The 72,089-nt window shown below is 39.6% G+C and overlaps 4 protein-coding genes across 7 annotated transcripts; 1 reads left to right on the top strand and 3 right to left on the bottom strand.

The window, feature by feature from the left end:
• Positions 1-27,718: 27,718 nt before the first annotated feature.
• On the top strand, positions 27,719-29,885 carry LOC148928442 (protein HEADING DATE REPRESSOR 1-like). Of its 2 annotated transcripts, none has more exons than XM_089056222.1 (3): positions 27,719-27,957; positions 29,167-29,483; positions 29,569-29,885. In XM_089056222.1, exons 1-3 carry the CDS (start codon positions 27,864-27,866, stop codon positions 29,773-29,775), a joined length of 618 nt encoding a protein of 205 aa, XP_088912348.1. In that variant the 5' UTR covers positions 27,719-27,863; the 3' UTR covers positions 29,776-29,885. The 2 variants fall into 2 exon arrangements, with proteins under 2 accessions (XP_088912348.1, XP_088912349.1); XM_089056223.1 differs by having other exon boundaries at positions 27,719-27,861.
• A 135-nt stretch (positions 29,886-30,020) lies between these two features.
• LOC148928443 (uncharacterized) lies at positions 30,021-36,999 on the bottom strand. Of its 3 annotated transcripts, XM_089056221.1 has the most exons (7): positions 36,753-36,999; positions 35,931-36,200; positions 35,672-35,845; positions 35,382-35,488; positions 32,647-32,972; positions 30,643-30,868; positions 30,340-30,554 (listed from the first exon to the last, which is right to left on the bottom strand). In XM_089056221.1, the coding sequence occupies exons 1-7, from the start codon at positions 36,867-36,869 to the stop codon at positions 30,491-30,493; spliced, it is 1,284 nt and encodes a 427-aa protein (XP_088912347.1). In that variant the 5' UTR covers positions 36,870-36,999; the 3' UTR covers positions 30,340-30,490. The 3 variants fall into 3 exon arrangements, with proteins under 3 accessions (XP_088912346.1, XP_088912345.1, XP_088912347.1); XM_089056220.1 differs by having other exon boundaries at positions 30,021-30,868; positions 35,931-36,197; XM_089056219.1 differs by having other exon boundaries at positions 30,021-30,868.
• A 6,212-nt stretch (positions 37,000-43,211) lies between these two features.
• LOC125194983 (glucan endo-1,3-beta-glucosidase-like) lies at positions 43,212-45,030 on the bottom strand. The gene is made up of 2 exons (XM_048093192.2): positions 44,967-45,030; positions 43,212-44,064 (listed from the first exon to the last, which is right to left on the bottom strand). The coding sequence occupies exons 1-2, from the start codon at positions 45,028-45,030 to the stop codon at positions 43,424-43,426; spliced, it is 705 nt and encodes a 234-aa protein (XP_047949149.1). The 3' UTR covers positions 43,212-43,423.
• A 465-nt stretch (positions 45,031-45,495) lies between these two features.
• LOC148928444 (WRKY transcription factor 22-like) lies at positions 45,496-50,319 on the bottom strand. The gene is made up of 4 exons (XM_089056674.1): positions 50,313-50,319; positions 49,683-49,926; positions 49,228-49,348; positions 45,496-45,522 (listed from the first exon to the last, which is right to left on the bottom strand). The coding sequence occupies exons 1-4, from the start codon at positions 50,317-50,319 to the stop codon at positions 45,496-45,498; spliced, it is 399 nt and encodes a 132-aa protein (XP_088912800.1).
• Positions 50,320-72,089: the final 21,770 nt, after the last annotated feature.

Consider the following 72,089-nt stretch of genomic DNA (forward strand, 5'->3'; position numbering starts at 1 on the left):
TCAAACGAAAAATTTCTGTTAGTACTTTACATGTCGGTAAAAGTTTTTTAGCTGCAGACTACAGAAATTATGTTCGAAATTTGATCAGAATTACCGAGGGATTGGCCACCGTCGGAAATTCAACTTTTTTTTTATAGTGATATCTCATATTTCTTATTACCAAAATAAACCCTTAAAATACTTTAATAAATTGAAACTTTTATTTTACATATATTATAAGTTGTATTTATTTTAAAAAGTCTAACTATTTACATTAGTAAATATATTAGTATAATATTTTAAAAATTTGAATTTTTAAATTATGTAGTTTCAGTCAATTATTATTTCTCTTATAAATTTCATCGGTGAATTAAAATATGAATAATATTTTGATTAATAATACTCCCTCGTCCATGAAAATAGTCTCACTTTACTATTTTTGGGATGTCTACAAAAAATAGTCTCATTCTTAAAAATAGAAAGTTTCTCTCCCATGCTTTTCCCACTTTATCTTCACTCTCTCATAATTTCATTATCTCTCTTACTTTACCTACTTTTTCTCCTCATTTCTCTTTACGAATTTCTCATTAAAACTCTTGCCATGCAAAAATGAGACAATTTTTTTGACAGAGAGCGTTTTTTTTTGCCTCCCAATCCTGTTTCATGCATGTGTTTTATAGCAAAACTGCACTGAAATCAGCAAACTAACGACCCTTTTTGAGCCAGGTGGTGTGTAGATTTCGCCGGAAACCGAAGATCACATCATTCTAGAGGGCGAAAGCAAAAGTGCGGAAAAGAAGAGAAAAGAGGCAGCTTTTGAGCTCCTCAATAACAGGAGGATTCAAAAATTGCAAAGTGTGTGCAATTGGTTTTTCTTGTCTTCTCCTTAAAGATCCTTATAATTGCCAATAGATTCATCCCACAAGGAACTTAGATCTAGAGTTGGTCATAGGTTAGAAGATCTTTGGTTTTGCAATAAAGCTTCAAGGTTTACACGTGGAGAAGTAGCAAGTCACTTCTATTCTTTGGAGAATCACAATTGTAAGATTCAATATCATAATTTAATATAAAATTATGTGATTAATTGCGCAATAGCATGTTTATAAATGTTGTAGCATGAAATTGAATCGATCCATATAATCACCTAAATAGATTCTTTTCATAAATTTATTTAATTTGCAATTTTCCTTGTGCAAACCCCAACAGCCTCCCCATCATTTGATAAACAATACATACATGTAATAATCACATAAAAAGATTCTTTTTATAAATTTATTTAAATTGCAATTTTCCTTGTGCAAGCCCCAACAGCCTCCCCATCATTTGATAAACAATACATACATGTAATAATCACCTAAATAAATTCTTTTATAAATTTATTTAATTTGCAATTTTCCTTGTGCAAGCCCCAACTGCCTCCCCATCATTTGATAAACAATACACACATGTAATAATCATCTAAATAGATTCTTTTTATAAATTTATTTAAATTGCAATTTTTCTTGTGCAAGCCCCAACAGCCTCCCCATCATTTGATAAACAGTATATACATGTAATAATCATCTAAATAGATTCTTTTTATAAATTTATTTAAATTGCAATTTTCCTTGTGCAAGCCCCAACAGCCTCCCCATCATTTGATAAACAATATATACATGTAATAATCACCTAAGTAGAGTCTTTCTATAAATTTATTTAATTTGTAATTTTCCTTGTGCAAGCCCCAACAACTTCCCCATCATTTGATAAACAATACATACATGTAATGTAGGTGAAATTAAAATGGCTGAGGGGCACCCCACCTTAACCCTGCTTATGCTCTCTCCTATTTTATTATCTATTTATTTATTCTTTTATACATTTTTTCTTAATCATCATGCTTAAAAAAATGATCATTCTATTAATGTGGAATGGAGAGAGTACAAATGTCTTAAATAAAAGAAAAACATCTCAAATATAAATACTTCTATGTCTATGGTATCTTAAATGATTTATTATAGATATTCTTACTTATATTATTTTTATTTTAATATGCCCAATCAATTTTTAAAAATATGATTTTAATAGTAATAAAAGAAAAGTACATAAAAATTTCGCCCACACCTACCATAACCAAACTCCCAATTCTTGTAACTAGTGAGGAAACAAATATACCGAGCTTTGGTTTTTATAAATTTTATAAAATTAAAAAAGTCAATAAAATTTTCTAAAATATTATAATCGAATCGATTTCATAAAACAAAACAAAGAAGGATTAACACGCATCAAACGAAAAATTTCTGTTAGTACTTTACATGTCGGTAAAAGTTTTTTAGCTGCAGACTACAGAAATTATGTTCGAAATTTGATCAGAATTACCGAGGGATTGGCCACCGTCGGAAATTCAACTTTTTTTTTATAGTGATATCTCATATTTCTTATTACCAAAATAAACCCTTAAAATACTTTAATAAATTGAAACTTTTATTTTACATATATTATAAGTTGTATTTATTTTAAAAAGTCTAACTATTTACATTAGTAAATATATTAGTATAATATTTTAATAATTTGAATTTTTAAATTATGTAGTTTCAGTCAATTATTATTTCTCTTATAAATTTCATCGGTGAATTAAAATATGAATAATATTTTGATTAATAATACTCCCTCGTCCATGAAAATAGTCTCACTTTACTATTTTTGGGATGTCTACAAAAAATAGTCTCATTCTTAAAAATAGAAAGTTTCTCTCCCATACTTTTCCCACTTTATCTTCACTCTCTCATAATTTCATTATCTCTCTTACTTTACCTACTTTTTCTCCTCATTTCTCTTTACGAATTTCTCATTAAAACTCTTGCCATGCAAAAATGAGACAATTTTTTTGACAGAGAGCGTTTTTTTTTGCCTCCCAATCCTGTTTCATGCATGTGTTTTATAGCAAAACTGCACTGAAATCAGCAAACTAACGACCCTTTTTGAGCCAGGTGGTGTGTAGATTTCGCCGGAAACCGAAGATCACATCATTCTAGAGGGCGAAAGCAAAAGTGCGGAAAAGAAGAGAAAAGAGGCAGCTTTTGAGCTCCTCAATAACAGGAGGATTCAAAAATTGCAAAGTGTGTGCAATTGGTTTTTCTTGTCTTCTCCTTAAAGATCCTTATAATTGCCAATAGATTCATCCCACAAGGAACTTAGATCTAGAGTTGGTCATAGGTTAGAAGATCTTTGGTTTTGCAATAAAGCTTCAAGGTTTACACGTGGAGAAGTAGCAAGTCACTTCTATTCTTTGGAGAATCACAATTGTAAGATTCAATATCATAATTTAATATAAAATTATGTGATTAATTGCGCAATAGCATGTTTATAAATGTTGTAGCATGAAATTGAATCGATCCACATAATCACCTAAATAGATTCTTTTTATAAATTTATTTAATTTGCAATTTTCCTTGTGCAAACCCCAACAGCCTCCCCATCATTTTATACACAATACATACATGTAATAATCACCTAAATAGATTCTTTTTATAAATTTATTTAAATTGCAATTTTCCTTGTGCAAGCCCCAACAGCCTCCCCATCATTTGATAAACAATACATACATGTAATAATCACCTAAATAAATTCTTTTATAAATTTATTTAATTTGCAATTTTCCTTGTGCAAGCCCCAACTGCCTCCCCATCATTTGATAAACAATACACACATGTAATAATCATCTAAATAGATTCTTTTTATAAATTTATTTAAATTGCAATTTTTCTTGTGCAAGCCCCAACAGCCTCCCCATCATTTGATAAACAATACATGTAATAATCACCTAAATAGATTCTTTTTATAAATTTATTTAATTTGCAATTTTCCTTGTGCAAGCCCCAACAGCCTCCCCATCATTTGATAAACAATACATACATGTAATAATCACCTAAATAAATTCTTTTATAAATTTATTTAATTTGCAATTTTCCTTGTGCAAGCCCCAACTGCCTCCCCATCATTTGATAAACAATACACACATGTAATAATCATCTAAATAGATTCTTTTTATAAATTTATTTAAATTGCAATTTTTCTTGTGCAAGCCCCAACAGCCTCCCCATCATTTGATAAACAGTATATACATGTAATAATCATCTAAATAGATTCTTTTTATAAATTTATTTAAATTGCAATTTTCCTTGTGCAAGCCCCAACAGCCTCCCCATCATTTGATAAACAATATATACATGTAATAATCACCTAAGTAGAGTCTTTCTATAAATTTATTTAATTTGTAATTTTCCTTGTGCAAGCCCCAACAACTTCCCCATCATTTGATAAACAATACATACATGTAATGTAGGTGAAATTAAAATGGCTGAGGGGCACCCCACCTTAACCCTGCTTATGCTCTCTCCTATTTTATTATCTATTTATTTATTCTTTTATACATTTTTTCTTAATCATCATGCTTAAAAAAATGATCATTCTATTAATGTGGAATGGAGAGAGTACAAATGTCTTAAATAAAAGAAAAACATCTCAAATATAAATACTTCTATGTCTATGGTATCTTAAATGATTTATTATAGATATTCTTACTTATATTATTTTTATTTTAATATGCCCAATCAATTTTTAAAAATATGATTTTAATAGTAATAAAAGAAAAGTACATAAAAATTTCGCCCACACCTACCATAACCAAACTCCCAATTCTTGTAACTAGTGAGGAAACAAATATACCGAGCTTTGGTTTTTATAAATTTTATAAAATTAAAAAAGTCAATAAAATTTTCTAAAATATTATAATCGAATCGATTTCATAAAACAAAACAAAGAAGGATTAACACGCATCAAACGAAAAATTTCTGTTAGTACTTTACATGTCGGTAAAAGTTTTTTAGCTGCAGACTACAGAAATTATGTTCGAAATTTGATCAGAATTACCGAGGGATTGGCCACCGTCGGAAATTCAACTTTTTTTTTATAGTGATATCTCATATTTCTTATTACCAAAATAAACCCTTAAAATACTTTAATAAATTGAAACTTTTATTTTACATATATTATAAGTTGTATTTATTTTAAAAAGTCTAACTATTTACATTAGTAAATATATTAGGATAATATTTTAATAATTTGAATTTTTAAATTATGTAGTTTCAGTCAATTATTATTTCTCTTATAAATTTCATCGGTGAATTAAAATATGAATAATATTTTGATTAATAATACTCCCTCGTCCATGAAAATAGTCTCACTTTACTATTTTTGGGATGTCTACAAAAAATAGTCTCATTCTTAAAAATAGAAAGTTTCTCTCCCATACTTTTCCCACTTTATCTTCACTCTCTCATAATTTCATTATCTCTCTTACTTTACCTACTTTTTCTCCTCATTTCTCTTTACGAATTTCTCATTAAAACTCTTGCCATGCAAAAATGAGACAATTTTTTTGACAGAGAGCGTTTTTTTTTGCCTCCCAATCCTGTTTCATGCATGTGTTTTATAGCAAAACTGCACTGAAATCAGCAAACTAACGACCCTTTTTGAGCCAGGTGGTGTGTAGATTTCGCCGGAAACCGAAGATCACATCATTCTAGAGGGCGAAAGCAAAAGTGCGGAAAAGAAGAGAAAAGAGGCAGCTTTTGAGCTCCTCAATAACAGGAGGATTCAAAAATTGCAAAGTGTGTGCAATTGGTTTTTCTTGTCTTCTCCTTAAAGATCCTTATAATTGCCAATAGATTCATCCCACAAGGAACTTAGATCTAGAGTTGGTCATAGGTTAGAAGATCTTTGGTTTTGCAATAAAGCTTCAAGGTTTACACGTGGAGAAGTAGCAAGTCACTTCTATTCTTTGGAGAATCACAATTGTAAGATTCAATATCATAATTTAATATAAAATTATGTGATTAATTGCGCAATAGCATGTTTATAAATGTTGTAGCATGAAATTGAATCGATCCACATAATCACCTAAATAGATTCTTTTTATAAATTTATTTAATTTGCAATTTTCCTTGTGCAAACCCCAACAGCCTCCCCATCATTTTATACACAATACATACATGTAATAATCACCTAAATAGATTCTTTTTATAAATTTATTTAAATTGCAATTTTCCTTGTGCAAGCCCCAACAGCCTCCCCATCATTTGATAAACAATACATACATGTAATAATCACCTAAATAAATTCTTTTATAAATTTATTTAATTTGCAATTTTCCTTGTGCAAGCCCCAACTGCCTCCCCATCATTTGATAAACAATACACACATGTAATAATCATCTAAATAGATTCTTTTTATAAATTTATTTAAATTGCAATTTTTCTTGTGCAAGCCCCAACAGCCTCCCCATCATTTGATAAACAATACATGTAATAATCACCTAAATAGATTCTTTTTATAAATTTATTTAATTTGCAATTTTCCTTGTGCAAGCCACAACTGTCTCCCCATCATTTGATAAACAATACATACATGTAATAATCATCTAAATAGATTCTTTTTATAAATTTATTTAAATTGCAATTTTTCTTGTGCAAGCCCCAACAGCCTCCCCATCATTTGATAAACAGTACATACATGTAATAATCATCTAAATAGATTCTTTTTATAAATTTATTTAAATTGCAATTTTTCTTGTGCAAGCCCCAACAGCCTCCCCATCATTTGATAAACAGTACATACATGTAATAATCATCTAAATAGATTCTTTTTATAAATTTATTTAAATTGCAATTTTCCTTGTGCAAGCCCCAACAGCCTCCCCATCATTTGATAAACAATATATACATGTAATAATCACCTAAGTAGAGTCTTTTTATAAATTTATTTAATTTGTAATTTTCCTTGTGCAAGCCCCAACAACTTCCCCATCATTTGATAAACAATACATACATGTAATGTAGGTCAAATTAAAATGGCTGAGGGGCACCCCACCTTAACCCTGCTTATGCTCTCTCCTATTTTATTATCTATTTATTTATTCTTTTATACATTTTTTCTTAATCATCATGTTTAAAAAAATGATCATTCTATTAATGTGGAATGGAGAGAGTACAAATGTCTTAAATAAAAGAAAAACATCTCAAATATAAATACTTCTATGTCTATGGTATCTTAAATGATTTATTATAGATATTCTTACCTATATTATTTTTATTTTAATATGCCCAATCAATTTTTAAAAATATGATTTTAATAGTAATAAAAGAAAAGTACATAAAAATTTCGCCCACACCTACCATAACCAAACTCCCAATTCTTGTAACTAGTGAGGAAACAAATATACCGAGCTTTGGTTTTTATAAATTTTATAAAATTAAAAAAGTCAATAAAATTTTCTAAAATATTATAATCGAATCGATTTCATAAAACAAAACAAAGAAGGATTAACACGCATCAAACGAAAAATTTCTGTTAGTACTTTACATGTCGGTAAAAGTTTTTTAGCTGCAGACTACAGAAATTATGTTCGAAATTTGATCAGAATTACCGAGGGATTGGCCACCGTCGGAAATTCAACTTTTTTTTATAGTGATATCTCATATTTCATATTACCAAAATAAACCCTTAAAATACTTTAATAAATTGAAACTTTTATTTTACATATATTATAAGTTGTATTTATTTTAAAAAGTCTAACTATTTACATTAGTAAATATATTAGTATAATATTTTAATAATTTGAATTTTTAAATTATGTAGTTTCAGTCAATTATTATTTCTCTTATAAATTTCATCGGTGAATTAAAATATGAATAATATTTTGATTAATAATACTCCCTCGTCCATGAAAATAGTCTCACTTTACTATTTTTGGGATGTCTACAAAAAATAGTCTCATTCTTAAAAATAGAAAGTTTCTCTCCCATACTTTTCCCACTTTATCTTCACTCTCTCATAATTTCATTATCTCTCTTACTTTACCTACTTTTTCTCCTCATTTCTCTTTACGAATTTCTCATTAAAACTCTTGCCATGCAAAAATGAGACAATTTTTTTGACAGAGAGCGTATTTTTTTGCCTCCCAATCCTGTTTCATGCATGTGTTTTATAGCAAAACTGCACTGAAATCAGCAAACTAACGACCCTTTTTGAGCCAGGTGTGTGTAGATTTCGCCGGAAACCGAAGATCACATCATTATAGAGGGCGAAAGCAAAAGTGCGGAAAAGAAGAGAAAAGAGGCAGCTTTTGAGCTGATCAAGTCATATTCCAACCGGAGCCAGCCAACCTTGCGTTGGAGAGAAGATCATGGACTCCACTCTAAGGTGTGAAGGGCAAAAGCGTCACTTCAGGGGGTGGTACCCTAGGGATAAGAACCATAAGCCTCCCTATATAAAGGAGCCTTGCACACTAAGAGAGCGAGTTCCCCCACATTTCATTTCTTGCTAAGTAGTTTATGGGGGTTCTCTTTAGAGTAGGTATGATTTTTAACTCTCTTCCAGAGCTGAAATCAAAGTTCTCTTGAATACCATGCTTTTCAATCTCTCGCACACACTTGGTTCCGTCTAGAGTAGCTGGTAGTTAGTTGTTACCTTGTTGTTCCTCACACAATTTCCAGTTTTCTGTTCTGTTATTCCACTCCGAGAAGGGGTGATGAAACAATTTCTTGTTTTCTTAGCTTAGTTCTATTTTAATTTCATATATTGACTCTTGTTCATGTTCTGTTTTAGTATATATTGAAGTTTCTATTTTCGTTCTCTTAGCTTCGTGCTTGTTTTGTGTTTTTAATGTTTAGATCTGTTTTCTATCGCATGTTTTCTTTTGAGTCTTAGCTTAGAGTTGTTGTTTTCTACTTGGGTCCTTGTTTTCCTTTCAGATCTACGTGCCTTCTTTTCGTTTCTGCATGCTTTAGCCGTAGTTCTTGTTTTTACGTTGTCGTAGTTTAGATTATAGGAGTAATTTTAAGTTTTATGTGTTTTGTTTTGTTTCGTCTTCTTCAACTTTTCAGATCTGTTGTTGTTCTGTTTTCTTTATGCTGATCTGTTGAGGAAGACGATTCTGTTAAAGTTAATTTGCTTTTCGTACTGTTTTGCAGGGGGCTTGACAAACCCCATTTATTCTGTTTGTCTTTTTATAGTAATGTTTTCTGATTTGATCAGTTAGGGAGTTTAGTTGTTCAGCTTAGATAGTTCCTTATTTTTCGCACCAGTAGATACTTAACTCACCCCTAAAGTAAAGCGTGACAACAGCCAAGCCCCACGCCATATCACACAAACAATTCGAAAAGCATCAATTAGTATAAGTGGGTTAAGGTTTTTTGACGTCGTATCCCTTCCAACCTCTCATTTCCTCTCACTCAAGTTGGAGTCACTCAGCTTGATCAGTCTGAGCTTTTACTGGATCCACTCACCCGCATTTTATAGATGGAATAGGCAGAAGTAGGCTGGCCTGATCAGGTCCAACGCCCAACTTGAGCAGTTCGCGACGACACAATCAACTTTAAAGAGGAGGGAGACGAGAGCGGAAAGGATTGCGGCCCGTTCAAAATGGCGCTGTTGCCGGGGATGATGGCGCAAGGGGTAACTTGTTGTGAGATACCTTGGGTGTAAATATTTTAATGTCTTCTTTGTTTCTTAGTTTTTGTTTGCAGTTTTTTGAGATAGCTCAAGCAGCCGGTGAAGATCAACAACCTTGTCTATGAGGACTGATCAGCTTTCATTCTGGTGTTAGCCCAAGACCACCAATGCCAAAGGAGACTTAGATAGGCAGAGCGTCTAAGGTTTTAGGTAGAAATTTTAGTTTAAATTTTATAAATAAACTTTTTGTTGTTTTTTGTTTACCCCAGTTCGAAGGCACTGAGTCGGTAAGGCAAGAAATAGAAGGAGTGGAGCCACAAACTGATCAAGAAGAACCACTTCCCACTCCACCACCGACTGACTTAGAGGCCTACTGTGAGAGAGTGAGGACACCACCTTGGTGAACTCATTGGAAGTGATAGCCACCACAGACCAAGAGGAAATCCAAGAAGAAATCACTATGGAGGGTGCACAGAAGGAAGATTCGGAGATAGGTTCGATCTATGCCCACTCTGAGGCTGAACCATTATCTGCCATATCTATGACAGAGGGGCAGAGAGCCGTGTACATGGACCCAGAAGTGCTTACCATCTTACCTACCTTTTTGGGAACTGATGTCGAGAACCCGGTTAAATTCCTCCGTGAGTTTGAAAAAATTTGCAGAGTGCAGAGGAGACCAGAGAGGTCAAGCGAAGAGGATCTCAAACTGAGAGTCCTCCCCCTCTCTCTGAAGAATGAGGCAGATGCATGGTTTGGAGGTTTAGAGCCCAACAGCATCAACACCTGGGCAGAATTCAAAATGGAGTTCCTAAACCACTATATCTCAGCATCAATCACGACTGCCCGACAAAGGGAAATTAGGGAGGCCACTGATAAGTCGTATTCTAAGCCTTGATTATTGGTCAGTATGTCGTGAAATGCATGTATTATCTGCAAAACAGTTGCTCAAGTGTGCAGGATTGAATGATCCAAGTCAGTAGGAGACGATTCAGGTGACGCAAGTGAAAAGGGAGCCAGAAGGGTGCGATACTGACCAGGATGCATGCCAGATAAAAGGCTCGAGATGGAGAAGGAGGATAGCTGGGATGATCACTGACGAGGGCAAAAAGGTCAAATTGCGGGAGAAGTCTACCCTAAAAACAAGGGCAAGCCTCCCTATAAAAGAAGCCACTTGGAGAGAGAGAAGGAGGGGAGTTCGCAGTTCGACAATCACACTTAGTAGAATTCTCTCTAGAAGATCGATCATTCAGCATTATCCTACCTCTCGTTCCTCGCCACAGCCATAGTCACTTGACGTCCAAGAGTCTGCCGGAGAAGTCATCAGTCCGCCGTTCCAGCCAGTTATCGAAGCAGTGTAGTAGTATCATCGCCCGGAGTGGCAAAAACAATCTTATTCGCTTTCTTAGTTTAAAGTTTACTTGTTTTCATCGTTAGTTACTTGCAAACACTCATCGCTAGTTACTTGCAAACACTCATCGTTGTTGCTCTTTTGAAGTACTTTGTTATTTTCCAACATTTACATTATGAAGTTTCTATTTCGCATGTCACTTTGGTTCGAGTTTGCTTCATTCTGCCTAGGAAAGTTAGATCTAGTGATTGATTTTAATTTCTGAGTGCTTTCTTATCTGGAGTTGTTGATTCGAAGTTGTAACTATGTTTAGTCAAGTTTTCGTGCATGAGTTTCTTTTCTGTGCCGTGATTACCACCTTGTATGTCAGTCAGTAGAAGTAAAGTTGCAGATTTACCGTTTAATTTAAGTTTAAGCATTTTAATCGATGGATCTTGAGTTTGAGTTTATGAATCTGAAGTTTTAATTATGGTGTCTGTGTTCATATGATTTTTGTCAATACTTGGTGAGGAAGAAAACGTCAAAATCAACTTTATTGGACCACTTTTACTTTTAAGTTACTTTTGCTTTTGTTCCCTACTTTTCAGTTGTACTATCCAGACTTGTCAGAAAGCCCCCAGCCATCAGAATACCTTGTTGTCTAAATTTCCCCTTTTAGTAACTGTCCACTTTCCATATGTCTCTGATACACCTTGTCCCCTATTTTCACGAACACTCCCATATGTCTGTTATTTTCCCGCCTACTAGTCAGTAGAGTACCACCTTTATTTCCTGTCTAGGTAAAATCTCAACCCAAGCGTGGTAGCTAACCAAAACACCCAGGAAAGTCACCACAGTTATCAAAACGTGTCCATCCTTGTGGGATTCGACCCTTACCTCCATTATACTAGCCAGTAGAAGTGGGTTGAGGAAATTTGTTTGAAGCCAGGTCCCAGTTATCGTACCAACGACTCAGCTGGGTCGGGAATCTCTGAGGAAAATATCATGCATAAGGCAAGAGTATGATGAAACCCTGAGCGAGTATTGGGAGAAGTACATGAGCCTTCTGGAGTCATGCCCCAACCATCGCATGAAGGAGATAGAGGTGCACCACACCTTCTATGAAGGGATGAACAAGGAAACCAAGGATCTGGCGAATTCATCATCTGGACGCGATTTCACCCAGTTGAGAGTAAGTGAAGCCAAGAAGGTGTTACGCAAGCTGTTGAATGCGAAGAAGACGTACGACAACGCGAGAGATGGGTACAGCAGAGAAAGGGTAGCGAGTGCTTCGGCTACTGACCAGGAGGAACGGATGGACTTGAAGATGGAGGAATTAAAGAAGGAATTGTTGACTGCAATCAAACCGAACACTCCACCACCTTCTCCAACTGGAGGCCAAGAAGCCCCAGCACTACCATATGATCAGCCGGACAACTCGTTGGATGTGGAGCAAGCAAATGCCGCAGGATACTACAATTCCAATGGCAATTGGATTCCGGGAAAACAAAGGGATACACCGTGGAGGGACCACCAAAATTTCCGATGGGTAGATGGAAATCAGAATCAGAACCAAAATCAGGCTCCAAATCAACCCAACCCCAAACCGAACCAATATCCCAACCGCGGACCAACAAACCCTGACTACCAGTCTAACTGGGTAGGAAGGAACCAGCATCCTCAGAACCAAAACTCTCAAAACCAGAACCCAAACCCTACTTATGTGCCACCCCATCAGCGAAACTCTCAAAACCAAAACCAGAACCAAAACCAGAACCAGAACCAATTTAACCCAGGGCCTCAACATAACACCCACCACCAAAACCAAAGTCTGTACCAGCACAACCACGACCAGTATAACCCTCCTGCCCAGTATAACCAGTACCCACCGAACCAAAACCAACAAAATTTCTCAGGCTACCAATCAAACCCACCACCTCAGTATAATCAGCACCAGAGCTCAAACCAATTCCATCAGCCAAACAGGTCGAGGAGGTCTATGGAGGACATGATGGGGGAGATGCTTGCCTCGCAGCAAAGCATTCAAAATGACTTGCAGTCCAGTAATGAAACAATACAAGGAATGCAAAGTGCCCAGAAGGAGCATAGGGCAAACATGGATATGATGAACAGGCAGTTGGCCCAGCTCGCTAACTCGGTGGGTGAAATGAAAAGGAACTCAGGAAAACTCCCATCTACAGTCCATGTACCGGAAAAGGCAAATGTGAGCAAGATTACACTGCGGTCCGGAACAGCCTATGATGGACCTCAGCTCAAGAACCCTGTTGGGGAATCTAATAGAGAAAGGGTGCTGAGTGACACCATCTCAGCGGAAGAGCTCAAGAGGCCTCTGCCTCAGATGGAGGATCCGTTTTGTCTAAACAAGGAGCCTACCGTGGAAGGAAAGGAGGGAGAAACACAACCTGGAAATGAGCAGCCGAGAGGAGTGATGCCTACATCGGAACCTCCAACCCAGGAGAAGCCAAAGGGAATTCCACAAGGACTGACTGGAGAGGCTAAGGGAGAAAAACCGTTTCCATATCGGTTTGTGACGAAGAGGAAGAAAGAAAACCCTGTAGATTTCATGTCGATCTTTGGGAAGCTGGATGTCACCATACCATTCCTCCAAGCCGTGAGACTGCCCCCTCTGGGGAAGTTTATAAAGGAATTCATAGCCGGGAAGGCCCAGGAGGATGGAAAGATCATGGTGGAGGGAATAGCATCAGCCATTGTACAGGAGAAGCTACCACCCAAGAGAGCCGACCCAGGTATGTTTACCCTACCCATAACAATTGGAGATGTGAAAATCGAGCATGCAATGTTTGATCTAGGAGCATCTATCAATGTTATGCCGTTATCCATTTATAATCGGTTAAAGGGGGTAAAATTGTCGAATACTAGGGTGTTGATCCAACTGGCTGATAGGTCATGTATCAATCCTGAGGGTATGTTAGAAAATGTATTGGTCAGGATACAGAACTTTACTTATCCCGCTGATTTTTATGTCATTAAAATGAGTGAACCAGAAGCTAGGGAGTCTAGCGGGATATTGTTAGGAATACCATTTTTAAGAACGGCTAAAACAATTGTGGATATGGCCGAGGAGACAATATGCATTGACTTTAATGGTAAGAAATTTGTCTTTGACATCAATGAAGCCATGAAAAAACCAATAGATTCTGAAAATCTATGTTATGTTGATGTAATTGACCCCTTAGTCTAAGAATTTCTTGAGACCGAATTATTGCAGGAAAAGCTCCAAGCCTTGGATGTGTATGCCCAGGTTGATGTGGAAGCAGCTGCATGGTGTGATCTGATCAGTAGCCGGGGGTTAACTGACGAAGGGATCGAAGAAGCAATTACGGAATTCTGTCAGAAGTCAGAACTAACAGGATCCGTAGGGGCCGTGGTACCGGCCAGTATGGAGGAAAAATCAGATGTTGAACAAGAACAAGAGGAGGATTCAAAGAAGAACCCTTTACCTACAGACACACTACCCCCGCAAGTGGAGTTGAAAAGGTTGCCCGCAAACCTTAAGTATGCCTACCTAGGGGAGGAAGACTCATTCCCTGTAATCATCAACAGCAGGTTGACTGAAGAGCAAGAGGCAAGACTACTAACTGTGCTGAGCAAAAACAAGAAGGCTATTGGATGGAGCCTTACGGACCTGGTAGGTAGGTATAAGCCCGGACGTCTGCATGCACCACATTAGGCTAGAGGATGGAGCCAAGGCGCATAGAGATTCTCAAAGAAAGGTGAACCCAAACATGCGAGAAGAGATACTGAAGGAAATCTTGAAGTTGCTCTCACTGGGCATTATATACTCGGTGTCAGACAGTGAATGGGTTAGCCCAATCCATATGGTCCCCAAGAAGTCAGGGGTCCAGGTGATTAAGAATGAGAGAAATGAGCTAGTGCCCACCAGACTAGTTACCGGGTGGCGAATGTGCATAGATTACCGGAAGCTGAACAATGCAACCAGGAAGGACCATTTTCCCCTGCCATTCATCGATCAAATGCTGGAGCGACTGGCTGGGAGGAAGTACTTCTGCTTTTTGGATGGGTACAGTGGTTACTTTCAAATCTATGTGGACCCGGAGGACCAGGATAAGACCACGTTCACTTGCCCGTTTGGAACCTATGCGTATAGGCGTATGCCATTTGGTCTATGCAACGCCCCCGGTACTTTCCAGCGGTGCATGATGAGCATATTCTCGGATTTGATTGAAGATTGTATAGAGATCTTTATGGATGATTTTACTGTCTATGGAGACTCTTTCGACTCGTGCTTGCAACATTTGGATGTGGTGCTAGAAAGGTGTCAAGCAAAGAGTCTGGTTTTAAATTTTGAGAAATGCCACTTCATGGTTACAGAAGGAATTGTTTTAGGACACGTGGTGTCAGAAAAGGGGATCCAGGTGGATCAAGCTAAAGTGGATGTCATATCCAAACTACCTTTCCCTACTGATCAGAAAGGAATAAGAGGTTTCCTTGGCCATGCTGGATTTTATCGAAGATTTATCAAGGATTTCGCCAAGATTGCCCAACCTCTTACCAGGCTTCTCTAGAACGAGGTGGAGTTCGTCTTCGATGAGCATTGCAAGGCTGCTTTCAACCTCCTTAAGGAAAAATTGATTTCTGCACCGATCATTCAGGCTCATGACTGGGATCACCCCTTCGAGGTGATGTGCGATGCTAGTGACTATGCAGTGGGGGCCGTACTGGGTCAGAAGATCGATGGGAAAAGGTACGTGATATTCTATGCATCAAAAACTTTGAATCAAGCCCAACGGAATTATGACACCACCGAGAAGGAGATGTTGTCGGTTGTCTATTCATTCGAGAAGTTCAGGCAGTACCTACTGGGATCCAGAGTCATCGTCTATACTGATCATGTGGCGATCAAGTATCTCATCGCGAAGAAGGAGTCAAAGCCCCGACTGATCAGATGGGTGCTACTTTTACAAGAATTCGATTGGGAGGTAGAAGACAAAAAGGGAGTTGAGAACAAGGTAGCGGACCACTTGAGCAGAATAATACAAGAAGGGAACAGTGAAGATGTAAGAGATCGATTCCCGGAAGAGCATTTATGTGAAGTGATTTTCTCCACAAGAAAGATCGATTGGGAAGAAGTGATGAGACTTACTGGTCAGGACGCAACAACCAAGGGCAAGGAGAAGGTAGGACAGGAACCCTGGTATGCGGACTTGGCAAACTACTTAGTAACAAGAGAACTGCCAATGGTGTCAAACGTGACAAAGGCTCAGAGGATGAAGATCAAGAGCGAAACAAAGTATTATTTCTGGGACGACCCATACTTGTGGAAGGAAGGAGCAGACCAGGTCATTAGAAGATGTGTTCCTGACTGGGAGCAACGGGATGTACTGACGCACTGCCACTCCTTGGCATGTGGAGGACATTTCGGGCCAAGGAAGACTGCCAGAAAGGTGTTAGATAGCGGATTCTACTGGCCAACCCTGAATAGAGATGCATACGAGTTCTGCAAAGGCTGTGACCGTTGCCAACTGACCGGTGGGATCTCCGCGAGGGATGAAATGCCGCAAGTTCCAGTAATAGTTTGTGAGGTGTTCGACATCTGGGGTATGGACTTCATGGGTCCTTTTCCCTCATCTTATTGGAACTCCTACATCCTGGTGGCAGTTGACTACGTATCAAAATGGATAGAAGCCAAGGCCACAAGCACTTGTGAATCTAAGGAAGTCACCAAGTTCCTCAAGATTCATATATTCAGCCGATTTGGGATACCGAGGGCAATCATCTCCGATCAAGGGACTCACTTCTGCAACCGAACGGTCGAAGCGTTGATGAAGAAGTACGGAGTTCATCACCGCCTATCCAGTCCTTACCATCCTCAAGCCAACGGGCAAGCAGAGATCTCAAACAGGGAAATAAAGAGCATTTTAGAGAAGACAGTCAACCCCTCCAGAAAAGATTGGAGCACAAGGTTGGAAGATGCTCTGTGGGCATATCGGACAGCCTACAAAACTCCTATAGGGATGTCCCTTATCGCATCGTCTTTGGGAAGATGTGTCACTTGCCAGTGGGAATTGAACACCGAGCATACTGGGCAGTACAACAGGTTAATGTGGATGCTAAGGCCTATGAAGAGGAAAGGAAGCTACAACTTCAAGAGCTGGAAGAACTCAGATTGGAGTCGTTCGACTCAGCCATGTGGTACAAGGAGAAAACAAAGATGTGACACGACAAAAATCTGAGAACCAAGGATCTTCAAGTTGGTCAGAAAGTACTACTCTTCCGGTCAAGATTGAAGCTAATGCCTGGGAAGCTCAAGTCCAAATGGGCAGGACCTTACATTATCACTGCGCTACGTGCTAATGGAGCGGTCGAGATTTCAGGGAGTATCCCTAACTCTGAACCTTTTGTCGTTAATGGACGTAGATTGAAAATATATAGGGAAAATGAAGAGGTGTGTGTAGTGGAAGAAATTCCACTGCACTTTAAGAGGGTCTAAATGACCAGTAGGAAAGGGATTTGAAGTTCCACCTGGTCAACGTCATATGTATCGTACTTACTGACCGAGTAAAACTTCAAATACCCTTAGTAATGATGTAAATATTGTAAATATTTGGTAATTTAATTTAAGTCAAGAAAGAAAAACAACAAAAAGATTTTTTTTCGGATCATAAATATTAATTCGGAGTTCGTACTGACCACGAGAATACCACTTGGGTGAAACTCTGAATTATATTAAAGAGCCATTTATTTTCTTTATTTCTATTTCTAGCTAATTAAGAAAAGGGAGATGAGTAAAGTTTGAATTTTGGGGTGTTGCAGCTTTGCAGGCGAGTGCAGAGGCTGGGAGGCGCGTGAAGCAAGGACGTGACAAGCAACGTCCAATCAACTGCCAGCACTCGCAACCGCCTTCCACACGAAGCGTCTCAACCGAGCGACCGCCTACAACCGGTCAAAACCCTCAACTACCCACCCATCTATAAAACACCCCACCGCCTACTACCCTTCACTTTACAAACCCTTACCTACATTCTCTTACCCACAACCACCACCCCACTCCGAAAACCACCACCCACTACAGAAACCACCGTACACCACCACCGGTACAGTCATGGCAAAGAGAAAGGCAACCAACAACCCGGCATCTACCACCGGCGAAGCCTCGTCAGAACTCCAGCCAGCAGCCGAGTCGCGGCCGCCAAGCCCACAACGATCACAACCACCGCCGACGACACAAATTCCGGCGATGGTTCCTTTAGACGCACTGGCGGCGTTTCTAAGGCAACAAGACCCCAACAGAGACTGGGCAACAACCCTAGCCAGATTTAGCCTAACCAGAGGAATGCCGCCTACATCAAACCCTACCCCAACTGCAACCACAGAAAACCCACCCACCACCACCCCAAAAACCTCAATTTCGACGTCAGAAAATATTTCCTCAACAATTGCTGCACAATCAGAACCCTCCCACCCTTTTCCTATACACCAACAAACAGAGCCGCTGGACATCAGCCCTCTTTCCGCCTATCAAGATCCCAACTGGGGAGAAACAGAAGATAAGGAAAGCGGAGGGAGAGCAAGCGAGAGCGAGAAAGGTGAAGCAGAGGAGATTAGGGCCACCGAAACAAATATCGATGAAGCGGAGAAGGAGGAGATAGATCTGAACGAGACGGCCAGGAAGCAAGGGTTAATGACGGATGATGAATTCCAAGCGGTTTTGGGCAAAGGGGATCGAATCGTGATAAACCCTGAAGGGGTGGCTGAGGTACTGGACCTCGCATCCCAGGCAGTAGGGAAGGGGGAAGCAACAAAGGAAGCAGAACAGTCGGAAGGGGTAGTCCACCAATCAGTGGAGGAGAGGACAAACAAACAACCGGAAAAGGCAGAACAACCTGAGGAGGAGGGGCAAGAGCCAGACACACATCAAGAGGAAGCCTCAGTGGTAACTAAACCCAAGCCAGTAAATAGGAGGCTAGTGTTGAAAAACGACCCCAAGGAAGAAAGGCAGAAACCCCAAAGAGTGTCACAGAGATGTTTGGGAAAGTGGACGTCCAACAAGACAGGAGCAAACACCGCAGCAGATGCAGTGGAGGTTTCGAGTGATGACGAGAAGACTACTCCTACAAAACCTGGGGAGGATCCCTCGAATGCTAGCCAGGAGGACACCCAAATGGCAACAGGGACAGTATCAGCAACGCCGACTGACCAGGAGGAGAATACTGACAAGGTGGCTGAGGGTCTGGACCTTGCATCAGAGTCAGTAGGTCGGGAGGAGGCAGCACGAAGTGATACTAGTGCCCGCATGGTGGCCGAGCCTACCGCCCAGGAGGACACTTCAACACAAGCCGACGAGGAAGCAGAGGCAATGGATATCGAAAAAACCAAGTACATTCAAGAAAGGAAGAGGAAGGGGAAAGCCCCTGTCAAGAAGAAACAAGTCATGAAGAAACAGCGCACTGCCTGGAGGAGGCTATAGGTCCGGACTGGAGAAGCCGTGACAGGGGGGTACCGAGGCGACATATAGAATTTGAGCCCCAGGAAGCCTGGGAGGAGCTAACCCACCCCAATGCTGGCCAGTTCACCTCCACAAAATCCAGATCCACCCACTTCAACAATTCCATGCTGCGATTGGTGCAGCTCTACTTAGGCTATAACCTACTGGGGCAGAGCAACTCCGCTGCAAGAACGTCCATGACCGAATTGTACCTGGTATGGTGCGCTAAGCATGGAAGGAAACTGCACCTAGGGTTTTGGACAGCCTACCAATGCCACCTGATAGCCACCTACCCAGCCAGAAACTTGTCGCTCTGCCACATACTAGGAGCCTTCGTGCGCAACAACATCATCATAACAGAGGCAGAGGACCTGTCTCCAATGTACATGGTCGACGCTCCTGGCCTATTTGATATACCCTTCTTCGTCCGCACCAACTTGGTAAACTACAGAGAAGGTGTACCCCAGTTTTACCCAATGGGAGAAGCCCCTGGAGGAAGGGCACAACAAGGCCAGGAGGTGCAAGCTGTCCAGATCGACCAAGTGCAGAGGCTGAGACAAGAAAATCTGGAGCGGGCAGTGACTGAGCTGGCTGAGGAGGATAGACAATCGCGGGCTGAGATGGCGAAACTGACAGCCCTAATGGAGAGCGTCCTAAGGGAGTTGGCAAGAGGGAAAGCAAGCAGTGGAGCTGGAACAAGCGGACATGGAGGACAGGAAGAAGAACCCACCGGACCTGAGGAAGAAGACGGCGATGGACAACAGGAGGATGATGACAACCAACCCGGACCTACTGAAGATGAACCAATGGACCCACCTGCACAGAACCCTGCCCCAAGAAGGAGCAGGAGGAACATCTGACCGAACCACCCCTAACTGACCAGTTAGTTTTCTTTTTAATTTTTAAGTTTTTTCTTTTGTTTATGTTTTCGTACTTTTATTAAATAGGTAGATTTATGTGTATGCAAACCCCATTCATAACACTTAGCCTATTTAATAGTCTAAGTGTGAGAAGTAAAGGGTTTGCTACTTTGGTGCATATGTTTATTATGTTTTTCTTTGTGTTTTTTCGTGAGCATGTTACCTCACACTTAGCCTACGCAGTAGGCTAAGTGTGAGGAGTTTATATGTTTATATTTCATGTTTGTCAATATTTTGCTCTGCTTTGTTATAAATCTAGGAATATGTCTAAAACTCTCCCACTTAGCCTATTGCATAGCCTAAGTGTGAGAAGTTTTTAGATGTAATATGTGTTTGTTATAAGTGTGCGTCTGTCATACTAGTCATTCTCAATTTTCACTTCACAGCCCGTATCTGGGGCAAACACTTGTGAAGTGAGAGGGGGGAGCAAATGGCCAGTATGACATGTATATATGTGTTATTTGAGTCAGTGCATGTTAGTTTTTTTTTAGGTTTGTTTAGGTCTAGGAATTATGTGTTATGTTTTATGAATGGGCTTAAAACTCAACTGCCTCGAACTGACGGTGAGGGGAATTGAGGGAGATAGGGAATGCCGGAAAACAGAAACCACCCCCTCCAGTAACCCCTAGTCAGTATAGATGATGCAAGTATGAAGGAAAAACCCATCCCTTAGGTCAGACACGAAAGCCCTCTTAAAAGGTGAGTTAGAAACCCCAAAGTGGAACTACTTTCCACTAAATACTGAAAAAAAAAGAAGAGAGGCTACCACATGATGTCTAGGGCAAGGTGACCGCGTGTAGCAAACCCTAAAGGCAGTAGGAAACCCCCTTGAACCCCCTTGAAAAAAAAAAGAGAAAAAAGAAAAAAAAAAAACTACCCTTAGAACCCCATTTTCTAGCCTAACTTATACCCCGAAATAACCCATCAGCCACTGGAACTGTGTGCGTCCAAGGCATGAGGCAAGGAAGCAACTGCCCAGGAGCACATACAAAAGGGACCAACTGAAGAAAAGAAAAGCAAAGAAAGAAGGAGAAAATCGATCTGAGATTTCCAGATCCCAAAAAAAATAGAAGAAGGAATAAGGGTGGCAAAGCCACAGAAAAGGAAATTGAAGAAAATGGTTGCAGAAACTTGACCACAAAAAAGAGAAAGGAGAAGAAGGAATAAGGGTGGCGAAGCCACAAAGAAGCTACTAACCAGTTGGAAGCCAATGTCAGAAATTGTCCAGCCGAAGAAGAAGCCCTAGCCAGAAGCCCGAATGCACATAGTTCTCCCTCATCAAATAAGTAGTTATTGTTGAACCTTAGAGCCTTAGGGAAAACTACCCCAAACATTACAAGCCACTAGCCCTATTACAAACCTTAAAGACCTTCGGGAGCTGCATGTGAGATCTGAGTCCGAAACATCTGTGGTTAAGCATTGAGAGAAAACAGTCCTAACATCCCCTGTGAGGAATGAGTGACTGAGTGAACCCAGTGTTTGGCCTAGGATTGGGTGATCCTGATAAGCAGATATACTGACTGGGGAAGAAAAGGGGGGCGGCGGAAGTTCAAGGCTGCCTAAGGCCGGATTGCACCTGATCTCGAGGGGAAGGGTGGTTGAAAATATAGCCTGTTCTATGTGTTTAAGTTAACTATATGTGTTATGTGTTTGCGTCGTTATTTTGTTTTCTTTTCTTTTGCGTCAGAGTCTTGAGTCTAGCTAGGTAGAGTCGGTCAGGGGAGTAACCAGGCTCGAATTCGACTTATTTCTTTTTGTTTGTCTTCACGCTTGAGGACAAGCATGTGGTAAGTGTGAGCAGTTTGATAAGTCGTATTCTAAGCCTTGGTTACTGGTCAGTATGTCGTGAAATGCACGTATTATCTGCAAAACAGTTGCTCAAGTGTGCAGGATTGAAGAATCCAAGTCAGTAGGAGACGATTCAGGTGACGCAAGTGAAAAGGGCGCCAGAAGGGTGTGATACTGACCAGGATGCATGCCAGATAAAAGGCTCGAGATGGAGAATGAGGATAGCTGGGATGATCACTGACGAGGGCAAAAAGGTCAAAATGCGGGAGAAGTCTACCCTAAAAACAAGGGCAAGCCTCCCTATAAAAGAAGCCACTTGGAGAGAGAGAAGGAGGGGAGTTCGCAGTTCGACAATCACACTTAGTAGAATTCTCTCTAGAAGATCGATCCTTCAGCATTATCCTACCTCTCGTTCCTCGCCACAGCCATGGTCACTTGACGTCCAAGAGTCTGCCGGAGAAGTCATCAGTCCGCCGTTCCAGCCAGTTATCGAAGCAGTGTAGTAGTATCATCGCCCGGAGTGGCAAAAACAATCTTAATCGCTTTCTTAGTTTAAAGTTTACTTGTTTTCATCGTTAGTTACTTGCAAACACTCATCGTTGTTGCTCTTTTGAAGTACTTTGTTATTTTACAACATTTACATTATGAAGTTTCTATTTCGCATGTCACTTTGGTTCGAGTTTGCTTCGAGTTTGCTTCATTTTGCCTAGGAAATTTAGATCTAGTGATTGATTTTAATTTCTGAGTGCTTTCTTATCTGGAGTTGTTGATTCGAAGTTGTAACTATGTTTAGTCAAGTTTTCGTACATGAGTTTCTTTTCTGCGCCGTGATTACCACCTTGCATGTCAGTCAGTAGAAGTAAAGTTGCAGTTTTACCGTTTAATTTAAGTTTAAGCATTTTAATCGATGGATCTTGAGTTTGAATTTATGAATCTGAAGTTTTAGTTATGGTGTCTGTGTTCATATGATTTTTTTCAATACTTGGTGAGGAAGAAAACGTCAAAATCAACTTTATTGGACCACTTTTACTTTTAAGTTACTTTTGCTTTTGTTCCCTACTTTTCAGATGTACTATCCAGACCTGTCAGAAAGCCCCCAGCCATCAGAATACCTTGTTGTCTAAATTTCCCCTTTTAGTAACTATCCACTTTCCATATGTCTCTGATACACCTTGTCCCCTATTTTCACGAACACTCCCACATGTCTGTTATTTTCCCGCCTACTAGTCAGTAGAGTACCACCTTTATTTCCTGTCTTGGTAAAATCTCAACCCAAGCGTGGTAGCTAACCAAAACACCCAGGAAAGTCACCACAGTTATCAAAACGTGTCCATCCTCGTGGGATTCGACCCTTACCTCCATTATACTAGCCAGTAGAAGTGGATTGAGGAAATTTGTTTAAAGCCAGGTCCCGGTTATCGTACCAACGACTCAGCTGAGTCGGGAATCTCTTCCTGATCAGTTGGATACACTCCAATTACATACGAAAACCAAAGGGAAAGAAACCTGAACAGTTATCAGCCACCTAAGGGTATGGTGAGAGCTTGGGCAAGTATTGGGACAGATGTCAGAGCCTTCTGGATACCTGTCCGAATCACAACCTGAAGGAAGTGGAGATATACTCCAAATTTTATGATTGGATGGACGCAAGGAGCAAGGACTTAGTGAACTCATCAAGTGGAGGAAGCTTCTACAAACTGAGACAAAGTCAGGCTAAGATTGTCCTAGAAAGGCTAATGACCGCAAGGCGGGAGTACGAGGGCGCAGAGGAGACCTCATTGCTAGAGAAGGAGAAGAGTACTCCCATAAACGACAAGGACAATCCACTGGAGAGCCGAATTGACAAGCTAGAAGAAGCCCTCCGATCAGTGATCCAGACTAGCCAACGATCAACCTTTCCTAGTCAAGCCCACTTCCAAGCTGAACAGGTGAACCACCACCAGAGTACAGAGGAGTTCTGGAACCCAAATGAGAGCTGGAGCCCTAAAAGCCAAGCAGGGGTGTATCAACAGGAGTACTCCTACGGGGGAGAATGGAGCAGGGAAGAGGAACATCTGAGTTTCCAAGTCTATACAGAACCTTACTCAATCTCTACCCAAACACCCGCCTGGCCGATGAATCCTACCCACCTACATACCAACCTGACTACTCCAGCCACTAGCCTTCATATTCAAGTCATCTTCATCCAACCTGTCCCTCTGGAACAGGGGAATACTGTCACACATGGTTAGATGAAGGATGGCAAGCTCAACGCACTCAATTTACCCAGATCAACCTCATCCACAACCTCAACCTCGGCAGAGTTTTAAACCAATGTTTGAAGAGAATCACAATGCAAACTCTGTAACAGGGGAGACTGAGGGGATGACTGCATTCCAACCGAATGTGTCGAGTTACACGAAATCGGAAGCTGAAACAATTATGGAGATGCAGCACACCTATGAGGAGCAACAGTCCCACATGGACATCATGATCAGACAAGTCGCTCTGTTAGCCGAGATGATCAAAGAAGTGAAAGAAAACAGTACCAGGTCTGAGGGGAATGGAAGTGAAGTGCAGAGGTGGATGAAGGAGTGAAGAGAGCTGAGGAGAGAGAACCAGCTGAAACGGAGGAAGAGTAAGAGGCACTATCCGAAGAAGATGGAACTGAGGAGATAAAAGCAGAAGAGGAGAAGTCGATGATCACACCTCTCGAAGATGAAGTATCAAAGGAAATAGAGGAGGCATGCGATGAGTCTCATGAGAACGAAGAGACCATCGAGTGTGGTGAGACCATCGACAGCACTCCATTCTATCTCCAACCGGATATAGTGCATGAGCCAGAAGAAAAGGTGGAAGAATTCACATCTTTGGTGAAGGAAGAAAGTACATCGGCAGAAGAACCGACTCCAGTGATAGACCAATTCGAGGGGTGTAGCTATGAGAGGGAAGAAGAGCCAGAGTGGAGAGAGGAGAGATCAAGGAGAAAAGCTGCAAGAGCTATATACTACACCCAGCTACAGCCATGGCCGGAACTAGAAAGAACAGCCAAGCCTCCTCACTCTGGGGTACGTCCCCGATAGAATAAAAAGGTTCTAGGGACGTACCGACATCATTGGAAAAGACGAAGTGTCAAGCTGAAGGCATTTATTTCCCCAGAAAACCAGTGGATAAGGGAGAAAAGAGTTGAGTCGGTATTCTCTGAGTCTGCCACTTTGAGAAGTGGTCTACTGATACCAAGCTGATCAAGTTGCAAGGGACGTTGAACGACGATCCGGTCAACCGCAAAAGAGGCACTTGGGTCAGAGACTACTAAATGGGGTCTACTTTTTTCTAACTCATTGCACTCACATTCTATTATAAAACTAATATATAAATATAAGATCCATATTCCACTAACTTTTTCACTCATTTTTCTTCATATTTCTTTAAACTCGTGCCGAGTCTAATGTGTATAACATTTCGCGGACTGCGGGAGTAATATACCTGCTGATGCAATTTTACTTTGGTTTGAACTTCCACTATTAATTTAAGCTGCGGAATTTATAGTATTATTTCCTAGGTTAATTGTGCCAAGTTCGCATATTTTTTATCAAAATTTACAATTACAATATGATAATTAAAATTCACAATGTATGAGTTTTATATTGTTGCGTGACGACCGTTTCGGTCGATTTGGACTTTTGTGTATTGTAAAAGGTTGGATTATAAAAAACGATAATTCCTCCGTCCCACAAAGTTTATCTCATTTTATCATTTTCATCTATTACTAAAGTTTGTTTCAATTAAAATCTTTCTAAAAATAGATATTAAATATACCTCAATCTCTTCAATGTGAGACTATTATCCATTACACACTTCCATTTAATATAAAATTAAATAATTTATTAAAACTCGTGTTAGATTAAATTGGGACAAATTTTGTGGAACGGAGGAAGTAATAACTATACAGTTGCTGCAATTAACCCTCTTACTATCTTGCATGAATGCGCATAGAGTAAAATAGGTGTCAATGTTCGGTGAGTTTTCAAGCTGGATGAAGCTGCAACGAACACATGTTGCTTATGCTATTTTATTTGTCATAACGGCTTAGCATTTATAATTTATTATGTTACATTTATAAATTTTAATGAAAAATTATAATGAAAAATAATTGAATTAATAATGAAAAATTAATATAGGACTTATCAAAATAAAAGAAAACTAAGACATGCTAAAATAAAAAAAGAATATTAAGACTAAAAGTATTGGAACCATTAAATTTAAGTAGATCAATATAAAGTTTCTTTTACACGGTATTCCCGTCCCATTCAAAAAGTTCATAATCTTGAGATGAGCATCTTTAGTGGCACGAGATTTTAGGTTGAGTAGTTAGTTGGATGATAAAATAGAATTAAAAAAGTGACTGAATATTTTAACGAGGAGAGATGAGAGAAGAGAGAAGAATTTGTTTCTAAATATGAAAAATGGATATTTAAAGTGGGACAAACTAAAAATAAAATATTGATATCTTGAATGGACGGAGTGAGTATATACAGTTTGTGTGTTCCTTGAAGGGCTAAAGAGTAATTGTAATCCATTTTCCACGAAGAATCTAATGAATAATTGAGTACACATACATCCAATTTCCCTAGAGGTGCTATCCGTTCACGATTATAAGGTCAAGTTTGACCGATCACGGTTTTAAGAAATGTAATATTTCCTCCATCTCACTTAGGAGTCTCATTTGATTTCGACACGAGATTTAAGAAATGTAAAGGAAAATTGCGAAAAAAGATAGTGGAATGTGAGTCTACTTTTATATACTCCCTCCATCCCACGTTACTTGAAGCGTTTCTCTTCGGCACGGGATTTAAGAAAGTTGTGTTTAATGAGTTAAATAAAATAGATGAGATAATAGAGTAAGAGAAAGAGAAAGAAGAGAGAGTAAAGTAAAAGAAAGAATAAAGTAGGTGAGATTAAATGTTTTATTTTTAGTCAAAAAGAGAAATTGACTCAAGTAACTTGAGAGAATCTAAAGAGGATAACTTGAGAGAATCTAAAGAGGAATACGACTCAAGTAACTTGAAATGGAGGGCGTATTAGTTTTATAATAAAGTGTGAGTAGAAAAAAAATAGTGAAATATGGAGCTTAGTATCATTTATGGAATATTCTAACCGTGACTCCTAAAGTTAGACATCCAAAAAGAGTAAATCAGGACTCCTTAAGTGGGACGGAGGGAGTAGAAATTAAATGAAAAAAAAAATAGTGAAAGAAGATGGATCCTACTTTTCTATACTCCATCCGTCCATAAATATTGACCCACTTTGATGGGTCACAAATTTATGAAATGTATTGAAAGTATTGAAAAAGTTATGGGAATGTGGTTTATACTTTTATATACTCATATTAGTTTTAAAATAAAATTTGAGTAAGATTGAATTAGTATATATAATATGAGGTTTACTAAAAAAATGGTAAAAAATAAAAGGTGATAAATTTTATGGGACATACGAAAATGGAAAAATGTAACAAACTTTCTAGGACAAAGGAGTATGAATTTTACACTAATAAAATGTGAATAAGATAAAATTAAAGAATTATAGATCTATTATCAAAAATAAGCAAATGAGACTATTGGTTGAGGGACTGAGGGGCGAGAATGAGAAATGAAATGATTATTAGCGTAACGATGGAGTAATAACGTTGAATATTATGCCATTGTCTGCGAAAATAAAATGGGACAGCGACAAGAAAGAGGTACACGAAACGATGCAAATACCAAAGCGACAAATCCCAACCGTCAAATTGTCTCTCTGGAATTCTCCTTGAACAAAACGGGCCATTAATATTTTTGTGGGTGACCATAAAACTGATGCTGAATTGTTGAATTAGTGAATCTTTTGAGGTATGATGGCGGAATCAGCTGCCGCAAACACTCTTAATGGCTTCTCTCCGGTTTCTTCTCCTCCGGTTTTATGGAAATCTAGGAAAAGATTTGCTGGTAAAGAGAGGCTCTTTCAACTAGTGTGTGACTATGTGAAATGCTTCTAATCTGATCTTGTTTAGTTTCATCATTTGCATGCAGTTTGAGGCAAGAATTAGAATCAAGACTTGATTTTTCACATGTTTCCTTACCTAAGGATATTAATTCTTTGTTTAAATCTTACACATGTCATTAAATGTTATCGTGTTTTGACTATATTATGTACCTAAATTTGTAGAATTTTGACTTGATTAATTAGATATTGGAATTGTCTTTATTCACTTGTTGATTAAGTTTGAGCTGAGATTCTTCAGTCTTAGTAACACTGAGATAGAAATTATCTGAAAATGTGTGTAGAGATCAATCGGTTATACTCCCTCCGTTCCATAGTAATAGGGGCATTTTTCCATTTCCGTCCGTTCCATAGTAATAGAGTCATTTCCTTTTTTAGTAAAAGTTATCACATTTTTCCATATCTACTTTACTCTCTCTTACTTTTTTCTATCTTCATCTCTCTACCTTTTTCATTTTTCCACTTTATTCTCTCTTTACTTAATTCACCTAACACAATTTTTCTTAATCTCCGTGCCAAAAAATTTTGCCTCCATTACTATGGAACGGAGGGAGTACTATTCTAAATGTGCCACTCACCCCTTATGATCTACTCTTTTAGATGAGATAGATCATCATCAAATCTATCAAATCGATGTGAGATAGATTTTAGAGATTTTAACATACACATTAGACTTCCATCACGTGGGTATGAAAGAAAAGAGATAAGAACCATCATTGATGTGGGCCGGAATGAACATCGGTCTTCCACTCATGAGGTAGATAAGAGTCAGCATGGACCCGCTTATACCGTATTAGAAATGGGTCACTCTCCCCCTTTAAAATGCTCTCTTAAAGGGAGATTTAGACATTTAACATTCACCAAGCTGATATGGGATGAGATTTAGACATTTAACATTCATCACTGTTTATTCAAGCAATTCAAACAGGTTTTGCACGAATGTAGTGCAAGCTTGCAGTTTGAACATTTAGTGACAAGAATTCAGTTTGTTTTCATTTGTGGAAAAGCCGATGCTAGCTATTGTAGTTTCGGTATGCTCAAGGATCCCCATGTTTTCACCTCTTCGCTTGTATCTTGTATGCATTTTGTATGTGCATTAGATTGTCAATACATTTGATCGAGTGTTCCAAGGACATTTTGCTTCATGATCACAGTTCGGGCAGCTAGTGTGAAGAACATGAACGAGACGGTAGATGGCTCGAGTGCAGAAAAAACCCCAGAATCGTCAGCAGAGGAGAAGCAGCAAGAACTGAACAGCCTCTCAGAGAAGCGCAAGGCTCTGTTTGAACCGCTAGAACCAGTGATCAACACCAACGGGAAACATCCTTCTGCAGAAACCCTACTCCCGCCTCCCGACTTCGAATCAGCAAGCTACCCAAAGGGGTGGCTGATCGGGAAGAAGCGGAAGCTGGTGAACGTGGATGTTGTGGAGAGCATGCGGAGGATCGCAGTGCAGGAGATGAACCGGAAGGTGGTGTCTCTCGAAATAATCGAACACCTTACTCTGGTTCCATACCATGCCCATTGTTTGATGTTGTTTGATGGAATGTGTGCAGGACAGGGAAATCGATGGGCTGAACGAGCAGCTGGAAGAGGACGCGCGATGCCTGGAGCACCTGCAGCTGCAGCTGCTCGATGAACAGAGCAAACGGGCAGATGTGGAGAGACAAAACACAATGCTGCAGAGCCAGATAACGATGCTGATGGACATGTTGCAGGAGAATGAAGCAGTGGAGGATGAAGGGACACACACAGATTCATAAAAAAAATTTATTCTATTTGTAAATTTTTTAAGAAAATGTGAAAATGTGCAAGACTGAAAAGAGGTGTGAGATAGTATTTGTCAATGATAAACACAAGTTTTAATACATAATTGATAAATTATGAAAGAGATAAGTGGATAATTTGAAAGAGAAAGGTTAAAAGTGAAATTAATTATGGGTAATTCTTTACTTTTAGTATGAGATTAATCTTTTGACGGACATATAAAAATAGACAAGTAAGACTATTTATCTCGTAACGGAGAGAGTTAAACATTTTGACAAATCAACAGTAATTACAAATTTTGCCGCAGTATGGTAATCAAAACAAGCAGGAAAACCAGAGATATATCCTAATGCCAACTTCAAAACATAAATAATTACAGGATTCATTATCAATCTTCATTTCCGAATCCTCAAACTACACAAACGTTGACAAAAGACATACAACTATGTCGCATGTACAAATCACCGAGACACGCATATGCGTCAAGTCGCCTGCATCACCGAGCTTGGTTTCCATAGTCATCAGAAATGTTGAAGAAGAACTGCGGAAGAGACGCTATCCTAGGGAGATTAAGCAGCAGCTCTCCAACAGAGTCTTTCCTTGACATGGATGACGCCTGGTTTGGGCCCGAGACATCTTCACTATCTCCAGCCTTCTTTTCTGTAGACAACGAGCCATCACTACTCGATTCATCATCTTCTCCCTTTTGCATCAATGACAGATTGATGTTGTTGTCCCTTTTAAGCTGAGTGTTGGAACCTGAAGGGGCGTCTTTCTGCAGGAGGCAGCAAAGAGAATCGACCCTAGACATGAGTGATTTCTCGTCCGAGTCTGGCAAGATTTGATTTTCACTAAACAAGCACCTTTTGATGTCATCCAAGATTTGGAGGCTCTGCCATTCCTCACTTGAGAGAGTAGGATTGTCAGATGTGCCCTGTTCTGATATGCGATTCTCAAGATGGCTCACTAAGTCACTCATCGACATAGAAGAATGGAGACCAGGAGCCTTGACCTGATCCCAATTGCTGAACTCCTTCAGTTGATCAATTCTGCTGTTTTTTATATCTTCAACTGACAGTGTGCCCCTAGCTGTGTGAATATGATGAGATGAATTAAACTGTTAGAACTCAAACCTGAAAGAAGTTTTATATTTTCAAATAAAGTTAAACTATAGTTCCAACTGGTCATATTTAATTTCACATGATGAATACATATTATTGTACAATTGTACAATATGTATACCCACAGTTAATAGTTACAGCAATCGGAGACAAAAGTAAATCTACACACATCACTAGTGCTGAATTCGAGGTTTTCCAGCTGGAGAAAAGAGAAGAAAAATACCCTGTATTAAAAAAGAATTGACTTCCCAAATATCAACAAGAAGAACCTCATGACACAATCTAATGCAGTATAAGAGGAAGAGACTCATTTTCCCCAAGTCAACCAAATCTCAAGCCCCCAAATGCAAAATGACACGTTATAAATTTTTCGAATATAACTCCAATCAAGTAGCCATATTGGACTGCCACGCATTTCTTTTACGAGGTAGCAATTACCATTTAAATAGCATCTTTTTGTTGACTTCTGGCCAGTTCCGGTTCCAAGAAATTGGAAATGTAACGCGGTTCCAGTTTGGAACCGATAACTGGCATTACAGTTGAGGGTTTGGCCGGTTTTAGCTAGCTCCAGGTTCCATTTGCGCCTTCCCAATTTTCTTAATTTTAAATCCTTTCCTTTAATCTGTTTTTCATTCTCCCCCTAGCTCTTCTCAACGTTGCTCCGACCTCTTCCCCCATCGCCGTCCCACTTCCCTTCTTTTCCTTACCTTCTCTTCCTCAAAATTAGCAAAACCTCATTTTCAAAACATGCCCCCAACATCAAAAACTCCACCCACCGTTACTACTGACCACACCTTCCCTCTCTCGCCATGCCCCTCCCCCTTCTTTTCCTTCCCTTCTATTCCTCAAATTACCAAAAACCCTTCCTCTCCAAACCCGCTCCCAGAAGCCAGAAAATCCATCCATCAATTATAATCAAGCAGTTTTCAGTTTCAAAATTTCGATCACAAACAGGGTCAGGTAGAACTGATATACTGGTTCCGGTTCAGCCGACTGCCATGGTTATCGGTCGAAAACCAAAATCATCAGTCTGGTCCAAGCCGAACCGACGGTTTGGATAAAGAAGTAGTGGAGTGGAGTAGCTAATAAATGTATTATGATCATTTTTGTCACATTTATTGCTCTAGTCTTTTCATTAGTCTTTTAAGTCTTATATATAGTTCCCTTGAGGATTGAGATGGATATCTATCATCTTGAGTTTAGTATAACTAGGGAAATTTCCGTAGGTCTTCTTAAGAGAATTATCACTTGTTTCACTTGGTTTATATCAATCATATTTTCTGTTCTTACCATATACCATGCCGGTCTCCCTCACCTCTTTTTATATCAAATTATGTTGATAATTGCCTTGATTAGAGATTTGTAGAAGAATGGCCACACAAGATGCACCATTTAGTTGGGGAACTCATGTAACCAACTTTTTTTAACAGTTGCCTTTAACTTCAAGAATCAAGTATGAAGAAATTATACGCCTAGGTACATCCGTACATATTTAACAAAACAAAAACTACTAATGGACACAAAAGTTCATCAAATATTACCCCAAAGCTCACCAATTTGTTTTGGTAACAAAATATAATAGAAAAAAGCATGTGCGAAAGAATCAACAAACAAAGCCATGTACATAGAGAAACCAGACAAGAGGCCTAAGTAGGAGTATATTTACTCCAACCATGTCAATATCAGGTTTACTATATAGGCACACATAAAAATTAAAAAACACTTTTATTCAAGTGATAACCATACCTGAGCTTGGAGACGGTGTTTCACGGGTGTAGGATTCTGAATGTCTGCCAAGAACATCTACATCATTCTTTGAGGATGATGATTGAGGCCCTGATGGTGAAGCAGTATCCTGCAAGCTGAAGAAGGAAGGGCTTCCCTCCCTATTCAAATCAAATTCATTATTGTTTTCACTTTGATCGTCAAAGACAGGAATCCTGGGTTCGAAATATGGAGATTCTAGTTTTGTTTCCCCTTGCTGGCTAAGAAAGTTCAAGCGGGGATCACACTGAATGAGTTTTTCAAAATGTTTCCCCAACAAGCCTTGTGGGCACTCCAAAAAGTGTTGTCTGCAACCAAAGGAAAAAAACGGGTCAATGGTATGGAAAGTTTTCATGCCATTAAACAGTCTATCATCTCCGAGAGAGAGTTCTTATGCTACAACACAATAAATATGGAAAACCAAAATATACACAACTCATTTCAAGCACCATCCAATGCGAGAGAAGAAGGGGACTAGATACCCATAGTTAAATTGAAAATTTCAGTTGGAACTAATCACCACACAAGTACCAGCATTAGTTGAATACACAGGCATCGTAAGAAAGCTGGTTCACTATACAAAGGATTACAAAGAAGATCAACACCATCAGGTCAAGCAATATGACAACCAATAAGACCCTTCCTACCATTCTGCTCTAACATATGAATTTTCATTTGGGAAGAATTCTGAAGCTGAAAACAGAATATTTAAAAGGACAAGAAATTATGTTTATTAGTTTATGTGTCTTATCAATTGGCTTGGTTATTAGAGAGAAAATTAGAGTCATTTTTATCATTTCTTATCTAAGATTATACTCCCTTCATCCGCCAAAAAAACATGCCTACCCCTCTATTTTCATCCATCAGCTAAATAATGTTTAATCTACTTTTGGACACTACCCCACAAAATCTAATTCCATTATCAACCTCACTTTACCAATATTGGGCCCAGCACTAATATTTTAAAATAATTTGAGACCCCTTCCTCTCCTCGCGAACAGTACACAATAATGAGAGACCCTTCCTCAACTAATAAACACTCAACTAAAATTATTAAAACATGTGTCACTGATGTAAACAATCACATGTTTTTGGCGGACGGAGAAAGTATTTTATTTCAAACTTATCTTTCATAATTGTGTAAAGCACACAAGTGTAGGAACCCAGTATACAACGCCGCAAAAGTCTCCAATTGTAACTGCTTAGGATCCATGTTTGTTTTGCCAAAGTGGTTACCCAAACTATTACAAGTGTTTTTATGCCTATATACGAACACATTAAAGTGAAGTGGGACTTGCAATGACTCTCAGTTCTTGACAGTGACACAAAATTCTCGTCACGTTTCTTTCTATAAAGTCAGTCTCAGGAGATGGTTCTTTAAGGTGCTGTAAAACAGCCCAAACCCACTAGTAGGCCCAAATAGTACTAAGAATGTGCCACAAGCTTCACCAACAATTACTTGACTCCATTCACCTTTTGCTAACATAGTTAACCTAAGTTGTAGGAAGACGGAAGAGTACATATTTCAAATCAATATCCATCTGGACTAACATCCACACCTCCAGGGTGCCCCCAGACACTTTGTAATCCCGAACCTAGAATGCAGGACCCATAAGCGACACGATACCACAGCGGCTAGCAACTACTTATCATTCATCATTAGTTAACTAAATCAGTTGATCTAACTTGTTTGAAAAGTTTATTTATACACTTTCCAAGTAATGTGGAACATAAAATGTGCTTAGTCACTTGCATAGTTTTAAGCCAATTCATTTTTTATTCATTTTTAGAGTGTGAATAAACAAAGACGGTCCATGGACTTCCGTTTGCACGTACGCAGTCCGTGGACTTTAAAAATATCATTTTTGGTCCCTGGACTTAAGTTTGCACGATTTTGCTCCTTTAGCACTTTATTAAATTATTTTTGGACATTAATGCCCCCCAAGGACCAGTTCCATAGGGTTAAGAAAAGTATGCAGGTGTCCTCAATGGCTCGTGGGCATTTAAGTCCAAAAATAATTTTAGAAAAGTGCTAAAGGACCAAAAACATCAAAGTTCAAGGACCACAAATGATATTATTAAAGGACAGGGACTGCATCCGTGCAAATGGCATAGTCCAGGGACCATTTTTGTTGTTCACTACTCCCTCCGTTCCACAGTAATAGAGGCATTTCATTTTGCGCACTCATTTTGAAAATTTAATTATAAATAGTTAAAGTGGAGAAAAAGTAAAGTAAGAAATAGAATATTGTAGATAAGACTCTTCTCTACATTATTTTGTCTCTTACTTTACTCTCTCTCCACTATAACTATTTAATATCATTTTTTCAAAATGAGTGCAGAAAATGAAATGCCTCTATTTATGTGGAACGGAGGGAGTATTATTTTTAAGAGATATCAAAACAGAGACAAAAGAGAAATAAAAATAAATCAAACAATAATAAAAAACATGTCTTATGAAATATAATACCATGCAACCATCTCATATTAACATGGGAATCATGTCCAGGAGGACTTCTTTAGAAAACCCACTAGGTGACTAGCCAAAATATACAACTCCCTTATCCATGGAAATATGGCATAACAAACCAATATGTAGCCAGTGAGTATTAAATCACCTGGAACAGTAAACTCACTAAAGGATTCAAGAAACATGGAGAGGTTTACCAAAAACTTGATTTGAACATACTGTCTTTAAGCAGGAAAACCTTAGCTACCTGCATAGACTAGCTTGTCCACCAGTAAAATCTGATGTTGCTTGCCAAAGAGTGTGCTTCCTAGGTTGTGGATTAGTCTCTCTATAGAAAAGAGGTTGTCGTGCCAGCTGAAAAATAAACAGAAAAAGGGGTGTTAGGTTGTGGATTAGTCTCTCGAAAAAAAGAGGTTGATGTCTCAGCTGACAAATGAACAGAAAAAGGGGTGTTATGGACGCTGCAATGCTTATTGATGATGACTAAACATAACAAAGTCAAAGACAGCATTTACATCATAAGATAATGTTTATTACCACAACATCTAAAGTTCCAGGAGCATCGTCACTGTAGTTTGCCTTCAATGCCATAATATCAGACCACTGAATTTCAATTTTATTCTTAAGACCCCCATCAAGAACTTCCCAAACCAGCTTATGCTTTGCAAAATAACACTTTGCCACCAAGTCCCCTTCATATCTTGATTTATACTGAAAATTCAAAGGATTGTGAAAAAATCACACAAACATTCAGTGTTATTCATAACTTTTTCAAGCACAAAATGCCAAAAGTTACCTCCCAGGTACCGATTCTCAGAACTGAACCAGGAAAATTTGAGGCCTTCAACTTATCACCAGACGCGCCAGCAGCTCTCAAGGACTCCTTTTTACTATTACTTGGACTTCCAACTTTACTCACAGAGGAGTGGGACAGTTTAATTTGAATCAACTCCAGCAGTGATGGGCTTTTCCTTAGTCGCAAACCCAATGGACTTGGCTCATCAAGAGGATTGTATTGCGATGGTGGGACTCCGAAACCATCCATTCCTACACTCTGTTGCTGCTGCTGCAATGAGTTCAGGCGACCTTTCATCACAACCCATTTCAAACAATTCCCTTTTCATGAACTCTTCCCAATATTATTCTCTCTTACTTTACTTCTTCTCTACTAATTATTTATTGTTATTTTTTCAATAGAGTTCAGAAAATGAAACGCCTCTATTAACATGGAATGTAGGGAGTACCATTTACTCCAAAATTACTCTATCAAGCAGTCAGTTCCAACTCATCCTAGCCGTAACCAAGCAAAAATACCTTCCACTGGTTAATTAAATCAGTGGTTTCCATTTCTCCAAAATTAATATTATCTTAGTATTAAATACAGATCATCCCGAGGCCATCCACATCTCTATTGGAAACAAATTGAAATTCATAAACCTATAATTACATCCAAGAGAAAATTAATCGGCCAAATTAGTACATTTTCACACAGTCACATTACTCTTCACGGAATTTCAGTGTGACTTATTGCACGCCTCGTGTTCGATTAAATTTCTGAACACCACAACAATAATCAGAGCAGCAATAAACAAAAATTGTAGCGATAAGACATGAGTACTTTGGGGCGCTTGTGGAGTGGACCGTGCTCTTCCTCCAAACAATCCTCCACCTCCATCTTCACCGGCGTCTTCTCGCCGTGCGATGCCGATTCGTCGTTCTTCATCAACTGCACCATTTTTAGGATCTCGAGATGGAATTTAGAGTGGCTGGAAATGGAAAATCGAATTTTTTGCGGGGATTTTTGGCTATTTTTGTTAATTTGTTTTAATTAATCTGAAGAAGAAGATCGCAATTTTGGTGCGCGAGTTGAACTGGATTTGCTAATTTTATATGGGGGCGGCTACTCACACGTGTCGCTTTTACATGCTTCGGTGTTCACGGTGGCCTCGCACGTGCTAACCTGATTCATTTCGGAAACTATGCTTGATTTTTTACTCTTTTTAATGGCACATTAAACACGAGACGGATGTAAAAAATTAAGAACATTTAATTACATTGACTTTTCTTAGCTATATATTAAGCTCTGATTAATTTGAACTTATTAATGAAAGCCTACTGCAAAGCGGTTATCAAGTTTTATACGACACTCAAGTAAATCGTAATCAATAATTTGATGATTCTAAATTTGATACTCCTCTCTATGTGAAATATTGTTCACGTTTAACTCAATGTATATTTTTACAGTATCTCTTGTAAATAAATAGCAATTAGCAATCATAGTACTCTTTTCGTTTCACTATAGTTGAGGCGGAACTTTTAAGCACGGAGTCTAAGAAATGGATGTTGGGTGTGTTAAATAAATAGATAAAAAAGTAAGAGAAGGAAAAAGATAGAGAGAATAAAGTATAAAATGAATAAAGAAAATAAAATCGTTATTTTAAAACATACTACTCCCTCCGTTTAGAGTAAAATGAAGTTACAAAAGAAATTAAAGAATAAAGTGCACTATATCCGGTCTAGAGTAATCCCAATCTGCGGCTGAGGTCATCGATCATTCGCTGGATGCCTTCGATTTGAGCCGGGTTGGTCGCCTGCATCAGGGCGTTGTGCGCGTCCAACAACGTCCTGTAGTCGGAGGAGGCCACCAAATCGGTGTAGGCATGGGACGCAGCCGAAGTCTCGGTCGGGGTCGCGCTCGGGGCCGGGCTTGCGGCATGGTCAGGCGGCGGCGCGACGGATGTGGTCGCCTTGCCCTTGGCCTTGGCAGCCTTGATGCCAGGGGGACGTCGGGATATCGGAGTGCCGGAACTCTCATCCTCGAACACCGGATTGTTGAGGTCGATTGGAGACGCGCCGCTCTCGCTGCTTGTATAATCAGCGAAGGTGCGCTTCGACGCCCTTTTCTTCGCCGCCGTCGATTGTGGAATCATACCACCAACGAACTTCTGTTTCTCCTTCAAGATCGCCCAGGACTGGTAGTGCTTGAAGTCTCCGTACAATGACGTGTACGATCTCATCGCTTTGTCGCGCACATCGGACAAACTCTCGCCGCTGGCCTGCTCCCTCTCGCACTTGTCGTACTCCCCCGCGAACAGATTGACCTGCTTTTTGATTTGATCCAAGTGCTTGCGTAGCTGCTCCCTATGGCGCTTATAGGCGTGAGGCGGCTTGGCCTCATTGTACTTTTCGGCGATGTGTTCCCAATATTTCGTAACCTTTTGGTTGTTGACGAACACCGGATCCTTTGACACATTAATCCAACATCTTGTCAAGACGAAGGATTCGTCCGCGGCGTAGTTCATCCTTCCCGGGGCGAACTCTTCACACACCGCCGTTTGCGGCAACTTCTAGGCTCGTGCCTTGGGCCGCCTCTTCTTGGTGGCGGAGCCCGACGCGGCGGTGGCGGCGGCGGATGGGGCGGTGGGCGGCGGATCTGCCGCGAGAAGCAGCGGCGGGGGCGGCGGGTGTGCGGTTCGGAGAAGGCTCCATGTCTGACAGCCCGTACGAGTCCGTACTGAAGTCGGGATCGTACTGGGCGTTGGTGTCGAATGACCGGTAGTCGTCGGATTCTGTACCTCGGCATCATGCACCACCGAACATCGGACTATTCGGACTTGGGTAATCTCTGGGATTCATTTTGTTAGAAGTGTAGAATATGTAGTGTGAATTTGAGTGTGAAAGAAATGAAAAATGAGTGAGAAAAGTGAGAATTTCAAGGAAATTCCTCTTTCCAAGACAACTTACACCCCTGCTAGTGCTCACGAATTCACATATTGTCCTTAATAAAATGACTCCTTCTTAGCGTGTAGAAGCACCTCAAATTCGCTAGTCACTAGCAAACTTGATGGACTAATGAGAATCAGCCTAGATAATGCTTCTTAGATGCATATTTAAATGTAGGTAGAAAGTGATGAAAGAATCCTTAATTTGTTGTGTCCTTTAATCCCCACTATTATTCCAACAATTCCCCCACATTTGTTAGAGTCCAACGAGCTCATTTGTATGTAGGAAAATTTTATGTATTTGAGGAGGGACATTTAGTGTGGTTGGAGTGTATGATTCAAAATATATACATAAATATTTAAGGTTTGAAAGGGGTGAGGAGGGGCAAGTGCCCCAGCTGCTTCAAAGCTGGATTCGCCCCTCGTTATGTCTCATACTATAGAATAATACACAAAATTTTCTATGTTAAGAATTATACTAATAAAATAATTTTTTTAAATAATTCTTGTGTGAGTAATGTAAGAATTTTTGTTATTAAAGAATATTATGTTGAATATAATGACAATGATAAATTTACACACCACACCAATAAAGTAAGGATAGTGATAAATTACGATGCTTTTAATAACTATACGAATATCATTCCAGATGAGTGTTATATTGCTAACTCATAACTTAATTGTTAACCACAACTAAATAATAACCATTAGATATTCAAATTAAGAGCTTAGATCATTAATCCTTAAATGTCAATACAATCAACGAAAAATGTCAATAAGACCATAAGATTAATTCCAAAAAATATCAATAGGGGTATTAATGTCAATTAACTACATGTTTAGTTATAACTAACTTTTAAAAGAAATCACAAAACTTTAAATTTATATAACATATATCAAATTAAAGATAATTTCATAAGGATTCCAACGATATCCTACATGCATATGTTCCGACGTCAAAATTTGGAAAAAAAATTCGAATTTTTTTAATTTTTTCGTACAAGCAGAAATGTCAACATACTATATAAAATATGTTAATATAATACATGTAGAATGTCAATTTAAGCAATGGGTTAACATTCTTAAAGCATTGTGTTGACATTCACAAAGCATTGTGTTGATCTTTTTGAAACACTATATTGACATTTTCATCCAAAACCCTAATTTGGAGTTGTTTTTTTCCTTTTTTTTATTTTATTAATAAAAACGAAAATTACACATTGTAAATTATATACCACACGTTTTCTAAAATCCTATGGCCTTAAATTAGTTGTAGTTAGCAATTAAATGATGAATTAGCAATTGATCACTCCCCTATCATTCCAATTGTAAATTATGGTGATTTTTAATAATTTATGTTATCACCCACTACACAAATAAATGTTAGGGTTTTACATCAATTCTAAGCATTTCGAATTGAAGGAAGACATGAAATCGAGCTCTTGATATAGAAACAGTATAAGCTTTATTAGGATAATATTTTGTAGGAAGAGTACAATTATGTAATGAGTACTATTCAAATAAGTAAATCAAGAACTATCTTGATATCAACCAATCTTATTAAGAGGATAAACTGGAGTAATATTAGGATAAAACAAACCCCAATGTTGCTCTACCCCCGCGGGCTTCATACTCTCGTTATGTAGGCCTCCACTTGCTTCCCCGGCCTCCGCGGCGTCCCCTTACTAGACGCCACGTAGGCAATCAAATTATTCACGTACGTTTGAGCATTTACCACTCCCGCGTCCTTGCCTCCGTCACTCGGCCATCCAGTCTCCAACACGACGATCTCCACATCCCCGGCCCCGACCTTCTCCAATGCCGCGTACGCTGCATCCGTCATTGAATCGAGCAGGTTGAGGTATGTTGAAATTAGAATAATTAAATAGATTTTTAGTTAGCATTTCATTAGTTAGTTAGCTTTTTGCTTAGCCTATATATAAGGCTCTTAGTTGTAATTTGTTGTAACTTTGGAAAAATGTAGTCATTAATGAAATTTCCACTTTCTGTCTCTCTTCCCATCGTCGTCGGTTCCTCCCAATTTTCATAGCAGTTTCTTCTCCCTCCTTCAATGGAGTTTTTCTCTTCAATTGGATTAGTCATTTTCTACATGGTATCAGAGCGCAAATCCGCTGCGCGCCTCTGATTACCTCTATCTCTTTTATATTTTTTTTGAATCTTCATAGTTAGGGTTGTTGGAATTCAAGTTTTTTTTGGATCGGTAATCTGCCGTAGTTCTTCGGTTCTTCGACTCTTCATTGTTAGTGAGATCCTCACATTGCAGGTTTTCTCTCTCAATTTTCTCTATTCAAATCTCTCTGATTTTTCGGCATTAATTTCCACCGGATCTGATTTTTTTTTTTTCATTCTCATTGAAATTGTTCCGTTCTCTATCTTCTGATCTCTATTGAGTTTCAGTTAATCACTTTTTTTTGTTTTCACCGATTGTAATCGGTTGATCTCTCTGTGTTCGAGATATGTGAAATCTCATGTTGCTGAATATGAATATGTTTTCAGATCTCTTTTATTTTCCGATTGTATGTCGGATGCTTGTGTTTGCTGGATTTGTATGATCCTAGCTCATTACTTCATCTCTCTTTTGTTTTCCGATTGTATGTCGGATGTTTGTGTTAGCGGGATTTGTATGATCCTAGCTTCTTTGTTAGTCTCTAAGCAATGGTTACTTTCTGTAGAGCTTCTCTATTAGGCTTTAAGCAATGGTGAGGTTGTGTGACTGTTGTCGATGGTCTTGCGTTGGGTGTTGGGATTGGAAGTTGCAATTGGTGCTTGCAACAATTGGTGAATTTTTTGTTACAAGTTCGGAGTTGTGTCTTCAAACAATCAACATCTGCTAATGTGATGGTGTACCTGGCTACTACTGCAGAAAGCTCTTGTTGAGCTATATTGGAGGATTGGAGGTTGTTATATGGGTTGTGTGGTAATTTTGGCTGTACTCGATGCTAGTGAATGTTTTGATACAACAAGGTTTTACCATAATATGCAGCAACAGCTCCAATTGGTTTGCAAATGCTCAAGATGGATTTTCTCTTGACTTGAAGTCTCTGATTTCCTTGTTCGTTGCTTTGGCAAGATAGTTGCATTATAGATATTCTATGCTTCGATGTGGTGTTCGCATTGATGTTGTGCGTATTGGTGTTGTGATTGTTCTTAGTCTCGATGCTCAAGATGAATTGCCTGCTAAGGGGGAGTTGAATCAAATTTATTTTTTCAACTAAGCTAAGGATGTGTATGCATCTGCCATTCTGTGGTGTATCTGCTTCAAGAAGTATTGGTATGTTTGCTTCAAGGGTTGCATTTGTAGCTGTTGCACAGCAAAGAACTTGGCTATGAGTTCCACCAAAGTGATGGTTTGTACTTGATCAAGATGGATGCTCAGTTCCAGCAGAAGATGCTTAATTAGAATCTGTTAGAATAAATCTTAGTTGCTTTAGTTCTCTTCTTAGTTTGATGCTTCCTTTCCAAGATGGTAGCATTTTTTTGCTTCCATTTTGAGGGGGAGTGTTGAAATTAGAAAAATCAAATAGATTTTTAGTTAGCATTTCATTAGTTAGTTAGCTTTTTACTTAGCCTATATATAAGGCTCTTAATTGTAATTTGCTGTAACTTTGGAAAAATGTAGTCATTAATGAAATTTCCACTCTCTTTCTCTCTTCCCATCATTGACGGTTCCTCCTAATTTTCATAGCAATTTCTTCTTCCTCCTTCAATGGAGTTTTTCTCTTTCCAAATCGATTTGCCATTTTCAACATGGTATCAGAGCTTCAATGAATGTTTTGATACAACAAGGTTTTACCATAATATGCAGCAACAGCTCCAATTGGTTTGCAAATACTCAAGATGGATTTTCTCTTGACTTGAAGTCTCTGATTTCCTTGTTCGTTGCTTTGGCAAGATAGTTGCATTATAGATATTCTATGCTTCGACGTGGTGTTGTTCGCATTGATGTTTTGCGTATTGGTGTTGTGATTGTTTTTAGTCTCGATGCTCAAGATGAATTGCCTGCTAAGGGGGAGTTGAATCAAATTTATTTTTTCAACTAAGCTAAGGATGTGTATGCATCTGCCATTCTGTGGTGTATCTGCTTCAAGAAGTATTGGTATGTTTGCTTCAAGGGTTGCATTTGTAGCTGTTGCACAGCAAAGAACTTGGCTATGAGTTCCACCAAAGTGATGGTTTGTACTTGATCAAGATGGATGCTCAGTTCCAGCAGAAGATGCTTAGTTAGAATCTATTAGAATAAATCTTAGTTGCTTTAGTTCTCTTCTTAGTTTGATGCTTCATTTCCAAGATGGTAGCATTTGTTTTGCTTCCATCTTGAGGGGGAGTGTTGAAATTAGAAAAATCAAATAGATTTTTAGTTAGCATTTCATTAGTTAGTTAACTTTTTACTTAGCCTATATATAAGGCTCTTAATTGTAATTTGATGTAACTTTGGAAAAATGTAGTCATTAATGAAATTTCCACTTTCTTTCTCTCTTCCCATCGTCGACGGTTCCTCCCAATTTTCATAGCAGTTTCTTCTTCCTCCTTCAATGGAGTTTTCTCTTCAATTGGATTTGCCATTTTCTACAAGGTAAGTCCTCGCCCCGTCGCGAACCGCGGTCTTTCCCGGACGGAAAAGCGCGTAGTCGAGATCCACGTTGGCCGGTTCCCCCGCACATGCGAAGTAAGGGTACACATTCACAAGCATAGGGTACTTCTTCGACTGCAGGAATTTCGCGATCTGAGTCATTACCGGTTTCGCGGCGGCGGAGAAATTGCCGGCGGAGGGGGGGTAGGAGGTGGAGAGAGGCTGCATCGAGATCGTGGTGGAGACCGCGATGTTTACATTGGCGGCGGCGAGATTCTCCATCGCGGCGGGGATGTATTGCGCGAGATCGTCGGGGTAGACCTCGTTGCCGGCGGCGATGCAGGTGAATTTGACGGAGGATTGGTGGGGGAGGATGTTGGCCGCTACCCAGGCGGCGGCGGCAGATTTGTTGGAGGCGAGGGGTTGAAGGTCCCCGTTGAGGGTTCCGACGATCACTGAGATGCCGGAGCCGTGTAAGGCGGTGAGGACGGCGTTGTTGGGTTGGAAAACCCTAATTTTGGTGATTCCAATTTGTCGAAGGCGCGCTATGGCAGCAGGAGGCGGCGGAAGGTTGTTACCAAGGAGGCCGTAGTTGACACCAACGGCAGCCTCGCCTCCTATCGTTACAATTAATTGAATTTGGAAAAAATAAATACTTCGTCCATCCGATAATAAATGTTACTGTAGTACATTCTTTTGTCACACATTTTACTATTTTTTGTCTTAAACCTAATATACTTATAAAAAAATAGATTTATATTTCTCTAAATTATTTTACTCTTATATTATTATTATAAAATTAAAATATAATAGTGAGACTTATGTTTTATTAAATTTTTCTCACTTATATTCCTTCACATTTTTAAAAGTCTTGACGACTCGGAGTAGAACACATAATGTCGGAAGAATGAAGTAATAAATTAAAGAGCGAATTATAAAAAAGCTATGAACATTTGCATCTTTAAAAATTCTATCAAAATAACCATGACTTTTAAATTTGTTAGCTATTTTCCCATACGCTTTAATTTGAGTAGAAACATATACTTCCTTCATCCCACTAAAGATGACCCACTTTCTGTTTTGATTTGTCCCAACCAAGATGACTCATTACTAAAAGTGGAAACATCTTTTATCTCTATTTTTACCTTCTCTTTTACTTCACTCTCTCTACTCAATACATAAAATAAAGTTGCATAAAATCCCATGCCGCCCAAGGAATGGGTCATCTTCCTTGGGACGGAGGGAGTATCACGCAATGGTCAAAATTATGGTTTATATTTTTGTTCTAATCTTCATTAATTTTGTACACACTTAGTAATTACTCAGTCACGTCACTTATTTTAGAGGTGTACAACAATATATATACACATAAACAATTTGAATATTTGTTGTTGAATAATTGCAACTAATGTTAAATTTTAATTATACCCTAAAACATATGAAAATGATCAAACTTAATGAATTTTGAGAGTATTTTACTAAATTAAATGACACTGGATAGGAGTGGTTGCTTTCTCACCTGGATGATTATGCAGCATGACAGTGAAGAAAAGTGCCAAAGAAGAATAGAAAAGTAAACCCATCGTAAACCCATCGCAAACCCATCGTAATACGTTTGCTAGATAGGGATTTCAAAGGATGGGTAGTAGTGCTTGTTGTATGATGTATTTTCTCAATTTTATAGTGGAATATCATGATGATATTTTATCATGGATTGTAGCCTATTTGCTGAAGTAATTTTTTTTTGTTTGATGTATTTTCTCAATTTCATATTTTCATGATTAAAATTTATTATGGGATAGTAACCTATTTATTTTAGGGTGGGTTTAATTAAATTATGGAGTACTTCAGATTGGCATGCTTTATCCAGTTAAAGGGTTGTTTTTGTTTCTTATGGATTACAATATTGATTAGGAGTATTATGGATAGACTGTACAAATATAATTAGTCCAACTCTATAAATATACTACAGACTGTACAAATATAATTAGTCCAACTCTATAAATATACTACACCACGTTTTTGTGGGGACAACCGGACAAAATTATTCAGACAGTAGAATTGAAGAGACGTGTCTAGAATTCAATTAGAAATTATTATGGGATGATACTATAATTATGTTTGAGAACTCATTGAATTAATATGACTGGAATTGAATTAAAAATAATTGAACAATCAAATTGTAAATGTATTATTGAATTCAAGATATGACACTGGAATAGAATTAATTGATAACATTGTAAATATTTTATAGAACCATGAAATATAACTTCAATGGATTAAAAATAAGAGAAAAATGATAAAATTATAAATATCTTATAAAAGTTCTGAGATACTACTATGTTGGAATTGAATTAAAAATTACCGAGAACGGATGAAATCATAAATATGTTTGGTATTGAGGTCATGACTTAATTGAGGTCTGAAAAGACGATGAAGGGATGACAAGGAGCCAAATCGAAGTTGGGATATGATTCAAACAGTAATCAACCTATCAAGATTGTTGGGTTTTTTTTTGAATAATTATGTGGTACAAAGATACAATAACCGAACATAATAAAATCCAATGAAGAATGAAGATAAAAGTACAATAAACTGAATTGAAATAACAAAAATAATAATCGAAACTATAACCGTAAAGATGTAAGTCGAGTCGAGTAGTCCTCTTTCCGCAAGACGAGATACGCCCCGGTAGTGCTCTCGGATTGGCGTGTCGTCCCCAAAGATAAAACGGCTTCGTCTTGTTCGTTGTACCACCACAAACATAACAAGCTCCGACGAACTGGATGATGGCGAGGGCAGAGCTTCGACGGAAGACTATGCACAAAGAGTGAGAGAGCTATGCAATTGATATGCAATATGGTTGTGTCTAGTGTTGTGTAGAGAATGCAATGGATGCATGTCTATTTATAGGCCAAGTCCACTCATGGGCATTGATGGAGTCAACGGCCATTATGTGTGCCATGATGGCTTTGACTGTAACCGCCGGGGGTTACTAGCCGTTACGGGAGCTAGAGGAGACTGATGCATCTAGACACGCTACACGACGAGGTTCATCGTGAACCTTTTGGTCACACGATATGTCGGGGTCCATCGGGGACCTTTTGTCACCCGCTATGCGTTGCGGTCCGTCGTGGACCGCTTAGGACCCGCTATATGTCGGGGTCCACCGTGGACCTTTTAGCACCCGTTGTGCACTTGGGTCCACTATAATTATTACACGTAATAATTCATCTTATTAAATTAATGTTTAATAAGGTTCTCTCCACCAATATGAGATAATTAACCCTTTTAATTAATCCCTTAGTTTTATCTCATAGCTCCTTTATAGCTCACCACTGTGACAAACTTTAATTCATAATTTCTCATTCACCGGGAATCGGTTTAGAGAAAATGAATATACCACGGACATCTATTCCAAAAGTAGATCGTCGCTGTTACATTTAATTTTACAAAATTAAATGTCTCGTCACATTTATATTGGTCAAAGTCCATTGACCAAACACGATTCCAACAAAGATAATTTTCAATGTTCATCTAAGACCACCATTATCTTCAATTTCGAAGAGCTTCGCGTAGGTATCTTGCACACCTCAATCAGAGCCCGGTTGAGAGAGTTGTGACAATTTTATGAAGAGTACGCAGAGCAATGCCGAACCATCCACTCGCTGGCAGAACTAACTCCAGATCGGTCCCAGCAACCAGTTGGCAAGTTCAGACACGATTTTGAAGTTTTTTCATTTTTTTAATCATTTGTAGCCTCTAGTATAAATACCTGGCTAGGGTTTGTGATGAGGTAGTTTTTTTCATTGTTTTTATTTACGACTCATTTTATGCACGTGTCTTCTTCTTTGAAGATTTATCCCCTCATGGTTGCATTCAATCTTTTGGTAGACTAAAATAAATGTTGAGGTATATTTCGCTTGTTTTTTTGCTACTAGTATAGTGGAGTCATTTAGGTTTGGTGAAAGTAACCTTTAAATTGTCTGTATTGTTTTGAAGAAGGTTCAAGTCCGAAACTATTAATCTAATTGACAAAAATCTTCTTCTCTATCTCTTTATCACAATTTTAATTGCTTCATTTCTTGTTAGTTATTGTTGAAATTATTGAATATTTGCAGCAATATTTATAGACTTGTGGGTGTTTTCCTTCATATGGTACTCCCCCCGTCCCAAGAAAGTTGAGTCGTATTCCTTTTTAGTCCATCCCAACAAAGTTGAGTTATTTCCTTTTTTAACAAAAAGACAAAACACTAATCACTCGTACTTTATTCCATCATTTACTTTATTCTCTCTTTACTTTCCTAATTTTTTCATATCTCCTACTTATTTAAAATAAATTCTTAACCTCCATGCCCAAGAGTTTTGTATCAACTTTTTGGGACGGAGGGAGTAGTATTTTTGGTTTAGAAAAGTAAGTCTCGGAGAAGCATGCTTTCATCGCCCGCTTTCAGCGGGTCACTGACTTCATCTTAGCAGATTGCTGAGAGTGTTCTGGAATCCTCAGACGGTCTCGGAGAAGAATAGGGATCGCTGAATTTCTCGTTGGTTGCTGACTCATGCTCGGCGGTCGATGGTCAAAAATTCGCTACAAGCACAATTTTCGAGATGGACTGGCGGACCGCTAGTCTGGTCCATGTTCTCCAGAATCGTTTTTGACATTTTTCTACTCTATTCTATGTCTATTTTGCACATTTCTCACAAAACATGTCAACACACCAAAATGCATAAAAAAATGCAATTAGAGGTTATAAATCCTTCTCTGGAGAGCCTTGGATATGGATAGAGCTGCCCTTTACCGAACCGACGGTTAAAATCGAAACCGTAATCGCCGGTTATGGTTATGAACCGAAACCGCGAGAAATTCAGAACTAAAACCGTGAATTTTAGAATCGCGGTTCGGTTCAGGTTCCAAATTTTTCGAACTGAAACCGTGACCGAACCGCTGGTTTCGGGCGGTTCTGAACTGCCAGTTAACCGTGGTTCATGGTTCTGAACTGCCAATTAACCATGGTTCACGGTTCCGAACCGCCAATGCAATGATAAATTTAAACATAGTTAATCCTTATATTACAACTATACTCCATTATGGTAATAACTTTATAATAACTTTTACGTATGGAGTCTATGGAGTATGGATCATTATTAATAAATATTTATCAACATTGTTTAATAAAACTTAGAAGAATTGATTACTTTAAATAAAGCATAATACTCTAATTAACATTGATTAATGAATCGGTGGTCTTCAAAATTGATTAGTTGAGTCTTCAAAATTAATTGGTTGGCGGTAGGTGATGGTTGCACTATTCAAAATTGATTGCACAAAACACCATTTCTTTTATTTGTATTTATTTATTTATTTTTAAATGATTTTAACTTCAAATTTGATCTCATTTCCCTATTTTTATCTATAAATACTCTCTTCTATCCTCACTTACACACACCCAATTCTTGAGTTAACAAGAATTTCTCTCTTCAATCTCTCAATTCTATCTCTTTGCCTCATATTTCTCATTTGTATATGTAAATTGTAAATTTGATATCATTTTCACCTTACCCATCTTAATTCAATTTAAACTATCCATTTTCTTGTTCCAATTTATTTTATAATTTCAAATTACATGGCAAAAAAAAATTGAGGAAAAAAACCGCAAAACCGAACCGGAACCACTACGAATCGTCCGAAAATCGGCGACTGGGAACCGAAACCTAAACTGTGAAACAGCCTCACGGTTCGGTTCCGGTTCCATATTTTCCAAAACCGTCGGTTCATGAACCGTGGGCAGGTCTAGATATGGAGAGCCTTTAATTGGTTTCTGGCCGTATTTTCGCCACGACCACACATCGGAAGATAGATTCTCGGCTGCCACGTGGCAAACCTTCTTGCTATAGCAGTTTCTGTAAAATACTCCCTTCGTCCCATAAAAATATGTGTACTTTCCATTTTCGTCGTCCCACAAAAATATATGCATTCCATTTTTGGAAAGTTATATCAATTTAATAATATAGGTCTCATTATTCACTAACACTACTTTAACTATCATTCTCATCCCCTCTCTTACTTTACCATACCATTCTCTTCGTCTCTCTTACTTTACCTATTTTGTCTTAATTCTCGTGTCATACTCATTGCCTATATTTTTATGGGACGGAAGGAGTATGTAGTAAGAAAACTGCAAAAAAATTGAAAAAAAAAAATCCAATCTTGTAATACAAATCCAGACTAAAATACCTTCTTTTGGACCTTGGGGTGGGAGTGTGAGATGCAGTAATTTTTGGGCCATTTGAAACAGAGAAAGGCTGTTGCGTTTGCGGCGATGGCGGATCTTGCGATACTAGACGGGTGGTCGAAATTGGCAAAGAAAAAGGGATTTCGGATTTGGGGAAAAAGGGTTTGTAGAGATTTTCTCGTACGACGTCGTTTCGTCTGGGCTCGAGCAGATCTTGGAAGGAAGAGACCGAGAAGTTGCAAGTGCCTTCTTATGAGTATGGAGAGATTCAAAGGATCCGGTGTTGTTCGCTGCTGCGGCGGGGGAGGGGGCGGTGAGGGCGGCGTAGCCTCTTACGATGGCGTGGAGATCTTATAAGGGTTTAACCCCTTATCAAGTAGGAAGATAGGAGAAAGTCGTGAGGGAACCGAGCTTCGTCGATCAATCTAGAAACTAGAGTTTGCAGAAAGAAAATAAACGATAAAATAAGTAGAGCAAAATATGTTATTTCATTGATTGATTCTCAAATATAACAATAGGCCTATTTATAATACTAAAACTAAATTAATGAATAAGAAAACTAATATATGAAAAATATATGCAATCTCTAATTTATCTAACTAAATAAGCAACTAAATAATAATCGTATCAACTCCCCATGGTTAAAATCCCCCTAGTCCTTAAGGTGGAAACCAAGAAATAAGGAGGCGTTCCAACTCGGAAACTTTGCTATCCAGAAACACTTCAAGAAGCTCTTGATGCGCATGTGTCTCCATCCCATGGCTTGAAAGTTGCCAATACAATTTCCCGACACATGCCAGCGCAATTACCAATCTCAGTTTACTAAAATTCATGTCGGCACCACTTATCATTGCCACTACCGTAGGACCCGTGAGACCATAGTACTTGCAATAGGCCTCAGCTCCAGCTAGGGAAAGTTTTAAAATACTCCTTATCTCTTCATACATATCCTCTCTTGGTGCACAAATAGCACTACGGCTAACAAGATCCATCCCATTATATTGCAGATGCAGTGTAACAATGAGCACTCCCACCAATTTAAAAATATTGTCAAAGAATTTTGAGTCTCTCCAACTTTGGAGTAGTAATCTTGCAAATCTGGGAACAGCACAAGCTGCTACATAAACATCAGCCCTATGGAGTTGTTGTTTAGTACCCTTGGGCATGGCAAGCTCATGCACATGTACACTTCCCCATCAGCAACTTAATCATAAGGGATTTGTCTGCATCCCCACCTCAAATGGAACCTGCCATTATTTTCCAAGATATAGTTTTTGATTTGACCACTCAAATAAACATCTGGAAAACCGATAAGCACGCGAAGTATGGAGACCTCAATTTGAGTAGCACAAGGGGAAAACTTAGTGAGCATACAACGTGCACTAATAGTATCACAGTCGATGAATCCCTGGGCATAAGCAACATGATCCTGCATAGCTTCCTCTAGATCGACCAGAGCCTTTACAACTCGACTAAGGGTGAGAGCCAATGCATTACCTGCTTTATCGAAAGGCTCCAGTTGCATTGTTATCAAGAATGTGCTCATCCCAAGTGGTTCTCCAATTGGAAAGCTGAAATCAAGTTCGCCAATTGTGTTGACAAAAGTGTGAGTATGATTCTTCACAAACAAAGTAGAACCGCACCGACACATCGAATATCCTTTAAGAGTTCTGACATATGTCTCAATTCTTCCGCGAAATCGTTTGCAGCTGCTACAGCTATATTTGCATGACTCCCAATCTGCCTCATCAGTCTTATAGCTCCATTTAACAAAAAAATCTTCACATGTTTTGTTCTTACAAAGTACTAGAACAGGAGGTGATGTCTTCTGAAAACATCTGAGAAGGTAAATGCTCGTTGCCTCTTGTTTGACACATTCAACTTCTTGAATCCCATTCAAATTTGCCGCACCATTTCGTCCTACATTTACCATGACAGGTTTTAAAATTGCACTTCTTGCAAAATTCTGAATCTCTTTGCACAAGGTGGTGTAAAACAAAAAACTCCGTCTGTGGCCCTTGAAGTGATAAAAAAACGTCTCTAAAACCATCTTCAATAACCAGATCCTCCAAAACGGCCAGGTCGAAAGCATTGCCCACAGAATCCACCTTTGCTAGCTGCGTGACTTCATCCAACACATGGAAATTCATACTTGGGAAAGGAAAGTCGAGAAACATCTAACTCTGGCGTGACAACCCCTGCTTTCAATCCAACATTAGTCACCTTTGACTTAGCAACGCTGTCTTTCTTCTCCTCGGAGATACATTTACATCTCATATCTAACTCCAATAACCTACCACCGTCATCCATAGCAGACTGTAAATAATGAACCCTATGAACCTCAAATTGGAGGTTGAATGGATCATTACGTGTGACTCTTGCGAGAGTGAATGGTGATATACGTCTATCCCAATCGTGCGTGTAATTATTCTGCACTAACACATGGGGATTGTCAACGCGTCCATGAATGCCTAAACGCGGCGTGTCATCACGCGGAGGGATGAACCGAGCATCAGCGTCCCGCACTGTTGAACGACGACTAATAATTGCAACATCACCACCCTTGGGGTTGACAAAATCACTAGGAACATCTTCACAATTATTTGTCTTGTCCGTGACGAAGTTCGTCTCAGCTGCTGCAACATTCTCACTAACCTTGCTCTGGTTGCCAATAGTGTCGGCATATTTCCACATCTTATCAGACCCATTCCTCGCAAAACCACTATCCCCCTCTTTCACAGTTAACTCAATGGAAGCCTCAACATTACTCAAGGTAAAGGAACCCTCAACTCTAGAATGAATAGCCTCTTTCACCTGTTCAATCACATCCGAGAATTCTTGATCTAATTGCATATCATTGGCTATGTACGAAACCTCCTCACCGTTTAACAATACATCTTCCTCCGCATTTTGATCTCGATTAAGTAATCGCTCAAATACAATATCATCTTAATGAATTTGAGGAGATTGAACTGATTCATCAATATCATCAATGAATAACTTGACTGAGCCATACCTGATATCGGGACTGCACGGTGGAGAGATCGCAGCTGATGGCGTTGTCGCCGAGCGGGAGCTCGGTGGATGCCAGTATGAGGGAAAGCGTTGCGGTGGCTGCTGCTGGTCGAGCACGGGCTCATGGAGTCATGGTATTGGTGCTGCTGCCAGTAAGCTTCCGCTGGTTGCACTGGCTGTTGGTATTGAAAGAGTTGATGGTACTCCTGCCCGTAGGTATGGTGCTGGTGCGGATCCATAGGTTGTTTGTTCGCAGCAATTGACAGCCTGATGGTGGTGATCCGTCGGATTCCAGCAGGAGAGAAAGGGTTTCCGCGGTGGTGACAGCCAGCCGGTTGGTGGTGGTGGTCGGTAGACGTGCTGATTTTGCTACCATGGTGATGCATATGTATGCGGCGAGCGCGCCTGCGTATATGGATCGGTGTAGGGCTGGGATAGTTGTTGGATGTAGTGGTCGGTGTAGGGTGGATATAGCGGCTGATTGTAGGTGTAGGTGTAGGTGTGTTTTTGCCAGTCCAGTTGTTCGGACGCCACGAGATTATGTGGGGGTGTGGGGGCTCTGGATCAGGCTGCGGGGGTGGTTGTATCTCTCCAATGCAGCGGTCGAACGTTTGGAAAGCCGAATCCCAGCGACTAGGCGGTTGCGGCTGTTCATATGGTGAGCACTCATGCCACTCCATGGAATCGGGTTGTCGCGACGCTTGGATTTCAGCAAGCCAGAGGGCGGACGCATCTAATCGTGATTCCAATTTCGTCATTGCCACTAAAATCTGTTCAAGCAGAAACGAGGGGACATCTGATCGTGACATGATGGCGGTAAATCGGAGGATGAGAACCGAATGCAAACACCAATTGTTAAGGGTTTAACCCCTTGTGAAGTAGGAAGATAGGAGAAAGTCGCGAGGAAATCGAGCCTCGCCGATTAATCTATAAAAACTAGAGGTTGCAGAAAAAAAATACTCCCTCCGTCCGCCATTAGGAGCCACATTCAATGGCGGCACGAGTTTTAAGAAATGTTAAGAAAAGTCGGTAGAAAAAAGTTAGTAGAATAAGGGTCTCATTTGTATATATTAGTTTTAAATGAAATGTGAGTAGAATGAGTTAGGCGGAGGTGAGACCCTAGCATCATTTATGGTAAAAGTATACTGGGACTCCTATTCGCGGACGGACTAAAATGGAAAAACGAAACTCCTATTCGCGGACGGAGGGAGTAAATGATAAAATAAGTAGAGCAGAATATGTTATTTCATTGATTGATTCTCAAAGATAACAATAGCCCTATTTATAATACTCCCTCCGTTCCATAGTAATGGAGGCATTTCTTTTCAGTACAGATATTAAGAAAAATTGTGTTAGATGAGTTAAGTAAACGGATAATAAAGTGGAAAAATGAAAAAAAGTAGAGAGATGAAGGAGAGAAAAAAGTAAGAGAGAGTAAAGTAGGTGTGGAAAATGTGTTAACTTTTACCAAAAAGAGAAATGACTCTATTACTATGGAACAGATAAATAAATAAGCAACTAAATAATAATCGTATCAAGATCCCATTCATCCTCCATTTCTTTGCTTCTGATTTAGAGCATCTCCAATGGTCGGCTAGCGACCGGCTAGCCGATTCGTCGCGCTGGCAGATCGGCTAGCCGAACCATTGGAGTCGGCGAGCGGACCGGCGTGGGCTGGCCGATCGGCTAGCCGCCATTGTGGCGGCCAGCGATCGGCCAGCGCCGATTTTTGTTTTGTTTTTTTTTTAAAAAAAAAACCTATATAAACGCGATTTTCGTTTCATCTTCATTTGCACCACTTGTTTTAACGAGTTTTCTCTCTCTCTAACTTTGTGTACAAGAGCATCATCGAGCGATGGATCACAACAACGAGTCCAGTCCAGCGACGAGTGGATCTCAGACTCCCACGGTACCTGTGGGATCTGGATGGGGGCAGATGGGCCCGGGGTTTAACATCCCTTGGAATCAGATGATGGGGATGATGGCCGCTGCGCTGGGGGGTGGGGTGCAGGGGGGGAACCAGGGGGTATGCCGGGGGTTATGCCGTGGGGGATGCCGGGCGGGGGGCAGGGGAGCGGCGGGCAGTCAGCGCCCGGGTGGGGGGGTATGCCCCAGATGCAGCAGCAAATGATGCTGCAGCAGATGATGGGGATGATGTGGCAGGGCGGGATGCAGGGGTCACCGGGAGGGGACACGGTATGTCGTCCCTCGCTTGATTTTTTGACGGCTTCGTCTCACACGTCGACCCCAGTGGAGACGCAGTTCACTGGCGATGAACTTCTGTCATTGCATGATATGGGGATCGATCTCGGGGATCCGGATACTCCCGTTCCAGCGAGGCGGGCCGCGTCGAAGAAGAAGACGAGGGGGAAGGCCAAGGCGGTCGGCGAGTCATCGCAGCCCGCTGTTGACGACACCCCTGGCCGGAGGAAGTGGACGGAGGATGAGTACGCCGGGGTGGCCAGGGGGTGGTTGGAGGTGTGCGACGATCCGCTAGTTGCGAACAACCAGCGGGTCGTCAACATGTGGGCGAAGATCAGAGCTGCCTATAGGAGGCACTGCCTGCACGGGAAGGACTTCAGCGGGGAGGAGGTCCGGAAGGGGTGGGAGCGCATCAGGGCCGCGGTGGGCCGATTTGCGAATTTGTACGCCAACGCCCTCCGTCAGCTCAGTAGTGGGCAGAATGAGGACGACGCCTAGAGGATAGCCGAGAGTCAGTTCCCCTTGGCGGGGAAGTATAAGGATTTCACCTTCTGGGAGTGCTTCTTGTTGCTAAAGGACTCCGAGAAGTTTCGGGCGGGGTGCGACGCTGGGTGGCCGAAGAAGCAGAGGCTCAACTATACCGGCGACTACAGCGGCAGCAGCGGCGGATCCCACGACCTCCCCCCGGATGCTGAGGAGTTTCCATCCCCTCCTTCATTTGCTGGTCGCCCCCGCCCGGTTGGACAGAAGCGGGCGCAACGGGCTGCGAGGGGCGGATCCCCCCTATCACCCCGCGAGGTCCAGTCGTCCGCCCTCCCACCCGCCCCACTCGAGTACACTCTCCATTCACGTAACCATACGCGGGATCAGATGTAAAAGGTCTTCCAAGATTGGAGGACCGCCACTGACCCCACGGAGAAGATGTTTCTTCACTCGATGCTCGAGAGCATGCGGGTTGATTTGGAAATCGCGAGGGCACGACTAGCGGGTTCCGACGTGGGCTCAGATACCACGGGTGGCGGCAGCGGCAGTGGCGGCGGCGACGACGAGGACGGCGGTGACGGCGACGACGATGAGGAGTAGAGAGTGGCGGGGCTCGTGTGTGGAAGTCTTTTTTAAAAAAAAAAAATCATGTACTTTTTTTTTTAGATCTTTGTACTTTTTTTTAATGGAATGTATAAATTTTCCCGTATATGTCTCGTAAATTTAATTCCGTATTTTAATCGTAATTTTAATTCCATAAATGTAGTATATTTTGAATTATTTTTATTGCGGCTGGCCTAAATCTGATGTGACAGGTAGATTTTTTAGTGTTGCTGACGTGGCAGGGGAGAGAATGACTAGCCTATTGCTGGCCTATGTACCATTGGAGATGCTCTTATGGTTGAGGGACAAAAGGAGGCGCTGACGTTTTAGAGAGAGAGAGGGGCGGTGGGTGAACTGATTGACCTGTGTCCTCTAGTGCATTGCAAGATGTGTTTATATGAAACTAATTAAGTCCTAAATAGTTACTTATGTAATTATCGAGATGATAAAATTACTATTACTATGTTCTGTCATTAGCTAGGAATTTTTTTCAGGTTGTGGCCATGTTAAAACTCTTCATTTCCAAACTGCATATTTGATTAACTTAGCGTACTTGTGTCTAAAACTGTGCAATGTCTATGAAGGAATAAATGCTGTTGCCACGCCTGATTCAGCTGCGTGTTGGATGAGATCCGACCCTATCTTATAGCGGATGGGGGCAATGTTGCATCGCATGAAATTGATGGAAATTACAAGGAGCATGTGGATCGTGTCTAAGTTCCGTTGGGCGTGTCTTATCGGAAAACTCCCTGAAGTTATACCAGATGAAGAAACAGGGCTAGAGCTGAATGAAGAGAACATAGAGAAGGTAGTATTGTTTTTAACATTTATTATACTTTTATCATTGAAAGTGATTGAATATTTGTATTTATGGCTTACGTAAGGAAATTAATGAAACATAAATAACAATAGTACAACATTTGATGAAAATGTGAAAGCATGAAATACAAGTAGTAGTATATGTTGAAAATGTAGAAGAAATTTGGATGAAGAAACCTCCATCAATGGACGATGAAGAAATTGTAAAATTGGGGAAAACTGTCGATAGAGAGAGTGAAGAAGGAAACGGGAAAATTTCACTATGGAGTACATTTTTATTAATTGGTGATTACAAAATACAATGAGATGCCTTATATAGGCTGAAAACTAAATGCTAAACAAACTAATTAATCCTAACTAACTCTACTAATCAACCTAACTAATTACATTTTATTTTCTATTTCAACAGTATATTAAGTAGAAGAAGATGGAGATGAATCAGGCAGTCCCATTTTTGGCATAGGTGGAAGCACAGCAGAAGACACAACCGGCGGCGTTCACGCAGCCGCAGCAGAAAAACATCTACATGTGAATAACATTACCCACAGGACCATGCTCCTTAAACACAGGCACAGGCACAGACACAGACACAGTGGAGGAATTCCCACCATTTTCAATTTGGTCACCATTCCAATCAGGAAAATTAGTATTACTGAGGCAGCACCATACTGCAAACCCCATTACAAATGCAAACAATATCCCTACCATTTTGCTAGACATATTTGCTACTAGTACTATTTTTCTTTCTCTACAAATTACAATAAATCATGCACTTTATATAGACTTTCTAATAAGCACAAACAAATGCATATCTGTCGTCATCTTATTTATTGCACATTTCTTGGGAGATAGTTTCAGCAATAAGATGCTGCGGTAACCGCCCGGCAGTAATTTTAATACTATGAGATACTTTCATTATAATACACCTTGAATCATTTTTAATTGCTCCTATTTTAAGGGAAAAAGAATGTCTAATTAGTATGGAAAATGACATAATTTGTTGCCGGCTATAATTGGTTGGAATCAAAAGTGCATGCTACCCAACACATCCTAGATTTAATTTTGCTTCTAATATCAATAAAACAGAAATGCTCTCTCATTTTTGCTATTCGATTTTTGTAGCAGACAATAATTTAATATTCTTATGTTAAGGCACGATCGATTACTCATGTGATAACGAGTGACCGATGAGAAATCATAATTAGGATTTTTATAAACTAGCTTACAGCTTACTTCAGAAAGGCAAATAATATTTCCAGTTTTTCTAGTCAGATTTGTTGTAGGAGTAACTTGTAATTCTAGAAATTGATGCAGTTTCCATGCGTTTCTAATTTTTTTCAATAATGATTTGAAACATGTTTTTTGATAGGGATATTCTCTAAAACAATAAACTTTGCCTAAAATTTGGTATTTCTCATGAACTTTAAAATTAGTCTATAATATCACAAACTTTGCACTTTGTTTGGTATTGACTCAAATAAGATATTTTCATCAAAATCTTATTTTACGTGGGCAACAGTGACACGTTTTATGCTATTTTAAACCTTTTTAAGTTCAGAACAAATAGGATAAAAAGTAATGTTGAAAACTACATTAATTTAATTGTGTCAAGTATGATAAAAAAAAACCTCGTAAATTAGTCAAATATAGTGATAGACATGCCGTGGGATATACCAAACAAAGTGCAAATTTTGTGATATTATAGGCCAATTTAAAGTTCATGGAAAATACCAAAATTTAGGCAAAGTTAATAGTTTTAGGGACCAATATCACTTTCTGATTTGTTGCATTTTTATTTTATAATAGAGTTACACGTAGTTATAAAAGTCTGCAAGAGAATAGAATACTATGATTCGCTATAATAGATGTCACACGTTCCTTTTTTGTTTGTCCCACAAAAGATGTCACATTTCCTTTTTTAAAAAAGGTTCATCTCACATTAATATAAATATACTCCCCCCGTCCCACAAAAGATGTCACACTTGTGGGACGGCACAAGATTTTAGGAAGTTTTATTTTGTGTGTTAGGTGGAGAGAGAAAATATAATATTTATATTGTTGTGAGAGAGAACTTTTTCTAAAAATGGAAATGTGACATCTTTAATGGGACAAACTAAAAAGAAAAGTGATACATCTTTTATGGGACGGAGGGAGTACTATTTTCTCTCACCACATAACACACAAAACAACATCTCATAAAATCTTGTGTCATTACTTAAATGTGTCATCTATTATGGGACGGAGGGAGTACTATGATTTGCTACCCAACACCAGCCTACACCTACTTCTGAATTCCCTATTTTGAAATACACCTCCACATTCCCATTCCCTGTGCATGTGCACACGTATCAATTATGTGTAACTACTCAATCACCATTTTCCTTTTAGCTTTCTCTCTCTAATTTTCCATGTTCATTATCTTCTTAAAGCATTCACTATGGTTGGCTGATGGAGAGGCCTTCCCGATCGGCCCCCATCGGCCAACCATTGCAACGGAGGGGCCGATGATCACCTTCCCCCTATATGGTCGATGTATCGGCTCTAGCCGAAGAGAAGGGACTTTTGATCGGCCCTCCATTGTGGAGAAAGGGCCGATCATTGGCCCTCTCATATATTTTTTTTTTGTTTTTTTCGAAAATTATTTTAATTTCTCTATATATACATCCACTTCCCATCATTTTCATTCATCCCTCCACTTCCCATCATCCATCTTCTCATTATACACTTCCTCTCTCACAAAATGGATTCCGACAACTCTCCGCAATTATCCGGCGATGGAAGGCCATAATCAGGCGGACCCCAAATTCCGCTCGACACCCAAACTACACCCACTCAGCAAAATCCCTACTTCAACCAACCTCCACCCAATCAGCAAAATCCCTACTTCAACCAAGTTCCTGGTGGAAACCTATTCGCCGGAGGATTCACTCCTTTCGTAGGCAATGCTGGGGCCCCTTACTTTATCGGGAACCAACACCCCAACTTCCCTTAATTCTCCAGCAACACCCTGCGGTCTACCGACCAGAAATGATGACCTCTACATCCGATACTCACGGATCCACAATTATTCCAGTCACATATCCGAGCTTCAGCATGGAAGAGTCGGCGCCTGGTCCGAAGGGTAGGAGGTCGCGAACACAATATTCAGCAGCTGAGACGCTTGCTCTGGCGAGGTGTTGGGTAGATATCGGCGAGGATCCGGTTGTAGGTAACAATCAACGGAAGATTAGTTTGTGGACCCACATACGCAAAAATACAATCAGGCTGGAGTGAAGCCTGATGGGGCACCAACTCACAAGGCGCCAGAGCTTCGCAAGCATTTTGAGCCAGTGGCGTATACAGGTTACCTACTTCGACAATAAATAATTAGTACTATATGACATGAAAAAAAAACTAATGCCTAAAGTAGTATATTTTGTAACGGTGTTTAGTTTTAAACACCGAAAATCTTATTTATTATTCATAGAGTAATTAAACTCCAACTAGCTAGGTTCCGAATAATAAAACCTTATTTCAAGCTTCTCTTGAGGATGTTATCAAACGAGACTCACCTCGCGCACGATTCAACATAATAGCAATCTTAGCACCGCTAGATATTAATCACCACTACCCAATATACCAGGCTTATTGGGTTGCGAAAAACCCGAACCATTTGGTAAGTCAAAGTAGTGCATGATCAATACCGTATGCTCAATGCTAACGTACATTGATTAAGAAAAAACAATTTACAAGACCTCGTCTTTCAGTAGATAGCATAAAGACTATCTCGCTGTTAGATCCATTCAGTGCTATACCACACCAATGTCATCTTATTTCAGTAAGGCTTAGAAATAATCGGACTGACATTGCAACCTTTCATGATAGGTAGTCTAAGCCTATCTAGGTTGTGAAATTCTTCTTTTTCTTTGTTCAGAACTGACCGTGTTACCTTAAAGTGAACGACGCCCACAACCGGTCTACTAAAACAAAGACTTAGACTTTGTTAAGTTACTTATACATTTAAACATGTAATAAACATCCATTAGATGTAAAACATAACAACATTATGACAAAAATAACATGTTTATTCCTTTGGAAAATAAAATAAGAGTTTTAACAGTATTCAATCACTCGAAAGGTGATTTCTAGTATACAAACTCTAACACAACGGTCCGGCGCCACCAAGTCAGTTGAGGTAGTTGAACCCACTGCTCGCCGCCCAACTGGAGTGAAAGCGGCGAAGGCAGCGGCGAAGGGCAAGGGGAAGGCGAATTCACAGAGGAACGCCTCTCAGTCGACCGATGGGGACGCGGAGGGTGATGTAAGAATTGTCGGCTACGCTCAGCTGCATAAGTTCAACAAGCTGTATCGAGATGAGCCGGATGATCCTGTCAAGACGGACATCTGGAAAACTATTAGCAGGATAAAGAAACAGTTGGGTCTGCATTCCGACGACGACGCTTGAGTCTTATTGGTGTTTTTTTTTATTATACTCTTCCTTTTTTATTATGTAGTACTATGTTTGAGAGTTAAATTTTCAGTATATGAACAATTACTAAATATATTCTTACATTTTTTACATTCATTTTTCTATTTTCTATTACATGTATTCTTATTTATTTCACTTTTTATTTTACATTTTATTTTGCTACAACCTAGAATTCAATTCAAATCTTTCTTTTCTTCAATAATTTATATTTATTTTTTAAACTCTCTTATTAAACAAGGTTTTTTCTTTTTTTTTTACATTTGCGTTGTATCTATCAATAATCACCTTAACACATGATTGTACTTAAAAAATAACTCAAATAAGATTTACAACATCATTCCAACCATATGCTGACATGTAGCACTTGTAAGCAACAAAACAACGTTATTAAGTAACAAAATTAGTGGATGACATTGATAGATTTTCGTGAATTGCATAAAAGACTATTAGTGCAAAATAAACTGCATTTAATACAACATAAATAGTCGTTTATGCAATTCGTAGAAATTCGTCAATGTCATTCATTAATTTTGTTGCTTAATAACGTTATTTTGTTGCTTATAAGTGCCACATGGCAACATATGGTTGAAAGGATGTTGTGATTCTAAGGGTAAAAAAACACTAGTGACATCTTTCCAACTTTTATAATTCATCTTCTAATTTGCCGGCGCTATCCACAATGGGGCGGAGGATGCGACGCCCTAAGCCCCGCCCTATGCACCCCCACATCAGCATTTTATCCTCCGCCCCTTCCACCTGCAATGGGGTGGACTATAGCCCGCCCTAAACATTTTTAAACACTACAAAAATTGGAAAAAACCACTTCATTTCAGTGAAAGTTCAAATTACAGTACGAAATAAAAAAACTACAAATTCTCAATGGTCGTGGCACTTCCAAACTTCTTCAATCATGTTGTTCATAAGCATCGCATGGTCATGTTGGCTGCGCATTGAGGTCTCTCTAGCTAGAACCTCACCGAAGTCCATCGGCAATCCCTAAGCGACAGTCGCGGTCGCCGTGCTGGAGCTAGATCCACCTTCATCATCTCCCCAATCGGTGACATGTCCAGCTTCTTGTTCGACTATCATGTTATGCAAGATGATGCACGCATACATGACATCAGCGATGACTTCCTTGAACCACAAACGTGCCGGACCTTTCACTATTTCCTACCGCGATTGGAGCACACCAAAAGCCCGCTCCACATCCTTCCGCGCAGCTTCCTGCTTTGCTGCAAATAACACTCTCTTGTCACCCATTGGGTAGCTGATCGTCTTCACAAACGCGCAGCCTCCTGCTTTGCTGCAAATAACACTCTCTTGTCACCCATTGGGTAGCTGATCGTCTTCACAAAAACAGGCCACCGTGGGTATATGCCATCGGCCAAGTAGTACCCCATATGATATTGGCGTCCGTTGGCAGTGACCTCGATGGTCGGACTAAAGGAACTGACAGCGGAAGCGCGTTCGGATTTCATAATTTAATAATTAATCGAACAAATAAATCACATAATAATCAGATCTATTTAGCAGATTATTTAGACAAAAATCTATTCGCGTAATTCTCACATGTATCATGCTCATAACTTGAATTAATCATGCTTTAAATATATTGTAACCTAAAACATGCTTTTCTACGGAGCAGAAATAATACCTTATTAATTCTCCAAAGAATTGACGATGGCTAGCGACTTCTCCACGTGACGCTTTGAATACTAGACCACGGATCTTCTCTCTGGTTCCCGAACTGTACTCCAATATCAGTGTGGGCTGATCTCACCGGAATACTAGCATATAAATAAAGAAGACAGAAATTCTACTCCACGGAGGAGAGGAAAAATTCTCCCAACTCCTATAAGGGGGTGAAGAAAATTTTTGAAAAATAATAATGTGTTGTGTTATTTCTCTGTCTCCTTTATTCTCCTATTTATATTAAGTTCCTTTTGGGCCCAGACAGGGATCTATGGAAGGTTTTGGATATGGGCTCATCCAATTTACTTTTACTAATTAAATTGAACCCACAATTTAATATAAGCTTTAATTGGAATATTACGAACAACCACTACAGAAGTAATATTGAACTCTCCCCGTCCAAATCCGAAATTATAAGTAATCCGGGTTTTCGTTTTAACTTTCATTTCCCGAGCTTAAGATAAAAATGTTCATTGATTAATTAATGTCTGCTATGGACTTAATTAATTGATTTCTTATTAATTCCAAGAGTGGATTTACCATGAAACGCTTATTTATTATTCATAGAGTGATCAAACTCCAACTAGCTAGCTTTCGAATAATAAAACCTTGTTTTGCGCTCCTCTTGAGGACATTATCAAACAAGACTCACCTCGTGCACGATTCAACATAATAGAAATCCTAGCACCGCTAGATATTAATCACCACCACCCAATATATTAGGATTATTGGGTTGCGAAAACCCGTACCATTTGATAAGTCAAAGTAGTGCATAATCAATACCCTATGCTCAATGCTAACGTATGTAGATTAAAAAATAGTTATTTATCAAGACCTAGTCTTTTAGTAGATAGCATAAAGACACGTCTTACTATTAGATCCGTTCAGTGCTTTACCACACCAATGTCATCTTATTCAGTAAGGCTTAGAAATATGCAGACTGACATTGCGACCTTTCACGATGAACAGTCTAATTCCATCTAGGTCGTGAAATTCTTCTTTTTATTTGTTTAGGACTGACCGTGTTACCTTAAAGTGGACGTCGCCCACAACCGGACTGCGACCCCTGCATTATTCGGTGAAGAGGGTGGACGAGTTGAGGACGTTGATGTCGTTGTTCGACTCGGCTACACCGAAGTATGCATGCCAGATCCAGAGCTGATGGTCAGCGACAGCTTCGAGGATCATCGTCGGATGGCTGCCCTTATAGCCACTAGTAAATTGGCCTCTCCACGCCGTCGGGCAATTCTTCCACGCCCAGTGCATACAATAGATGCTCCCTAGCATTCCAGGGAAGACGTGCACTGAAGGGACTGGCAGCGGAAGCGTGCGTGAAATTTCAATTCGCGCAATTATCACATGTATCATGCTCATAACTCAAATAAATCATGCTTTAAATTAATTAAAACCTAAAACATGATTTTCTACGGTTTAGCTATTTTACCTTGATGATTCTCCAAAGAATCGAAGATAGCTAGCGCCTTCTCCACGTGAATATCTTTAGTACTAAACCACGGATCTTCTGTCTGGTTCCCGAACTGTAAACTGATATCAGGGTGGGCTGATCTCACCAGTATACTAGGACTTAAATAAAGAAGACGGAAAACCTTTCCCACGAATGAGAGAAAATCGTCTCTCTTGTAGAGAGAGGGGGACGAAAATTTTGAGGAAAAATAAGTGTAACAATTGATTTTTATGTTTATTCTCCGTTTTATATTAAGTCACATATTAGGCCCAGACAAGGATCTATGGAAGGTTTTGGATATGGGCTCCTCCAATTAGCTTTTTACTAATTAAATTGAACCCCAATTTAATATAAGCTTTTAATTGGAATATTACAAGCAACCACTACAGACGTAATATTGCACTCCCCATCCAAACCCAAAATTATAAGTAATCCGGGTTTCCATTGCTTGATACTTATTTCCCGCGCTTAAGATAGAAACATCCATTAATTAGTTAATGTATGATATGGACCAATTAATTAATATCTTATTAATTCCAAGAGTGGAGTTAGCAAGAAATTCTTATTTATTATTCATAGAGTAATCAAACTCCAACTAGCTAGGTTCCGAATAATAAAATCTTATTTCAAGCTCCTCTTGAGAATGTTATCAAACGGGACTCACCTCGCGCACGATTTCAACATAATAGCAATCCTAGCACCGCTATATATTAATCATCACTACCCAATATACCAGGCTTATTGGTTTGCGAAAAACCCGCACCATTTGGTAAGTCAAAGTAGTGCATAATCAATATCGTATGCTCAATGCTAACGTACATTGATTAAGAAATAATAATTTACAAGACCTCGTCTTTTAGTAGATAGCATAAAGACATGTCTCGCTGTTAGATCGAATTCAGTGTTATACCACACTAACGGCATCTATTTCAGTAAGGCTTAGAAATATGACATTGCAACCTTTCACGATAGGTAGTCTAAGCCTATCTAGGTTGTGAAATTCTTCATTTTCTTTGTTCAGAACTGACCGTGTTACCTTAAAGTGAACGTCGCCCACAACCTGTCTACTAAAACAAAGACTTAGACTTTGTTAAGTTACTTATACATTTAAACATGTAATAAACATCCATTAAATGTAAAACATAACAACATTATGACAAAAATAATATGTTTTATTCCTTGGAAAATAAAATAAGAGTTTTAACAGTATTCAATCACTCGAAAGGTGATTTCTAGTATACAAACTCTAACATGCACCGTCTCGTGAATCCTCATCAGGCCTAGCAATCCTCAACAGTCGGCCTTCGCAAATATGTGTCGCCAAAAGCCTCCACAGCTCCCCTACTAAAATTTTTTAGGCAATCGCAGCCAGTTGTATCCCCGACATGAAGGTACTCGTCGAACATATCCGCTGTGGTGCCGTAGGCCAACTGTCGGATCGCAACCGTGCACTTCCGCAACGGCGTAAGTCTAGGTCTGTCAATGCCGTCTTCCCAATACTGGAAGTATTCATCACGTCCCTTCAACGTCTGGACAATGCGGAGAAAAAGATCTCGCTGCATTCTAAAACGGCGGTGAAAATCCATCGGGCCCCACCGTGGGTGTGTTGGTTTTGCAGCGAAAATCTATTTAGTTTGATTGATGAATTCAAGTAATTAAATTCGAACTCCTTCTTCAATCGACCTCTACCACCGATCTTCTGATCTGTTTCCTTTAACTCGGAATTGACCTTTGTGTGGGCAAAGCTTGTCAAATCCTCAAAAGCCGGAGAAAAATTAAAGAAGAACCCTAAATACCGATTCTTCACTCTTGATTGCAGAGAACGAGAAAAATAATATCGGTAGAATTAATTCTGTCTTCTTTTCTTCTCCCTTTTATATTAAGTTAATTATTTTGGGCCAGACCAGGGATCTATGGAGGATTGGATTGGCTACAGTTCAGGCTTTTACTAATTAAATTAAAACTAATTTAATTCAAGCCCAAACTTAAATATTATTATCATCCACTATAGATATAATATTGACTGCCCGTCAAAACCGAAATTACGAGTATTCCGGGACTTCCTCTTTAATTAAATCATATCCCGTGTTAAAGATATAAATATCCATTAATTAATATCAAGTCTGCTATCTGACTTTTATTAATTAATTTCTTTTTCCAAGAGTGGTCTAGTTTAGAAACATTATTTATTATTCATGGAATAAATTCCAACTGGCCAGTTTTCTGAATAATAAAACCTTTTTCTAAACACCTCTTGAGGATATTATCAGACTGACCTCTCCCAGCACACGATTCATTGCAATAACAATACTAGCACCACTTGGACATTAATGATCACTACCCAATCTATCAGGATTCTTGGGCAACGAAATACCCTCACCATTTGATAAGTCAAAGTAGTTTTCAATTAATATCGCATGATCAATGTTATGTCAACAATGATTAAGAAATGACAATCACCGAGACCTCGTCTTTCAGTAAATAGCCAAGAAAGACTTATCTCACTGTTTGATCCTCAGTGTTATACCACACCGACGTCGTTCATTTCCTTAGGAAAGGAAACTTTCGGACTGACGTCGCAACCTTTCACGATAGGTACTCAAAGCCTATCTAGGTTGTGAAACAGTTTTCCTTCTGCAAGAACCAACAAGTTACCTACTGTGAACGCCGCTCGCAACTTGTCTACTATGCAGAAGACTTTGACTCATTTTGCTTAAACTATGTATTTAAATGGAAAATATATTTCAACATCTCATAAATACATAAGCAACCCATAAGCAAAACAAATTGTAACAAAATATTCTTTCTCATTAAATGGTAAAAATGGATAGAAGAGTTATTACATATACAAGCATTCGAAAGATGCTTTCAGTATACCAAACTCTAACAGGTTGCTCGGCAAAATAGTCTGCGAACAGACGTTGGTGAGCTACGTCGTGCTCGCAGGGGATAAATTTCCGACGTCGAATCAACCGAGGGATCCGCGTCGCCGCTCTCTCGGCCGCTGCACGCTCGCACTCCATTTCTGCCAAGCATTCCGCCCAAGTAATGCCTTCTGATGTACTCCATTCGTCGTCGTCGGGATTGATAAGTTCATGTTATAGTCGGTTTAATTAGTTTGTTGAGGTGCTTCCACTGCCAGTTCCTTCAATTGGTATCAGAGCCAGTCTTTGGCTCTGATTATTTGGATTTAAATTTCACGAAATTCATGTATGCATGTGTTATTTGATTACGAAGCATGTTCTTGTATTTTATTGTTTATATTTATGCATGATGAACTCAAGAACATTCGAATCAATAGAACTTGAATTTTCTAACGCACAATATGCGATCGGAAGAGGGATGTCGAATTGAGTGGGAGCTTGAGAGGAGATCAACCGGCGATGCGCAGACGAGCGTGGGCTCGTGCACGCCGCCGGTGAAGATCGCCGGTCCCGGAGCGGCCTCGCGAAACACGCTGATTAGTGGGAGCGAACGACGCAATCCAACGGCGACATGAATACGAGCATGGGCTCGTCCATGCCGCGGCAGAGACCGCGACAGGTTCTTGCTCAGCCACGCCGGTCGCCGACGCTGGTGTAAGGTAGCGGAGCTCGCTGCTAGTCCGAGAGCAGCGGTTGTCTTCTCCGCCGAAGACAACCCTGACCCTAACCCTAAAAACAAAACCCTAGTCGAACCCTCAGCCGCGCCACGCCGGACCGGAGCCGCACCGCCATGCGCGGGTGCTGCTAGTTCACGGCAGGTTGACGTCGGGAGGGAGATCAGCCGGAGAACGCGGCAACAGCCGCCGACTGGTTGGTCTCGGCGGAAGGGGATCGCGGCGTTTCCATGTCGAAAAGTGAAAAGGAAGCGGCGCGCCTTCGGGCATGGGCTGCCGGCGTTGTTGGACGGCGAACTCGCCGTTTCGGCGAGCGTATCGCCGGTGAATCTTCGTCGAGTTGATCCGTGCTAACCTCAAACAACGAGATATCGACGAAAGATTATTTTAATGATTATTTATTTCCTAAATTAAAAGATATCATTAAAAATAATATTATTTAATGAAATAAAATATTTTGGGACGATTTCCCTAGATTTTAGGAATATTTTGATTATTTTCTATATCTATGGAATATTTAATATCCTAGATGATATAGATAAGAATAATTTAATAATTTCCTAAATATTATATATATCTAGAATCCTAATTAGGATAGATATGTAGGATTACATTAAATAATATAATTATTTTCTTCCTAATCTTGAACAAGGATATTATATGAATTTAATTTTTCATGTCTAATTAAGATTTAAATAATGTACTTTATTTTAGATATATCTTAAAGTATGATATGTATAAGAACTAAATTCTAGATTAATTAATTCCTAAACTAAGATACTAAAAATAATAAAAGCTTTAATTATCCAGTCAATTAAATACCAACAGAATTTAATTAGTCTTAATCTGCCTTAAGGCTAAAGGATAATTAATGAAAAACCATAACCCAAATATCTAAGCGATAATTATGAACTTAAAGTTTATATATGGTCTCCATCGGTTGGACTGCCAAATTTTGTGAAGTTAGTTTCTAATATTATTGCCACCCACTTTGTGGAGACAATAATCCTACGAAATAGTAAGTTCATAAGGGCGGACTTCTCATACAATAAATAGAATGAACTAGAAAGTGGTTCCCAATATTATCGCCACCCACCTTGTGGGGACGATAATCCTAAGGAACTACGAGTTTCAGGGTTCAATCAGAATTTATGAGATAGCTTGATTTTGTTATCAGCACATAAACACTGTCATGGGAGTGTGTTGTAGAAATAAAATTCTGTAATGCTAAATCTCATGGTCGTGCTTAGGCAACATTAGGCGGCCATGCCATGTTTTGTGGTCTCTGGACTATTCGTCGATGTTGTGACCAGTAATATTGTCAAAATTTTAATGCGTATTAACCTCATTTGGAGGGTACAATTTCTTAATTTTGCTGTTGTAAGATTTTGAAAAGTTTTATAGTTAATCTACTCAATTTCCTTACATAAGTTTATGACAAATAGTAAATTTTTCTGTTTGCAGTACAATAAAATCCATCAAGATGTCTTTTAATCCTCTTTCTGCAATTCTCAAAGAAAACGAACTCGAGGGCCAAAATTACATAGAATGGAAATAAAATTTGGATATCGTTCTCACAGTAGAAGAATACAAATTTGTGCTCACTATTCCACAGCCTCCAGTTCCCGCTGCTAACGCATCGGTGGGAGTACAGAATGCGCATAAACGGTGGCATAAGGCGAATGAGATGGCTAAGTGCTATATGTTGGCATCTATGTCTTCAGTACTCAAGCATTAGCATTCTTCCATGGCGATTGCCGCTGATATTATGCAAAATCTTGCGAATCTTTTTGGTACTCAGAATCGAACGGCTAAGTCTCAAGCCTTTCGGAGTATCATGACGATGACTATGAAGGAAGGCACATCCGTGAGGAAACATGTCCTCAAGATGATGAGTCACCTCAACCAGATTGAGGTTTTGGGAGGGGCGATCGATCCCGAGTCCCAGATTACTATAATCCTTCAGAGCCTTCCCCCTAGCTTCCAGCACTTCAAGCTCAATTTCGAGATGAACAAGTGGGATTACACTTTGGCTGAGCTGCTGACTGAACTTCAGTCGGCAGAGGACCTTATGGCTCAAGCTAAGGTAGCTATGCTGAGTTTGGCGCCTAATTCCTCTGGCTCCAAGCCTCGCGTAGGAAAGAAAAAGGCACCGAACCCAGTGGCAACTAAGAATGCTAAGGGAAAGAAGAAGAAGAAGGCCGATAAGAAGCCTACTGGAAAATGCTTCAAGTGTGGAGAGAAAGGTCATTGAAAGCCAGACTGTCCTAAAAAGGGCAAGGCTACAGGTATGCACCATGCTCTAGTAGTTGAGTCATGTTTAGCTTCGACATCTACTCATACGTGGGTTATTGATACTGCAGCAACTGATCATATATGTTTTGATCCTGACTTAATGCAGGTGACAAGATGGTAACATGATCGTGAGATCGAAGTCCAGCTGGGCGACGCCACTAAAGTGGCGGCCGTTGCAGTGGGAGACGTTTATTTGCATTTTTCTAGTGATAGATTTTTTATTTTAAAGAATGTTTTGTTGATACCTTCTTTTAGAAGAAATTTAATTTCAGTTTCTAAATTGTCTTTTGATGGATATTCGATTTCTTTTAATGACAATTGCGTTATTAAGAAAGATGGTTTTTATATTTGTCGTGGTATCATGGAATACAATCTGTACACAATCACTTCTACACAGTTTAATCAACATAAATCAGAACTCAATGCTACATCGAAAGATTCTAAGAAAAGAAAAGAACCTTCAATTTCAATGAACGAAACGTACTTGTGGCACCTTAGACTTGGTCATGCCAACGAGGGAAAGATTCATGCGATGGTTGATCAAGATCTTATTAAAGATCTTGAGAAGGAACCGTTTTCAAAGTGTGAATCCTGTTTGGAAGGCAAGATGACCAAGAGACCATTTAGGTCAAAGGGTAATAGGGCCAAGGAAGTACTTGAGCTCGTTCATACTGATGTGTGTGGACCAATATCAACCGAGGCAAGGGGCGGTTTTCGATATTTCATCGCCTTCATTGATGACTTCTCGAAAATTGGATATGTCTATTTGATGCGCTACAAGTCTGAAACTTTTGACAAGTTCAAGGAGATTAAGGCTCAAGTAGAGACGCGTCATAGTAAGAGTATCAAATGCTTGCGATCTGATCGCGAAGGCGAGTACCTAAGTGCCGAGTTTTTGGACTACTTATCAGCGTCGGGAATTCAATCCCAACTGACTGCGCCGGGCACACCCCAGCAGAATGGCGTAGCTTAAAGAAGGAATAGGACTTTGTTAAACATGGTCCAATCGATGATGAGTTATGCACGGTTACCAACTTCGTTTTGGGGGCATGCCTTGTTATCAGCAAGCTATATATTAGACAACTTACCTTCTAAATCAGTTCCTACTACCCCATATGAGTTGTGGACTGGGCGAAAGCCCAATCTAGAACATCTCAGAGTGTGGGGGTGTCCGGCTCATGTATTGGAAAAGGATCCAACTAAGCTGGAACCTAGGACGGAGGTATGTGTGTTTATAGGTTATCCTAGAGGATCGAAAGCTTATGAATTCTATAGTCTCCGAGATAGGAAAGTCATTGTGAGCACACTTGCCACATTCTTGGAGGAAGACTTTGTAATGAATCATAAGTTCAGCAGTGAGATAGCTCTAGAAGAGCTAACTTCAGTCACAAGTTCCATTAACCAAGAACAATTACCTTGTGTAACAACAATTCCAGAAACTTCAACTACTACTCCAAATATTGTAGTGCCGCGTCGCAGTAGGAGGGTCTTTCATGAGCCCGAAAGATACATTGGTTTGGGTGAGTGCATGGATCACTCCTCGGACAACAATGTACTTGATCCCTGAAATCTAGCAGAGGCGCAGGCAGATGTCTATCATTGCGAATGGGTGAAAGCAATGGATTCGGAACTACAATCAATGGTAGACAAAGACGTCTATGATTTGTCTATCCTACCCAAAGGCTATACTGCCATTGGGAGCAAGTGGATATACAAACATAAACATGGACCCGATGGACTAGTTAAAGTCTTTAAGGCAAGACTAGTGG

The sequence above is a fragment of the Salvia hispanica genome, chromosome 4 (genome assembly GCF_029641045.1).
Source record: "Salvia hispanica isolate PSC_SH4W2 chromosome 4, Shi_PSC_v1, whole genome shotgun sequence".
Taxonomy (NCBI): Eukaryota; Viridiplantae; Streptophyta; class Magnoliopsida; order Lamiales; family Lamiaceae; genus Salvia; species Salvia hispanica.

Coding starts and splice junctions, on each gene's coding strand:
- LOC148928442 (XM_089056222.1), top strand. CDS start 27,864: ATGATGGCGGAATCAGCTGCCGCAAACACTCTTAATGGCTTCTCTCCG. Junction 27,958..29,166: donor ATCTAGGAAAAGATTTGCTG/GTAAAGAGAGGC, acceptor TCATGATCACAG/TTCGGGCAGCTAGTGTGAAG. Junction 29,484..29,568: donor TGCAGGAGATGAACCGGAAG/GTGGTGTCTCTC, acceptor GAATGTGTGCAG/GACAGGGAAATCGATGGGCT.
- LOC148928443 (XM_089056219.1), bottom strand. CDS start 36,869: ATGGTGCAGTTGATGAAGAACGACGAATCGGCATCGCACGGCGAGAAG. Junction 36,201..36,752: donor CACTCCACAAGCGCCCCAAA/GTACTCATGTCT, acceptor AACTCATTGCAG/CAGCAGCAACAGAGTGTAGG. Junction 35,846..35,930: donor TGAGAATCGGTACCTGGGAG/GTAACTTTTGGC, acceptor TTGAATTTTCAG/TATAAATCAAGATATGAAGG.
- LOC125194983 (XM_048093192.2), bottom strand. CDS start 45,030: ATGGGTTTACTTTTCTATTCTTCTTTGGCACTTTTCTTCACTGTCATG. Junction 44,065..44,966: donor CATGCTGCATAATCATCCAG/GTGAGAAAGCAA, acceptor TTGTAACGATAG/GAGGCGAGGCTGCCGTTGGT.
- LOC148928444 (XM_089056674.1), bottom strand. Junction 49,349..49,682: donor ACCCCAAGGTCCAAAAGAAG/GTATTTTAGTCT, acceptor AGTATTTTACAG/AAACTGCTATAGCAAGAAGG. Junction 45,523..49,227: donor CATATCTAGACCTGCCCACG/GTTCATGAACCG, acceptor ATTGAATTCTAG/ACACGTCTCTTCAATTCTAC.